Source organism: Phaethon aethereus (assembly GCF_964289735.1).
Source record: "Phaethon aethereus genome assembly, chromosome: 1".
Classification (NCBI taxonomy): domain Eukaryota; kingdom Metazoa; phylum Chordata; class Aves; order Phaethontiformes; family Phaethontidae; genus Phaethon; species Phaethon aethereus.
The window spans coordinates 47,749,310-47,821,398 of record NC_138575.1 but is presented as its reverse complement, the minus strand read 5'-3'; the positions used below and the strand labels follow the sequence as shown (position 1 = coordinate 47,821,398).

The 72,089-nt window shown below is 38.6% G+C and overlaps 1 protein-coding gene across 1 annotated transcript; it reads left to right on the top strand.

Annotated features, from left to right (window-relative positions):
- Positions 1–24,664: 24,664 nt before the first annotated feature.
- SLC6A15 (solute carrier family 6 member 15) lies at positions 24,665–51,031 on the top strand (the record flags this gene model as incomplete). The annotated part of the gene is made up of 11 exons (XM_081996310.1): positions 24,665–24,953; positions 33,594–33,751; positions 34,240–34,366; positions 36,258–36,439; positions 37,095–37,205; positions 41,063–41,304; positions 41,410–41,602; positions 42,585–42,777; positions 45,540–45,699; positions 48,489–48,651; positions 50,136–51,031. 11 exons carry the CDS (start codon positions 24,665–24,667, stop codon positions 50,505–50,507), a joined length of 2,190 nt encoding a protein of 729 aa, XP_081852436.1. The 3' UTR covers positions 50,508–51,031.
- Positions 51,032–72,089: the final 21,058 nt, after the last annotated feature.

Here is a 72,089-nt window from a genome sequence, read left to right as displayed (position 1 = left end):
ACTATTCCTGAGCCGGACATACGATGGATTTCTTTTTTTTTTACAAATAATTAATGAAGAAAAAATAGGTCATGTTATATTAACTTGTTTTGGGGAACAGTGAAGTCATAAGAGAAAAAAATCAGTTGAAGAGTTGAACAATCACTAGCTAGTTCAACTGAATACACAGAATGGTTTGGTTTCAGAGAAGCCAATAGTAAGAAGTTAGGAAACTTATTAGAGAAGTTTGCAGACTTACACAATGAGGAAGTACAGAATCTCCTTAAGTAAAATATGCAAAAAAGCATGAGAGCTTGCTTCAGTCTTCAACAGAATTGGTGGTGTAACTGTTAGTGGCAAAGGGAGCTTTGCTAATGAGGGTGATTAAAATGCAGCAAACCTCAACAATAAAACTGCAATTTCTGTGTAGTTCAATTTCTGTGAGAAAGTTGAGGGAGAAAAAAGCGACATTATTTCCATCCCAGAATACTAAAGTACTATGCATGATATATTTTAATATATGTTTTAAAGAATTTTCTTAGCGATTTTTGAAAAGTAATGAAGTCAAAGCTTATAAACATGGGAATAAATATATTTAAGGATAAACAGTGAGACTACTAATTTGACTTCAATCATATGCAGATTTTTCAATCAAATTTGAAAGAAAAGGTCGTCAAAGAAAGAAAGATCAATTAGTAAATTGCCTATGGGTTTTCTAAGGATAATTCATGCATATTAGCTTCATATTTTCTTTGATAAACTAACATTTTTTTTTAACTATAGCAAATTTTGTCTGAAATTTATTAAGCATTTGATATAAAATGGGAAATGATATCTGAACTGTTCTTAATGCTCTTCTGTAAACACCATTTACCACTGCTGAGACAGATACTCTTTAGGTAGACCTTTGGTCTGGTCCTACATATAACTGGAAACATGTGCTACATTGGCGTTGTATTGTATATGACTACTTAGTCTTTCACAGAGATGTAATAAGTCTGTCCCCATCTTTCTTATAAGCTCCCTTTAAGTACTGGAAGGCTGCAACAAGGTGTCCCCAGAGTCTCCTCTTCTCCAGGCTGAACAACCCGAACTCTCAACCTGTCTTCATAGGAGAGGTGTTCCATCCCTCTGATCATTTTCATGGCCCTCCTCTGGACTTGCTCCAACAGGTCCATGTTGATTTGGATTTTGAACTCCATTTCATGGTCACTGCAGCCAAGGCTGCCCCTGAGTTTCACATTCACCACCAGCCCCTCCTTGTTGATGAAAACAAGGTCCAGCATAGCACCTTTCCTCATTGGCTCCTCTAACACTTGGAGAAGGAAATTATCATCAACACTTCCCAGGAATCTCCTGGATTGCTTATGCCCTGCTGTGCTGTCCCTCCAACAGGTATCAGGGTGGCTGTAGTCCTCCATGAGGACCAGGGCTTGTGAATGTGAGGCGGCTCCTATCTGCCTATAGAGGGCTTCATCCACTCAGTCTTCCTGGTCAAGTGGCCTGTAGCAGACCCCCACTATAATGTCACCTGTTCCTGCTCTCCCTTTTAAACTGACGCATAAGTTCTTGGATGGCTTCTCATCCATCCCCAGGCAGAGCTCCATGCACTCCAGCTGGTCACTGACATAGAGAGCAACACCCCCTTCTCATCTCCCCTGCCCGTTCTTCCTAAAAAGCCTGAATCCTTCCATTCCAGTTATAGCAGCCATGACACCATGTCTCCATGATGCCAGTAAGATCATAGGCCTGCAGGTGTGTGCATGTCTCTAACTCCTCTTCATTATTCCCCATGCTACATGCATTTGCACAGAGGCATTTAAGTTGGGCCCCTGATGAAGATGACTTACTGTCTGGAGTGGCTGGAATTCCTTTGTGCTGCTCTTTAGGTGCTCTCCTGCTGACCTGTGATCCTTCTCCAGGCTCTGGATATCTATTGCTGGCACTAGCATCAAACTGGTAGGTATGGGATGGATTGAGGTTCCCCTCCCCCAGCAACTTTAATTTAAAGCTCTCTTCACCAGCTTGGCAAGCCTATGACTGAAGATGCTCTTCCCCTTCTCTGACAGATGGACCCCATCAGCCCCCAGCAGACCAGGATTCGCAAAGCAAGTCCCATCGTCTAAACAGCCAAACCCCTGGCTGTGACACCAGTCCTGTAACCATTTGTCGATTTGCCAGATTTGACTGGCCCTTTCAAACCCCTTCACTTTGACCAGGAGGACTGATGAAAAAACTACCTGTGCTCCAGAGTCCCTTACCACTGCTCCAGGCTTCTGTAATCCTTCTTGACACTCCTCAGACTTCTCCTGGCTGTATCACTGGTGCTCATGTGAAACAAGACCAGTGGATAATAGTCAGTGGACTGTATGAGGCTTGGTAGTCTGTCGGTGACATCCCTGATACAAGCCCCCGGTAAGCAGCACACCTCGCTAGAGAGTGTGTCAAGCTGGCAAATGGGTGCCTCTGTACCCCTCAGAAGAGAGTTGGCTACTACTGTCAGCCGTCACCCTTTCCTAGCTGCGCTGGTTGTTACACAGGGAGCAGATTGGGCTGCCTTACTCAGCTCCAGCATCTCTCCTGATGTGTTGGGTCTTTCCTCTTCAGTCTGCAGAGTGCTGAAGCAGTTCTGCAAGGGCATCTCAGGCTTTGGCAGAAGTCTCTTCCTCCTGCTGGTCCTTGCTGTTGCAACCATCCATTCTTCTGCATTATTGGCCCCTCTCCCTTCTGGGTGTGCTGGTGGTGGAGTTTGGCTGTTTGACTGTGGGCTGTGGAACCACTGCAGACTGCACTTGGAACCAGCTAACTCCTTCTCAGCCTCCTTGATGTTACTCAGTCTTCTCACCACCTTCTGCAGCTCAGCCACCTGCTGCAGGAGGTCCTCCTCCTGGGCACATCTTTTGCAGGCAGGTTTGCCACCTGTCCCTGCCCCAGGAGAAAGGTCTAGGCACTTCCTGCAGTCTGAGGCCTGCACTGCAGCCTCTCCCTTCAGAAGCTCTGTCTGGGTGGAGGCATCGGCCATTGCTGGGGTAGATGGTGCAGACCCCGCCAGCTGGAGCTGCAGCCTTTGCTCTCAGGTGAGTACCCACCATTCTGCCTTGAGGGTCAGGTAGGATGAGTGCTCTTGACGTGTGCAGATGGTCACAGAATGGTGCCCAGTTGCTGGGTTATGCGTGCATCAAGTCCCCCACTCGGCCAGTGGAATGCCGCTCCTTCGAAGAGGTGCCCTCCCTGCGTGCCCGTCAGCGCGAACTGCCACACCACGCCCTGGTGGCAGCACTCCCTAGGGCTGCCTGTGGGGGGAGTGCGGCGTGGCCGCTATTACTTCTGGCTGTCGTGAGAGCTCTCACTCCGCTGTTACAATATTGTAGCAAACTATCACATGCCTGCTCTTTTTAAGATGCAAGCTCTTAGTATCTCTTCATAATGTGCATGACTAATATGCATGAGGATATTTTTATATTTTCATTGCTCTAAAAGATCACAGTTTTATATACTCTGCCAAAACAAAGGGAGAAAGGGATAGCATCACTACATAAACACATGATGATACATAAACTACAAAGACAAAAGACAGTGTAAGAACTTTTTGGCACAGGAACAAGTTACAATCAATAGGCTGTGACTGGATGTTCGAAGAAGATCTCTAACCAGTGCAGGACAGAAGTTCTGGAGAAACTTTTCCACTAGTTGCAGTGGTGAAATCTAAGTCATTTTAAGACCAAACATGACAAATTCAGGGATGAGTTTATACAGGTAGGTTGATTAGGACATCACGGAACTGGATTTGCTAATGCAAATTTTCCCCTCCAGTCTCTTACTCCTGTGAATGAAACACACATCTTGGTTGGTCCTCACTCCCTGACCTTAACTGACCGGGCCAACAACTAAATTCTAATTCTAAGAATATTCTAAAGGATTATTTTCCTTCAGATTTGCTTTATGATCATAATGTATTAAAATGAAATTATTTCAAATGAATTGTTTGTGTCTTTTAACAGGAGGATCAAGTGGTGGTTGATTCTTAAGGCATTCAGCTTGAGGCATATGGAATACACCAGCCACTTATACCACATATTTTTAAGAAAATTCTCTGCAGGACTAAAAAAGTAATTTCCATCTTTGCCCACCAAGAACTAAGTATGAAATGGCATGTGTAAGACATGGGCAAAATCCTATTATTATGAAATAACCTGGTTATTACTCTGCAGGAAGAAAATGATAGTTTCTGGGGGCAGTGATGGCTGATAGGATTACAGACATGACTGGAGCCTTATGTTTGCCTTTGCCAGTCCTGAGATTAAGAAATGTGTTTGAATTTTCTTAGCCCAGAAGCCTGTGATCTGAGGTCATATGTTAAAATATATTGTCAAACCAGTTTGTTTTGAAATCTAACTGAAACAACCAACACACAGCCACAGACATTTTGCAACTTTTCTTTAAACCACAGTTTTCTTCATGCAATGCACAGATTAACATAGACTTAGCTCATGTTATCCTAGATCCATGAATTTTAGAACACATTTTTGTGAGGCCAGGATTTCATTCTGGCTTATCTCATTATGAGCTGATAAAAACCCACCAAAGCACAGTAAAAGTATATGTTTAAAGCAGTCTACCAAGCCCAAATGTAAGAAACAATTCGGAGTATCATGTGCTGTTTTGGGTAAGAACTAAACAAAAATACTATGCAGAACTGAGTCATCAGTATAATATCAAAAATGTGGTACGTAGCGTAGTTCTATGAGCAAAAATAATTTTATTTCGAGGGTTATTTGCAAGCTTGCAAAAAACCAACAAAGTTGCTGCCATTTGATCATTCTGTCACTTCATTCAAGACTTATAGTACATCCATGAACAGATCATTATGCTCAGCTGTATAGTGGACCATTATGTGATGCTTGTGTGTGTGGCCTAAAAGATACTGATAATGGTTTATATTAACTTCATTTTAAATGTGTTAAAGCTGAGTATATGACAGAGTGGAAGCATTAGACATTTATTTAAACACTTAATTGTGTGAATGTTGTGTTGCAACACAAATCTACACAGACTTCTGGTGCAAAGAAAACAATTCAATCAGTTTCTGGCTTCTTCATTTTCAAACTAATTTTTGTCTTAGTCCAGCCGTAGCAATTATACCTATGACTGTGACACCTTTCTTCTTCTGCTTTCTGGAGCAGAGGATTTGTTCTTTTCCCAGTGTCCTGGATGACCATGTAGAACACTCTGTACAAATGTGCATTTACTTGCCTAAATGCATTAAGAAATCTCTTGTGGATGGCTTGCAATTGAACATCCTATGCTATTTATTCCTTGCTGTCAAAAAAATTAATTTATCATTGATTCAATCTGTAAAAGAGTCTTTTGGCAATTTCTGAAGATAAACCCTCTTATTTTGTCTGAATATTACATCCAGTTACTTACACGTTATTTTGAATTGCAGTAATTGAAATAATAGTCCCTACCTTTGCATTCGATTATCAAAGTGTTAACTTATCTTAAAAATATATTCCCAACAATTTTCTGGAAAACGTGCCATCTTGGATACAACACATCATGAGAGAAAGCTATTTTTAACTCATGCACAGTTTTGAGCTGCTAAAATCTTTTTCTTCTACTCTCAGTGAATTTTGGGGATCAGAAAGTAATTCCCCTGGGTTTGATTTTATGGGTATGATTTTATGATTTTATGGTAAACATTTGTCCCCTGTATTTAAATGGAGAATATAATTTCTGAGAATCTCATAATGTCTGATATAGATGAACATAAGGCACGGAATCATTCCTTAGTAAGAAGTATGTTCTGTATTATTTTCAAAAACAAAATTCATATGTTTATGGCTACACTTAAATTTACATGATACTTTGTATCTATCTGAACAATATTTTCAATGCTATTTCTTTCTTCACTGAATAAAATATAGTACTTATTTAATTTATTCTGCTGAAGAAATGATGGTCAATGTACCATTCCATTAATTATACCTAAACATTCAATTTAGTGAAAATCAGATTTTAAATACACATTTTGAAACCTAACCAGCCAAACCCTCAACACACAGTGTTCCTGGAACTGAACATTTTAGTCTCTATTACATGCCCAAGTCTTGCAATGCACTTTGCCCCAAACTGGGGAGAATAAGGTGCCTTCCTAAATGTCTTCAGAACACAGAAACAGGTGCGCAGTAAGCAGATCCATGCTCACTATGTCCAAAGGGATAATTCATGTCCCAATGGATGAAGAAAAATCTCCTTCAGAATCCTGACCAGATGCCAACTCCTAGAAAACTAAAAGCAGCCAGCACAATTCCGCAATAAGGCATCGTGACTTGTCAGTGGTTCTGTACCAAAGTTCCACAACATGTTCGTTATCACAAAATCAGTGAAAATAGGCAACGTACCTAAAACATTTTAACCCTTTTTCTTTAATATTTCTGATATTGTTTGGAGACAAAGTGTATTTTTACTTCCATGAATAGATGTCTAAAATTGTTAACCAAACAGTCTACATTTAAAATAAAAATTTTAAGTTGAAAATGGTCATAAGTGATTTAGAATTACTGGGTCATGAAGCTTTTTGAAAAATATGGAAGAAATAGGCATCATAGAATCATAGACTCTTTGGGTTGGAAGGGACCTTTAAGGTTATCTAGTCCAACCCCCCTGCAATGAGCAGGGACATCTGCACTAGATTGGGTTGCTCAGAGCCCCGACCACCTGGCCTTGAAAGTTGCCAGGGATGGGGAATCTACCCCCTCTCTGGGCAACCTGTGCCAGTGTTTCACCCTCATTGTGAAAAATTTCTTCCTTATATCTAGTCTAAATCTACCCACTTTCAGTTTAAAACCATTACCCCTTGTCCTATAGCTACAGGTCCTGCTAAAAAGTCTGTCCCCATCTTTTTTACAAGCCCCTTTAAGAACTGGAAGGCTGCCATAAGGTCTCCCCGGAGCCTTCTCTTCTCCAGGCTGAAAAACCCCAACTCTCTCAGCCTGTCCTCATAGGAGAGGTGTTCCAGTCCTCTGATCATTTTTGTGGCCCTCCTCGGTACCTGCTCCAACAGGTCCATGTCTTTCCTGTGCTGAGGGCTCCAGGGCTGGATGCACTACTCCAAGTGAGGTCTCACCAGAGCAGAGTGGAGGGGCAGAAACACCTCCCTCGACCTGCTGACGATGTTTCTTTTGATGCAGCCCAGGATATGTTTGGATTTCTGGGCTGTGAGCACATGTTGCCAGGTCATGTCCAGCTTTTCATCCACCAGTACCCCCAAGTCCTTCTTCACAGGGCTGCTCTCAATCCTTTCATCCCCCAGCCTGTATTAATAACATGGGTTACCCCGACCCAGGTGCGGGACCCTGCAACTTGGCCTTGTTGAACCTCATGAAGTTCACATGGGGCCATTCCTTGAGATTGTCCAGGGCCCTCTGGATCGTATCCCATCCCTCAGGCATGTCAAACTCAGCTTGTCATTTGCAAACTTGCTGAAAGTGTACTCGATCCCATTGTCTATGCCACTGATGAAGATATAATGGAGTACTGGTCCCAATACAGACCCCTGAGGGACACCACTTGTCACTGATCTCCATCTGGAGATTTCACCTGACCTGTGACTTTTCAAGTATCCTGGAGAGTGCCCTGGCAACTACATCAGCCAATTCCCTCAGGACTCTGGGATGCATCTTGTCAGGGCCCATAGACTTGAGCATGTTCAGGTTCCTCAGGTGGTCTTAAACCTGATCTTCTCATACAGCAGGGTGGACTCTGCTCCTCCAGTCCCCATCTTGCAGTCCATCCACTTGAGAGGCGTGGGAAGGGAGACTGTCAGTGAAGACTGAGGCAAATAAATCATTGAGTACCTCAGCCTTCTCCTCATTTGTTATTTACAATCTGCCAGTCTTGCTCATCAAGGGGGTTGTGCTTTCTTTGACCTTCCTTTTCTGGCTGACACACCTGTAGAAGCCCTTCTTATTATTCTTTGCATCCCTTGCCAAGTTCAGCTCTAGCCGTGTCATGGCCCTCCAAACCCCATCGCTACACAACCTACACATCCCTACACAGTAACAGTTTCAAGAATGGTAGCTTGTTGAAAACTGTAGTTAAGACCCCAATGTATAATATGTTAAAGAGTTCACATTTTAGTTTTGTCCACGATCTCTTTCAGTGTTTTGTAGCTGTGGCTAATGTTTGCATAGCCTATTTTATTCTTCTAGTTGTTGTGCATTTGCTGGGGGATTTCTTAGTTCTTAGCCCCAGCCTCATTCTCAACCCACTCAACCATATTATTTTTAAAAGTTTGGTGTCTTTAAATTTGATTTGTACAGACATAAATTCTTGTATTTTTTATATCTGATGCTTTATATTGAAGAAAAGACATAGCTGGGTGGCTGCTAGCTTTCTACACTGCTGTCATCAAGCTAATTTTAGTGATTTCTAAATTGTCAAGGGTACAGAGAATGGCTCTATTGCCAGAATTACATCTTCATTTTCCACATTTTCACAAGTAGCATAATCATCTATGTCAGGTATTAACTGTTAAGATATGACTTTATATATATGAGTCTTCTGCTTGGTTTGAGTGCTAACTTAATGTATGTTTTACCTGTAATGAACCATGTGGTGCTCTGAGCATCTGTGATTTGCATACCCTACCCATCAAATTTTCTGTTTTATCATTCAATGCAATGCCATTGTTTCATGTTTGTAAGTATCTATATATTTTTTCTTCAACAGGTGACAGAATTTACCATCAAACCCAGCTGGCAGAGTTGCCTAAATATATACATTTAAGAGACAAAGCCTGCAGTCAAGACTTAACTTTTAGGACGTTCCTCTCTTAGCATGATACAGGCAGCAATGATGGTAGGAATCACATCAGCTACTGTCTTGCTCTCTTATACTCATGTGGCAAGGCCACACAAGACCGAGAGTTTATTAACATACTGTAATTCTAAGCAACAGACAACTGTTATGACCACTTCTTCCTGCAGTGCCCTTGTAGAGTTACACAAGGACTATGCACTGAAATCTTCATGACCTTCAATCCAAAACCAGTGAAAGTGAGGGTGAGAATATGAGTTTACTACCTTATCCTAGATAACCCCTTGCCCTGCCACTGGTTGTATGTGCCACTGGTATACTCAGAGGATTTTTCATCTTATGTTTCCTAGTTGTTAGTAATTTCTGGGTACAATTTTAAAAATGTTTCTGTCATCTTCTCAACAGACTTAAATTTTGCAATGAAGTTATACACAGAGTAACATACAATCCACATTTTTGACAACATAGAAACAGACTTGTCCTTTGATGAAGACAGCACAAAGCAGCAAATCTCTAATATCTGTTAATATTTTTGAAAATATTTAGAGATGAAAATATAAAAAACAGAAGAAATATAACCAGACTTTAAGGATTCCATCCTTAAAGATTGTAAGACTGTAAGATGCAGGAGCAACTACTGTGGCTTACAACTGGTCACAGTAGTTGGCAATATCTCTACAGATCACTTGCTGTTTCACAATTGCCTAGTATTTTAAAACCAGGGTGGCTTCTCACCTGATCCAAGATATGCTGACATGATGTTTATAGCTCATCATTCATGAAAGAACCACATTGAAGTCTACAATATTTTTTGTTAAAAACACTTAAGAATACTACTATTATGTTTGTTTGCTTGTCCAAGGAAGTCTGCTTGTGTCATCAGGTTGTTCTACACTGAGACATGGTCAGAATGAAAAGTCATCCTGCTTGAAATGTTCTCATTTTTGAAGGATAAGTTAACTTAGACAAAAATCCACGATTGTTCTCTCTCTTCTATGCCGCAGTTCTCATTAATGCATTCAGAAATGTGATCGCAATCATTTGGACATGTTTTAATAAGCTGAAAAGCTATTCAGTTGTCCAGAACTGGAGTTTCAAAACTAGATGAGAATTTCTGTCTGATGATAATTGCAAATCTGAAGTACACATACAGGCAGACAAAATTATGAGCAGGTTTGAAGAGTGAGTGGAAGGGTGCTAAAAATTTAGGTTGGGGGTTAATTTGCACTAAGTGGAATGCTTAACTGAAAAATATAAATGGCAACCCAAGGTGGAAAACCTAAAAATTTTCTATTTTGACAGCACACTATCAAGTGATGCTGTCTAAAACCGAGGCGGTCATTGACAAATTATATTAACAAAGTCAAGCACATTTCCTTGTTCAACTTCTAGCTGAGTTTCAAAGCAACACGGGATCGAAATTGAGGCTGAACATGATCCTTAGAACAATCAACTTGCTGTGTAAGAACAAAACTCTGGACTTGCTATTGACAACATACCTGACTTTTCAAGGTGTTTGTGTGTAGCGTCTGCATGCTTACTGTGCCTCAAATCATAGTTTAAAATCTTTAAAAATAAAGTATTGGTGTAAAGCAGTCTTCCAAAGGCTTAGGTCATCATGGTACAGCTGTAGCAGACTGGTCAAATAGCTACTATAGTTGATAACTGATGATGTAACTCAGTTTACAGTGCACAGTATTCTGAATTGCAATAGCTTAAGCTAAAATTCAGTGCTGATCTTATACTGAGACAGAGAACATTAACAATAGTGACAGATTCAAAAGGTGCAAGATGCAATATTATCTAATTTCACATTTAGCCAGCATGTGAAAAAGTGTAATTTATATGTACTGAGAATATTAATTATACTTGTATACAAAAGGGCAGATAACAAGAAACTGTCATTTTTTTTATTGATGCACTGTGCAACAGATTTTATGGAGAAGTCTGAAATACTAAACAGTTCTGCCCTGAAAGCTCCAGCACTGGCCTATGAACCTGAGGTACGATTTTTAACTAGTAATAATGACAATCACTTACCATTGTTTCCATTCAAATTTACTGGTGTATAGTAATTCATATTTATTCCTATTTTGGCATATGCTCGTCTACTTCGTTCTAGTTACAAGAAAGTTATTGCTAATTTTCACCTGTTACTGAATGGTATAACATCAATCAACAAATACAAACAGTTCAGGGCAAAAGAGATCTTTAAAGAACTCAATACATTGTTAAGATTGTAGTTATTCAATAGTTAGAAGATGCATAAAAATATTTTTGACTGGCTTATTTCATACATGCTTACTTCCAAAAAACCTGTAAAATAATGTGTTATATTTAAAACACCTGTGCAAGTGACAAGATAGTAAAACCTAGCAGAAAACCATGACATTTGCATAACTGCTACCTAAAACATTTTCTTCCACATAACATACACTCGTTTTCTCTGCTTGTGCATTTTTTACTCTAAAGGGTTGACAAGGTAGATGTTTTATACATTAGCATCTCAGCTTTGCTTGAGGGTAATGTTTTTTCCCATCCTGGCATTTCTTGATTTCCACTTTGTTTGTTTGTTTCTCTCCTCAAACCTCCCGAGTCAGAAGCACAGATACACTGAGAATCTGACATCAAATGAGGCTTTCTCTGTGTGTGTGTAGGCCCATAACTCAGCTTAGAGAATGAAAAGCTCCCCTCCAATGTAGCTGGGGCTTGTAACAGCTAATTGCAACCTCGTAACAACTAATTGCAAACCTTGTGTCCATCAGTGGTTTCTTGTGTTTAAAAAAAAAAAGGCAAAAAATTAGTAAGCTATTTTTGCATGACATTTTTGTCATTTGCACCCAGAAACAAAAGTGGAAATCCTTCTACACTGGAATTGGAATTTCTTATACAGTTTTGAGGCCATAAATATCTGCCCTCTGGATTAAACCAATGTGGAATTTAAAGACCGTTGTTTTTTTCCAATAAACATAATGAAAAAGATTACAAAGGTGATTACAAGCATTGGCATAAAAATTACTGTGTTTACAAGAGCTGCAGTAAAAATATACTAGTTCATCTACTCTGGATGTAGACTGCTAGTTTGCAGAAAGCCTGAAGAAGAGGAAAATACTGGTACTGAATGGTTGCCAATGTGGTATTTTACAGCCTCTTCTTTTATAATAATGGTATTAGAGGAATTGCAAATTCCTCAATTCCTCAAGGGATTTCAAAAAGCTGTAAATATCTGATGATATGCTTCGCTTCATGGACATTAAAAGTTGGATGATACCTTTCCCTTGGTAAAAATAATTGAGAACATGATTACAGATCTAAGCTCATCATTGACTGTACACAGAATTCAAAGGCATCCAGGAATGACCTTTTCCTGTGCCAATTAACTATGCAGTCATGTGATAACATTATCTTTAGTAGTTAATTTACTGAATAAAAGTATCACTCATGATCTGATAATAGAAAGTGTAAATTCTTCCTCTCATTAGTACTTAGTATAAATGAAGTTTAGTTCACAATTAGAAACTTACTCAAGTTAAGTTAATTTTTACTGAGTTCCAAATAATATGCAATCATTATGTGCAAAATCTGTAACTTGACTGTTTTTACAGATAACTGAAATACAGCTTGTGGAAATTATTAGTTAACAGTACTAGCAACAATAACGAGAAATACACAATAGTATGACAAATTGCTTTTGATAATGAAGTGGAAATATGAAGATAAGTTTGCATCACAGCTTTCAGTAAAATATGAAAGAAATGCAAATCAGCTAGGCAGACTAACTTCGCTACTCTTTGAAGAAAAATCACTCCTTGATTCATGCAGTGTAAGAAAGTTACATATTTTTATTTGCCATGTTAAGATTGAAGTTGTTGCAATAATTATTCACAGACTGAACACTAAAACAGTTCACCCTCCATTGCATCGTGCCTATCTTCACCAAAGTCAAAGTCAACGTGCCTTTCTTGTCTGACTGCTGCGCCTTTGAACAGCTTACTTTCTCATCTTTACTACAAGCCTTCCTTTCTAGCCTCAATCGATTTCCTTTTTTCTTAAAAAAAAAAAAAAAAGAAACTGGTAGAAGGGCAGCCGGCCAGACTTAATGACAGAAAGTTTATGGGGCGTGTTGAAGTGAAACATCATCTTCATGCGGTTGCGGCAGCTGTAAAAGTTTGGCCTACAAGACTTGTGCACCATCACCACGGGTACTGGTCGGCGCCTTCCCTGCTCCTCACGGTCTCCCTCCACCCCTTCAGTCTCCAGGCTCGCCGCTGCCAGGTCTCCATCCCTCGTCTCCCCCGCTGCCTCCCGGCCTCCAGCACGCAGGTGTGCCCGCTGCGGCCGCCCCGCCGCCACCCTGCTCCTGACCGACCCCTCTTCCTTCCTCAGGCCCACACCCCTCACTCCCACCCACCCCATCTTTTGGAAAAACTCCTTTTCTCCAAGAAAACTCACACCCCTGCGCCTGCCTCCCGCCTGCAGGCCTCCCCGCCTGTGCCCCGCTACCGCGCCAACAGGAGGCCAAGGGCGGGCCGCTCGCAGCCCGTGTGTGCGGCGCACGGGACGCGGGGACACCCGGGGGACCCGGGGACACGGTGCCCATCACGCGCCCGGACGGGCGGCGGCAGGGGACTCGCGGTGCCGGAGCGCGGCCGCAGGGCTTTTGGTGAGGCGGCGGGTCTGGTGGGCCTTTCCCTCCTCCTCCTCACCCTCCTCCTCTTCCCGCTGCCGCCTCTGCCTCCTCCCCGCCCGCCTCCGGCGAAGGCGATGCTGCTGCAGGGGGCTCCTCCCTGCGTCAGGAGGTGCGGCTCCCCGGCCCGGCGCTGCCCTCCCCCTTCCTCTCCCCCCGCCGCTTTTATGTCTGTCTTTAAACGCCGCCGCCGCAGCGAGGGCTGGGCACATGTGCCTGCCGCTGCCGCGTGCCCGCCGCTGAGACGCGCGCCCGCACGGCCCCGCTCGCCACCCCGCGCCCGCGGGGGCACCGGCCCCCCCACCCCTGGCGCCCGGCGAGCCCCGCGGGTGGAGGTAAGGCAAGGCAAGGCGCCCGCCGCGCAGAGCGGTGCGCGGGGCTGCGCGGAACGGCGGCGGAGCGCAGGGGGAGCGTGGCCTGCATCGCCGGGCGGGAAGGGGCAGGGTGCGCGAGGGGTCCCTTTCCGCCTGGGGTCCGCTTTCCTGCGGGGAGCAGGGGGGTTCCCCCCTCTCGGGGCAGGGGGTAGCCTTCGCCCCGGTGCCCGCCTGTCGCTCGCAGGGAGACCGCCGGCCCCTCGGGAGACAATAGCGAGCGCCCGCTGGAAGCCGCCCGTGTGTTTTAACTCAGCGGTAGGTTAAAAGGACGTACGGGGCTGCTGCTGTTGTTGTTATTATTATTATTCGGGGGGAGGGGGAATTTATATCTTTTTCCTACCATGGGTGATAGAAATTTCATTCAGCTCCCGCGTGTTGCGTAAAACATCCTTAAATGTATGTGTAGCGCGTGTTTCAGAGGGAGCGGGGGCGAGGGCTGTCTCCACGGGAGCACCCTGTTTCTGCGCCTCGCTGCGCGGATGGCTGCGGGCTCGCAGGGAGCGGGACGAGCCTCGCCGTTCTGGCAGACGAGGGAGCGGGAATATCGCCGGTCACGCCGCGAGCGGCCCGTGGGATCCGTCCCCGCCTTGTGCCGGCGGCAGCGTGCGAGGCAAGGAAAGAGCTGCAGCTGGGCGAGGGGCTGTAGTCGCCGTGTTCGAGGGCTGGGTGGAGGCGCAGGAGGTAGGTTCCCACCCGGGATGGCGGGGCTGCCCGTGCCCTGCATTGTTGCCGCGGAGCATGGGCGTCGCCCGGCGGGGACCGGCGCAGGTTCCTCCCACCGCCGCCACCCGCATCCCTCGCCCCGCGCGGGCTGGAGCAGCCCCGGGCGGGCTGGGGGCTGGTGCACCCTGGTGTCAGCCATGTTTGGGTGGGTATGGTAATGAGGACCATTTCTTGAGCTTTTGTGCGTCTTGGATTTGTTTACTGTTCAGGATTTTAATGGTTGCAGTCCTCTGTGTACCACGGCATATCCACAGGGTGGATTCATACCTACAGTTTTCTCCCAGTGATTTTTTTTTTCCTCCTTAATTTTCTTATGAAATCGTCTTATTTCCCATGTACATATTGGATGGACTTGTTCTGATTTTGCTAGTACTAGAGCGAGCTGGAATTTCTTTGCAAGGCTTTGCTTTTGTTATGGGAGTAAATGAGATGATTGAGATATGACTGCACAGTCACACTGACCTGCCACATGAGAGGTCGCAATGGGATTTGTTCCATTTAAGTAAATTGCACTTTGTTTTATTTGTAAAAGATGTTGTAGCTGACAACTCATCCTCATCAGCCATTTTATTTTCTGTGTGGTATTGCTACATAACAAGCTCACCACTGTAGTATTGATTTCTAAGAGAAGCCCAATTATTTTTAAATAGTATGTCACCATCAACATGTTTGACATACTGTAGGACGGGGACCAAATTGCTGTTTCCCCCTCTAAAGTATAAATGAAGTAAAGATTTTGTTATCGGATGTCACGTACATGTGCACTGGATGTATTATGCGGACAGCTTACTCCATTTGATTAAAAAATGATGACAACATACTCAGTTTCTTTTTTCTATTTAGCACTGTGTTTTCCATTATCAATATCTCATTAAAAAAATGCTTCGGAAAGATTGCTTAATTTTGTCTTGACTAATATACAAGATTTTGGTTTGCATGTAGACCATATTTAGATAGCGATAGAATTACAGCTTGCATACGGTGCATATCAAACACTCCCTTTGGGCTCAGCTCTGCATTTCAGATTCAAGAACAAAAAATCCCATTGGTTTTTATCTGTGTGTGAAAAACCAAGCCGTTTCATAGCTGTTCAGTGTGCCACCCATAGTGAAACTAAGTGAAACGGCTAGGGCATCCTGAAACTAGTTGTGCAGCATAAGCTGATTCCTGTTGACCTTTAATGTCTTGTCATTCTTACGGTTTTCTTTTTTCTTGCAGGCAAGCAAGCGAAAAGGTAGTGCAGATGAGGACCATATAGAATGAACAACTCTGCCAAGTGTCTTTCCTCTGCTGTATATTGCAAAATCCTGCATGCACAAAAGTTTTAAAATGTTGGATTTATGAGAAAAAAAATCACAGTTTATTCAGAAACACAATTTACTAATTACAGCTATTCCTTTTGGTATAAATTGCATTGTTAAGATATATTGGCGTAGTTGCTGCCCAAGTAGTGTGGAATTCTATCACTTGGGAAGTATTTGTGGTAGGAATCTTTTTGGGAAGACAGATTCTTTTCTGAGATTCTCTAGTGTACAACCAAAAGTGTCCACAACATTAAGGACACCTGTGTCCCCAGCTGCTTTCCATTGCACTGACTCACTTATGTCAAGGAATAATGTTCTTGTTCCAAAAGACAAAATACCTGTTGACTTTGGAAGAACAGCTTTGGGTCCTTTGCTCATAAAGTTCATAGATGAGCATCGCAATGGATTGTAAAAAATGATAATACCCATAGCAGCTTTACCATGTGACTTTAAAAGATCTCTGAATTCTCAGTTGGTTGCAGAGTAACTTATCAGCAGGTGGCATCTCAAAACTTAATCAACTCCATTCTTCCTTGAAATTTGATGCAAAGTACCCTTGCTATTACTCAGGAAACATTCTTGAATAATTTTGGACAAAAAGTATCATTGACAAATGGTAATGGAGCACTATTTTACTGAAGAGCTGGGTGCACAAAACCTCACAAGCCCGTACGAAGTAGTGTGAAAGAGCAGTGGTAACTGCCAGAAGAGTTGCTTTAGGCAATGGCAGTGGATGGGCTGAGCTTCCCAGAAGACTACACTGAAATAGACCTCTTCATTCTTATCCTTCACTCTCAAGACTAGGGGTTCCTTATTTTCTGTATGGGAGAGACAAAAAGTTTGTGTAATGCTGTGTACAACACCTTGAATCTAACTCGCAATTCCAGTAGTGTATTTCCCACTTTGGGAAAATAGTTTTTTGCTGTTGGAAAGTGATATTATTTTTGCATTTCAAGTGTCAGAAATGTGTACTGCAGTGCTAATGATTCAGCATGCTCTTCTTAAGCCAAAATGGAGAAGGTGTGGGAAATTGGAATAGGAAGTTTACAGTGGTGGATCTTCTATAGTGGAATTGGTATTAATCATTTTCTTTTTGAAGACATAGGGATTTGCTGTAACATAACTTGAAAGCATGATTTATATAATTAAATTAAATATTCAGATTTGAGGATAAGCAAGATTTCTGCTAACCTATCTATGAACAGTACAGGTTTTTTTGCTTATGTATAAAGAACAGACAAAAAAGTAATCACGTAAATTCTTCCAAAGGACAACTTGATCTACTTATTGATCCATCCAGAAGTGCACAGGGCAGAGAATTAAGGTCTCAGGGCAACTATATATCTGTTAACGTCTAACTTGCAGCATTTGATTTTGCAACTTAAATAACTTTAGTACTTGAGTGAAATATTTTATATCCTCTCCCATCTCAGAAGTGTGATAAAATTTTATAATAGAGTTGTGGTCCTGTTGCAGCTTATACAGTAAACTTAGAAAATGGAGAAGTTGTTTCCAGTTTCCAGCAGTTATGCCTTTTGAACTTGGCCATTCAATGGTTGAGTATTGTCAGAATTTCTGAGATTACTCTACTCAGCTTCAGCTGGAGGAGTGCTAACTACCAAATTTGGTGCTTTAATACACTACATATAGGAAAGGACTGCAGAGCAAGTGATACGTTTTCTCCATGTGAATAGGAAATTGCAGTTAGCACATCATGTAAATCTGTGAAGTATTTCAGTGAAGTTGATTTCTGAGAAAAAAATGCTGAGAAATCTGTGAAAACAGGTGAGAAACTACAGTAAGGCAAATAAAGTCTTTAGAGATTACATCCAGTGAAAATAAAAAAATTGACATTCAAGAGCTCTAGATTCTAACATTCTCTCTGAGATATTTCTGTTTGGCCAGTGATTCTGAAGAAGTCATACAAGGTGTTAAGATCAAATCTATTGACAGTGAACAATTCCGAGAAAGAAATCTTACTATTCTTGTAAAATCATTGTGTTTGTCTTATAACAGTAGAAAGTTTTCTCTGGAAACTAAAATTTAAGGAGACTAATCTGGGAGAGGAATTGTCTGCATTTGGGACTGTGCAGGTTCTTGGTGTAAGATACAGTCAGGAAGAACATTTTATAGAGGCTGAGAACAAATTTCCCAGCAATATTAAACAGATGCAGTGTCACTGAAGTCTGTATAACTACCTGTATTTGTAGCAGGTGTGAATTTAGTCTTGCATCTTTAAATAGTTTTGCTATAGCTTAAATGATTTAGTATAGAGATGCCAGAATAAAAAACATTCACACTTTCTAATGCTTTCAGGTCTCCCATAGTCCAAAGAGCTCTTGTTTTTTTTACAACGTAACGTACTATGTGTAACATGTATTAGCATGTCTTAGATAACATCACTGAAGAATGCAGAGAAGTTTCATTGCATAGAATACAATTATCTTTCATTATGATTGAGCTAAGTACCTATTGAATCTATATCTGTTACCGACAGGCTGTATTGGCAGGGCAAAATGCTAGATCATGTAGTTCACGCTGAAGAGCAGCGTAATGGCTGCTTCAGTAGGTAGGTAAAAATGGGCTTGACTAGGCAAGAAGGCTATGGTGCATATTCTTATTTCCGCCAAAGAACACAATGGTGCATTGCAGCAGTAATTCAGTCCGTGCAATGAGTACTGTAACACAGTGTAACTCGTGCTGAAATAATTATCTGTACACAGATTCCCTCAGCGATAACCATTCTTCACAATCAGAGTACTCCCATGGAACCTGGTTTGCTCCTGCAGTCCTCTTTCTCTCTTTCCGACTCAAATATGATGGTCATTAGCTATTTCCCCCATCCTGTCTGCACCAGTGGCCTGATTCCTTTCTGCAGACTCACAGCAGTCCTTCGCTCCTTTGATTTTCCTTTTTCTGTATTGGTTGTTCCCATCATGCTTTCTTCTGCCTAGCTCATAGACTCGTATTTGAGGTGCATTTTATAGATTTCCTTCAAGATGCAAAATCTTTTCTTCACTTTTGCATGTAAATCTCACCCAGTGATTTCATACAGACTGAAACCTTTGGCATGAATATCAGTCAAGATCTTTTATGAACATCTGCCGTGGTGAGAATCCTGACTTTTAGTTCTGTGTCCTCTGCTGAATCATACTGGTTTCTTCGTTGGGGGTTGAGGTGGAGACTTTGTGAACAGGAGTATAAGACATAAGCTTGTGGGACTGGACTGGTACATACTACTATCACAATCTACCTTCAAAGCAGGTAGTATGTGTTCAGTACTGTGAACTGGCTGCAGCTTTATATTCCATATTGCACAGTGGTATATTGACTGCTTCATCAGAGAAGGCAGAGCTCTGAAGAACAGAACGTTAATCTTTTTCTCCCTTTAATGACAAACACTGAACTTAAAAAGGTATCCATTCTTTCCTTTTTCTATTTTTTATGATGTTACAGTAGCCTTCTAGAAAGTTGTTTCTGTCTGGACTTTCTTGATAATCTTTTATGAAAGTATGAACACACTATTTTATTTCTCTCCCCTTCTTTCCTTTCCTTCCAACTCACATTGAAGATTGAAACAATTTTTGGTCGAAGAAGATTTGAGGATTACTTGCAGTGCATTAAAATTTGAATGTAGATAATTTTGCCAAATTGCTGTGTTTTCATCAGATGTAAAAATGACATAAAAGAAATAAAGTACACAGTGTTAGAAAAAATGGAGGGTTTATTGGGCTTTTCGGATAAGAGTGCTGGTTTTAAAAAGGAATACAGTGTAAAAATAATCATGTTTTGATTTATGTCAGAAAAGCATTGCTAAAAGTTCTTCAGTTATATATATCAGTTGTTGCAATAGTGTTGTGGGATTTTTCTTCACAAATGGCTTTTTATAGAGGCTTGTGCTGTAATTGTGAGAACATGGGGCATTTGTACTCGTTATACTTTCAAATCTGTAAGCAAGTGATTTTTTAATTTTTTTTAACCTATTTTTCTGTACATGTTGTGAAAATCTCCAGCCTCATAACTTTTAATTGTTTACTGGTACTACACAGTTTAGAAGTATGGTGTTGGTCTAGTAGCATCTGTACATTGCCATGCAGATCTGTCTAATAAAGATCCGTTGAATGGAAGCCCGACATAAGATGTGTTACCAGTGAAATGCTGAAGGGGAGCAGGCAGTGTTGGACAGAATTAGTACAACTCCCTTACTAGGCATTACATATCAGAAAGATTAGGCAAAAAGGGTATGCAGCTTAATTTTTCAGTGTGTCTTTTGGTGCTTTGACTAATGAAGTTCCTTTGAGTCTTACTGCAAACACATGCAGTTTGGTCAGTGGAGGCTTCACAGGTCTTACCTCCCTGTGCCAGCATTTCTGAATGCAGGCCTGAAGCTGAAGGAAAAGTTCTGTAGCGAGCCCAGATCTCCCAGGGAGCTGATTTGGGTCTGAATTCCCTGTCGCAAGGGATTATTATTGCTTAATCTGCTAATAATGTGGTTATTCTAATCAGGTTACTTTAATTCTGCATGCTGATGCATTAAGGCTCGATTCTTCTTTCATAGAAGAAAAGAACAAAATTCCTACTGTGTTTTGAGAAAGTAAGTTTGGGTCTGCGGTTTGCTTGATGTGTCAAAAAAGATTCACTGTTCTATCTTTCAGTGTGAGAAAGAAATGGAGTTTTTTGACATATAAAGGACAATACTTGTATGACATCATAAAAATCTAGCTGATTTGTTTGATTTTGAAAGTTGATTCCAAAAGTTTGTTTATGCTAACTCAGATCATTGATTACTGTTAATACAGTAACAGAATAATTTTCTAAATGTTCTTTTGACCGAACCATGTACTGTTCAGCGATTTCCATTCAGTTAAAGTCCCTCAAACAATACACACAATTGTCAGGTCAGTTTAATACTAATTTTAGATTTTTTTAAAAGGGGATTTCACATAAGAAAAGCGATATGATCTTTACTTGTTCATTTCAGTTGTGGAAAAGTCCAGAGAAATATTATATTCTACAGTAAATGTGATAATAAAAATTTCCTTTCAATGTTTTCACCTGACACATTACATCATTTGAGTTATGAAAAGGATGAGTGAAACTGCCCGGAAACCAGAATTAAATAAGTTGATCAAATTCCATGATCTGTATCTAAGGAGAAAAAAAAAAAAAAAAACAACACCCAAACAAACAGCTTTATTAAGGCTAAGTTGTATTTTAGACGTTTTACTTTTAATCCACTGTGCTGGTAATAGTACAGTATAGTAGTATTTTAAAATACGTGACAAGATTTAGGACTTGGAGTTTAAAATGAGCCCAGTAATGGCTGAGTCTATGATACCGAATTCTGCAGTTCTTTAGTAAATACGGTGGTTTGTTATGTAGACTTTTTAATGATATTTAGGAGAAACAGTCCTATCACATAATGCTGTATTACTGCACAAGGCTGTGTAGGAGATAGCTGGTAGAAAGAGCAGTTTAACATAATTTGGCATGATTTTTCCTAATTACTGTTTGATGCTAATGAAGAACTTCAATACTGTACTAGATCCAAATGATGTGGGAACCTAAAATACCATTTTATAGGTCGAAGTGCTAAAGTTCAATATTGTGATATAAAAGAAGAGCTTGTTCAGTGGTTCGTGTTTAGCCAAACTGTGCTGGTGAGTAACTTTACAAGGTATCTCCCTATTCAGTCTTTACTTGAGAGCGTTCATATCTAGACTTAGCTCAGCCTGAGTAGTTTGGTGCCTGACTTCTGTGGGGTTGTGATTTGAATCAAAGAGAGAGGCTTCTGTGTGTGTCTTAGTGTGTGTTCGGGGAGTGCTGAGCGCAGAATGGCAAGCTCCTTGCACAAACCAACTGGGACCACGTTCTGAACATTCGTACCTGATGGTAGTGTCTGGTGAGGTAGGACTCCTTGTTTGCTTTAGTACTGACCCCTTTAGTACTGAGAACAAGTTATTAAATCTGACAGTTGGAGACCACCTGTGGATTTGTGATGTATCTTGAAGGACTATTCTGCATCCTTGTTGCAGTCTGGCCAATGGTACATACTCGGTTAGAAAACCAGTACTGTTAGACCAAGCACTAGTCTGCTGACTGTGCCGCCCACATTTTCTCCAGCCTTGCAAGTATTGCAAGTCTATACACTGATAGCACTATTGATAACATCCTGCTTAATGGAAGGCTAATGAAAGGGAAATTAATATGAGACTGTGCTAGGAATAAAGGTACCAAGCCCAGTTTATTCTGAAGTGTAGTAATGCGATGTTTAATGCATGACAGGACAGAATGATGCAATTTCTGTTGGAATTGACTCATCTGTGAGAGCTCCAGGTAAATCATATTGCTGCACTGCAAGTTACTATATCTAAAACAATTAATATAGATATGCCCTTTTAAAGCATTTCAAGAAATACTGATAGATGGTTTGTGCCTTTTTGACTGAAAATATCTTTTGTTTATTACAGTTAGAGAAGGATTTCAGACCTACAGACAAATACTGATGTAGTTTCACTTGTGCAGCTGTTGTATTAAATACAGTGAGAAAATAGTTTCATTTTAACATATTCCCTGAACTTATTACTAATTACTGGAACTGAGAAACTGCTCTAATTTACATCAGTGGAACAAAAGGAAAAGAAAAGTTTGAAATGTGAATAAAAGTAATGGCTGAAGTATCAGATGCTGTGGCTTGTAGTCCCGAAGCTCTATTAGGACTGCTTAAATGCTTCAACTTAATGTAACTTGGTGTTTGCATTCTGGTTCTACCTAGATATCTCAGTCATAACTAAGAACTACTGAACGATACATGGAGTAGAAGAGGATGTAGTCCTTTGAAGAGTTTACAAAGGCAAAACAGATAAAAAGAGGCCTGAGCAGACATTCATTTAGCCCAGATATACAGGATACAGTATTAGGATTTCTCTGTTGTCTTAACAACTGTCCCCATTATACTTTTCTGTGTATAGCTCATGTGCTTATTTTTTTTATGTAAGAACTGATATCAGACAAAACAAAGCCTGATACTAGTTCCACCACATGCCAGAAGGAAGGTTTATGGCACCCTGAACCCTTCCAGTGTCTGTGGTGAGCACAAAGCAGATCACGGGCCAGTAGGCTCTACTGTGCTTAAAAAAATTTGGGTTGACTGCCAGAGCTGGAGTTGCTGAGAGGAGGCAGAGGAAAAGTGAGAAGGCAGTGATGGGAGTCTAGGAAATGATTGGAAAGAGGTTAGAATGGAGTTTAGTAGACAACTGGAGTGAAGTTTAACTTCCAAATCCTTGGAAACTACTGAAAAAGGTAATTGTCCTGTCAGCCACAAGGCTGGTGTTGATAGTACTTGTGGTGACAGAGGTTTGAGTTCTGCTGTTGTGAAGTCTCATCTTGATAAGCTGTGAGGTTCCAGTGGCTTAACGTCTTTCCTTCTGGTCTGTCACTGAAGCAGCTGTGAGGTCCTTGATCTCTCAATTGTTGTGCTAACAGTCCAGTAATACCTTGCAGGTATGTGTGACATTATCAGAACATGGTACAACCTTTGTCCTATGGACCAGATGTTGCAGCAAGTCTATAAGCAAAAGCTGAAAGATCTTGTATATCCCAGAGTAATTTCTGATTCTCATCAGTTAGCAGTTCTTGATTAGACTCCTTGTGTATTCCCTCCTTAGGGTTTTCATGAAGCATAACACATAATCTAAATCCCTTTTAAGACTCTTAATTGTGCAGATGGCTTTGCACATACTAGTTTTGTCCCATGCGATTAGTGAAGAATTTCTCAAAAAACATTCCTCCCCAAAACCTTATGGTTACCTTCAGTATGGCAGCTGCAAGCAAATTGATCTGTGTTTTTTAATGATTCATTGTCTTAAAAGAAAAACACATATTCAAATGGAGGCATTTTTGTGTCCGTACATACATGTTTGAAACAGCAGGCTTTTAAAATTGATTCGGTTACACCTTTTCAGATGTTTCAGGTATGTTTAATTATTTCCTGTTTCTAAGAAACTATCTAAAGCATCAAAGCTCATAAGAGATGAGCATCTCTACTTTGAAAAAAATGATTGTGATTATTTATTCCTTGATGAAGTATGCAGGAAAATAAGTCACCCTTGCTTTTGAAGCACTAGGTGCATCCTATGTATCAAAATCTTAATTGCTGCATGACTTTCAAAAATCATCTGAAAAACTTAATCTACTTTAAAATATATTGTTAATAAATTCAGGTACAGCTTTAAGTCAGGAAGTAATGGAAATTTGGCTTATAGATTTTATGTAAAGTGCAATACCCCATTATACCTGCTAAGAAGAATCTTGTTACGCTGTCAAAATATGACCAGTTAGGCTATCAGTCTTTAGGAACTAAAAAAACAAAACAAAACCCTTAGCGAGTGAAATGTATTCTACATAAACATTTAAGACCAAAAAGTGGACTTAATTCCTATAATTTGGAAGTGGTTTAACATCTGTTTCTTTTCTTCTTCTGTCAAATCACTGAGATAAGCAGAAATGGGTAAACCAAAGCATATGATTTCTGAATTACGTTTCTTCTGCATAATAGTATAATATTCCTTTTTATTTTTTTCACAGATACTTTCAGTTGAACAAACGTTCAGATACAGAAGGTCTTACTCTTGATTCCCTGGTGTTAAGGACTCATCAGGCCCCATCTTCAGTCAATTTCTTCAATATTTTTGGTCAAGCAGAGGGAGAGCTTTCTTCAGCACTTGTCCATCGGTCTCAGCTGAACTTCACTTCTTTACTGTTTTCTCATATTACAAATGCCTAAGAACAGCAAGGTAGTGAAAAGAGAACTAGATGATGAGGTCATTGAGTCAGTTAAGGACCTTCTCTCTAATGAAGACTCTTCAGATGATGCCTTTAAGAAGAGTGAACTTATGGTTGATGATCAAGAAGAAAAAGATGTAGATGTTGAAGAAGGCTCAGATGTAGAAGATGAAAGACCTGCTTGGAACAGCAAACTTCAATATATTCTGGCACAAGTTGGATTTTCTGTGGGGTTGGGGAATGTGTGGCGATTCCCATATCTGTGTCAGAAAAATGGTGGAGGTAAGTCTTGCGGTAGCTAGTTATAGCTAAATGATGAAGATAACCTTTCAGATTTCAAGGTTAGCAAAGATATCCACAGTAAAACCTGCTCCAGCATGTCAGGTTTTTCTTTTAACTTCTACCAGAGCTTATGAGGAAAAACGCATATTCTTTTTATTTAGAGAGACACATCTGCTAAAGTAGTAAATTCTTCTAAGATTTCATTTCCTTATTTTAGGGTAGAAAGTTCTTGGTGTGACCTTAACTAGTGGTCAAACTAGTGGTTAAGCAAAACACGTCTTTATGGAGAGGTTATTATTTAGGACCTGATTATTGTTGTGCTAAAATGTTCCTTATAGTACTTGGACAATAAATCACGGCATTAAATCTGCATCCACTTTAAAGACCAAAGCGGTATTTGGTCTTTAGTATTTACCGTTACTAAGCTTCACACCTTTACTTTTAATTGCCTTTAGCTCTTAAGCCATTTGATCATAAGTTACTTTCTGCAAGAACAACAAAATACTGTAGGAGTGAAAAGGATTTTTTTACTGATAATGAATAATTTAAGTAATAACATTTACATTAAGGGAATACATCTGTTTTGTGCTGTTAAATGGTTAACTATTTTCCTAAATAACAAGTTACTTTTCACTTCAATAACGTTAAGCTGTTTATCTGTTAGCTGTCCATCTATGGTCTTGAATGTAGTATGAAGTATGAGGCTGGAGACTTTCCCTTATGAAAGGAGGATTAGTGTTTTATCCTATGCTATACTGTACCCTAGTATACTACATTAATGCTCATCCTATTGTAGCTAATTACTTAGCTGAATTCAAAACAAAACTGTCACTTTTTATGATACAAACAGAAAAACTGTACTACAGAATAGAAAACAAAGAACAACATTTTATTCTGGATTTTAAAAGTTGAATGGTAAAACTGATGTAACTGAGGAGTACAGAAATGAGCCTAGGATATAATCAGAGTATAATTTTGTACTTTCGTTTGTTTTCTCTCATTCAGTTCAAGCTGTAAAAATGGAGTTCATACTGTCAAATATTCCATCTCCAGGATAAAGCCTAAATTCTTTTATATCTACTTATAAGATTATTTTTTCACTCTCATTTAGCTTCCTTTTTTTCCTCCTCTATTCTGGAGAGAAAGTCATTAAATGGTTGATTTAGTGATTTGTGTGGAATCTGAAGTGTTCTTCATCTGTAACTGTGATATTAACCGAGAAAATATGTTTAATGTAGTTTTTCAGTGGATGTTAATCTAGTCTTCTAGACACAGTATAGGCTTGATCATGTATCACTACTAGTTGGAAAAAAGAATATGTTTGTTAATGAACAATTTTTAAAACAAACTGATTTGTAGTTAAAGATGTGGCTATTAAAATGTTTATATTCTGTATCATTTCATCCTACGTATGGTGTCAAGATGTAGTCTCAAGGATAATGCATTAGAATGGTTTCTTTTGTGTAGTTGTGTCACTTTGGAAAGTCTGTGTTTAATATACTTAGTTACTAGTTTTGCAAGCCCATTGGATTCTCCTTCGAACAACAGAAAGGATCTGTTGGTATGTTCCTTAGGCTGGTGGATTCATACTGTCAGGCACTCTTCCAGTGAGTGTAAATTTAATTCAGATCAAATATAAATGTACTAAAGTATTTAATAATTTCACGTTTTAGGAAAAAAAGCCAAAACAACCTTCAGGGATTATGGCACTTCATTAATCAAACTTGAAGAAAAAAAAAAAGGAGTAACTTCAGGTTGAAGTTAAATGTTTTCCCCTGTACTGTTATTGCAGGAAATTGGATATATAACATAATCTGTGGAGACATAATGTTTTCTGCATATGACTGAGACATGGATGTATTTGGCTTTTAACAATAATTTTGCACTATTTTAGCAAATTGCAACCTTCAGCACAACAGAGAAAAAACAAGTGATCATTAGAGCTAAAGCTTTCTTGGTTTTCAAGTTAACCATAATGCAAGATAGAGAAGGTGACACAAAACATTGAAACATATGAAGGACATTGGTGCCTGCATATGTATATGCTGATGGACAGATAAATCTCACAAGTGCATAAAAGAATAGGGGAAGGGAGGGAAAAGTTCAAATGCATGGTAAAAGAAACTACACACATTTTATATGAGGTTCCAGTTTTCTACTACTATTTCATATATGTTTCATTCTAGGTAAAATTTGAGTGTTTTTATGCAACCCATTCTAACTGTCAGCATCAGAACTGTTTCTTTTGCTGAGAAAGCTGTATTATAAATTCCTGTTGAAGTCTCTGAGTATGAGGTAAACAGCCTTTCTGTGGATTTTCATTAGAACTGTTGCAGTGGAGCGTATGGCTGGGTCTCCACCTTCAGTCTTGTCCAAACGTTTTTCATTTTCTTCCCTATGTTTAAGCAACTTATACTTGGCAAACAGAGAAGGCAAATCCTAACCATGTAGTAATCAGTTTTGTCTTTTTTTTAAACTTCTGTGACATAAACAACAAAAGCAACAAAATAAACATAGAAAAGACACAGAAAAGTTAGCCCAAATAGTTATATATTATTAGAAGGTTTTGAGGAGAAAAAATTGGGTATTTACTGCTCTGTTTTCTAGAGAGATTGGGTTTGTTTATGGCTATGGCCTGTGGTATGCCAACACTTCTGACTTCAGAGCTCTGCACTGCTTCAGTGAGGTGTCTGCGGTATCATCTTCAAAGATAACTTGTATATCACTACACTGCACTGATACTTGGACATCCACAGAGATCTTTCCAATCTCTATTTCCAGGTCTGGTCTGTACTGCCAAAATAAGTGCCTTAGCTTTCTTTCTTGTGATCCTTCCAACAGTTTTTCCTGTTGCTTTAATTCATATAAACTCATAAATATTTAGGCTAATATCTTGTATTTTTCATGCTCATTTAAGTTACAGCTAGACTGGGTAGCTCTTTGCTGGCTTTCACACTTGGCTTTTTCCCACAAAAAAGTTTGTCATGAGAGGTGAAAGAAGAGGCTAGTACGCAGCTGGGATGAACTTCAATCCGCATTTGGGATGTAGCTGTAATTCAGGAAGTATCAAGAGAAAGAAAATGTCTGAGAAGAGACTGAGAGCACTCAATGGTGCTAATTTTCTTGACTTGGGATGAGAGTGAGGGCTCAAAGGAGTTTTTTAGGTTCTGCAAATGAAGGGCTGAAGGTGTTCAGTAAAGTTTTGAAGAACTGACTATAGATCTCTCTGCCGCCTTCACCTCTGTCCTCACGACAGGTTCCCCTTCTCCCAGGTAGGCAATGCCCAGTCCCCATCTGGCACTTAAGGGACCTCTTCCACTCTTTGCAGCCTAACAGATAAAAAATCTGTTTCTTTCTTGATGCCTCACAAAGTTGATTTGCATTGGAGTTGGGTATGCTCCTAACTTGGCTTTAAAGGTTTTTTACATTTATCATTTTTACACTATATAGTTTATTACTCCTTTGCTATATGAAGACATATATGTGTGTTTGTTCAGATAGGCACAGTTCCTATATAATATTTTAATAACCTATATTAACATGCAATAGTTTCAAAGCTGCATCAACTTCCTATGATTGATAGTAAGCCTTAAAAATACAATGCTCAGGTCTACCCAGTCTTGCTGTGAGGCTAATAAATAGTGACAAACTAGACCTATATTTTCCTGCTGCTCATTGCTATCATCTGGTGAATAGCTTGCACACCTTTTACTTTTTTTCAAACGCAGGAAATATTTAAAGTTCATTCTGTTTGGTTGTCATTTCCCTTAGGATTAGCAGAAGTAAAATGGTACTTTCACATATTGGAAGTAACAAAAGCAAACTAAATTAGCTGTTCTGCTAGAATGAGTGATATTTGACTCAGTTTTATTATGAAGACAAGTGAACACAGTTATGTAAAAGGTGCTTCCAGTGTTGCAGGTGTTATTGGGAGTCTACAAAGTACAGCACACCCAAAGATTTTGTATTGCATTTTTGTGAGCATTAACATAATTTTCCTGTTTTTTTTTTTTTTTATTTAAGGTCAGTCTTTTGAGTTTTTACATCACAGAGATATTAAAAAGAGCTAGTAAACAATGATAAATAGACAAAAGCTCTGAGCAGCATAGGGAAATCTATAGCAGATTATCTTGCCATTATGTTTTGAAAAGATTGACGTAGGTAGAGTCACATAATGAGTTTTTACAGTTAAGTAGTCTGGATTTTATACTGAAATACCAGCAGGTTGAACAGTTAAGTTCTGTGGTCTTATAAAAAGCAAAGCAGCTATTGCTGACAAGTGCTGAGGAAATAGGGTGTAAACTGTTAAAGACTGAGTAGTCATTAGAAACTACAATCTGGTTGTCTGATACAAGCGGAATGAAAACAAAACAAGTATTCCTTGTATTCCAAAACTGAGTATGGATTCAGTGGCTTCATTATTTAGCTTTTGATCAATAATTTATAATAAGTGCCTTGAATTCACTGATGACTTCAATATTATATTGTGAGTTCTGATTTACACTGTACTGTCAGACTCAAAATTTAGTTGTACTTCAGTGTGGTAAAAATGTCGTCTTTTTATTTTTCAGCTGTAATTCTTCATTAAAGCTTATTGGCTAAGGGGATTTGCATCCCTTAAGCACAGCTTTGTAAACAGGCACACATGAACATATTTAAACTGTGAAAGACTAGTGACAGGAAGACTGTCCAATCAGTTAGATAGACTACCAACATACAGATAAAACATAAAACCTTTTATCAGAGTTATCCTGATAAAAGCAGTTTATATTTTGTAATGGCAAATAATTTCATTCATAGGAGCTTAGTAGACTGTAAACCTATAGTGTTTTGTTGCCCACTTGTCATAACTTCGAAAATTTAAACATTTGACATTGAAAATAAGTTGATCTTCATCTGAATATCAGCTTCTTGCTAGCTTTCTATTAGTAAGTGTCCAGTAAGCTGTAAGAACTGGGATGTCTCCTTGAATAAGAGTTAAATCAGACACTAGACACTTAATTGAAAACTAGTACAGCAGCAGTTACAATGAATCTGGAAAGTTACTAAATTTTTGAGGTTACATCAAGAACGGCTAGGAGAAGAAAAGTTCTTCTGTAGTATCAAGATGGCAATAGTTATGTTGTCTTGCATTATTGCTTCTGAAATTATTTTCCAACTCTTTAGTCACTATGAATCATGTCATTTTGTTATTTTTGCCCCGTGAGCATTTATAAGAAATTAAATCAAAACCAGAGTTAATATTCTATTTCTATCAATAATGTTGCCAAATGTAGACATATTGTAATGTCAAGAGAGACAATTTACCAGTTATCCCATTACGGCACTTGGTTAAATAAAAAAATTAAGAAATCAAAGCAGTGCTGTGCACAGTATTAACATTCACCAGTTCCTGAAATCTTTTGTATCTTTGTCATTCATTCTATTGAAGAAGGATGAGGTATATTTTTTTACATTTTCTTTTTCCTTATGAAGTTGAGATTAGTTTTTTAATATGAAAGCCAGTGTTTAAGGCCAAAATATGCAAAAAAGTGACTTTACAGTAGAATACTTTTGAAGAAGGAGAAAGGAGATCTGGGGATCCTGGACCACACAGAATTGTAATGCTCAGAAGGCTGCAGATCTAGCAGCCAATATAACTAATTGTAGGATGCCATTCAAGGCCAGCATGTATAGTTTATTGTTCTAATTCAAATAAAAATGATCCTTATTCAATATTGTAACTCCAAAGACCCATGTTTTCATGCACTGGCAAATAAGAGACATGGTGAGCTGTTTCCATAGTGATTCTGTTTTATGATGAAGTGAAGATTTCTCATAGTTCTTTGAAGTATGTCTAGCTTCAAGGGAAGGCTGAAACAAAATACTTGACCAAAGATGCTGTGGTTTCATGCTGACTACAGGGCACAGACACCCTTTGCAGCTGTCATACACCGTTGCATAATCCATCCATGTCCAAACTATATTGCACTGAAACTCATGTGCACTATTTTCTATGATTTCTTTCTTTTGGGGATGGGCACAAGATCAGAAGGGAGCTCAGCAGGTTTGAATGATCAGAAGACCAGCGCTTCAGGTGCTCTACAGAAGCCCTGCAGAATAGAGGTGAACCCTGCTGGCTACCCACACTGAATTACAGGGTTGTGTCATATATAATGTAATGTGGATTTAACACCACATTTATTTAACTCATTTAGTTGAATCTAACTGATAAATCTTGCAACTTACATTGATACTGCACCATAAAACACCCACGTCAGCCCAGTCTTTAAACATGTGCTTAACTTTGCAGCCTTGTGATTAAGGTTGTGGACTGGGACACTGAAGAGCTGGGTTCAGTTCCTGCTCTAGTACAGTCATCCAGTGGGATACAGGGTAAGTCACTTAGGCCCCGATTTTTTTTTAGCTGTTTAGGCTTGACTCTGCTCAGCTATGCAACACCTGTCTAATTAAGACCTTAGGTATCATTTACAGTAGTGTTATACTATTTAAAGGACTATGTACTGTTGGCTTTCAATTAATTGTGTGACCAAATTTTTAAAGATAGTGATGCGAAAGCTTCTCATTTGCAATGCAAATTTGCAGCATACTTCTGTCTCTCAAAATTTTTGAGAGAATGGCAGTGATAAAGCAAGGGTATTTAATGGTATTATTTGTCTTCTATATTCTTAGGACAGATAGTCCCCCTCATTTTGGACTGTGGTTGTTACTCTAATCCTCAGTTTTCCTCACGTTTATTTCCTTCTGTCTCTGTTGTCTCTCTTTCCATAGTAGGAAAGTAAGTCCTTTGCATTCTTTACTGAATGGGAATGTAGCTGCTACCTCAGTAGAAATAATACTTAAATAGACAGTCTATACTGTGCCAAAATGGGTAGGCAGACCATGATGTTCGGTTCTATGCGGGAGTATTGTAACTTCAAAACCAGTACATTGTTCAGAGCCTGGCATAGATTTTGCCCAAATGCTGCTCAGGCAGTATCATTGCATATCATGTCATAAAAATAAAACACAAGGAGCTATTGCATTGCTAACAACAGCCTATAGGCTATCAAGTAAAGAAGATCAATATACTTTGTCTGGTCCACCAGTAGTTTTTCTCAGATATACTGTCCTCTGTCTTTTTTCCTACTTTTCTTAGATTCGAGACTGTAGTTAGTGCTCCATGCTTAGGATCTTTGTAAGATCTTTATAATGGAAGGTGATGTCCAATTTGTGTGTATTTCATGAAGAGCTAAATAGCAATTAGACCTATATAGAAGTGGATGGTACCAGAAAGTCTGAGGCTTCCTGCACAGCTTAGGAGAGTTTATCTTTTCTAAAATAAACCATATTCCATGAGATAAACTATCTACTAAGGATACGCAAATGACTGTGTATTTTGATAGACTCCTAAAAAAGCCCTAGAAAGTTGATGCTGAATGAAGAAACTTAAAGTAGGGCTTAGCTGGAGGTGAAGATAAATCCCAAAGTGGTTTCTGAACTTTGCTCATCTTCTCTCTCATCATGGAGATGAATAGACTGATTATACAACTTAATAGCTCTGAGTCTAAGCTTCTGAGGTCTTTAGATCTTTGCTTTGTAGTTTGCTCCAACATGCCACAGTCTGCATCTCTCAAGTGCTTTTCTTTAGCCTTATAGTGGTTGTAATCAAAAGTCCTAATCCCTTTGAGTTAGGTGGCCAGCACAGTACTCTGTATTGCAGTGTAAGAGCCACGCATTTGAGAATTAAGTGCAACACTGCTTATTGCTGATCCTTAAATGATTTGTTAGCTCTAGTCCTGAATACTCTGCAACAACAAGGAGGAAGTTCGGCTCTGGACTTGTCAGTGCACTTAGTGTATGGATGTATTTGCTTGCAATTAGTTTTACTGAAATAAATGAAGATAACATCCTGAAGTTAGAATTGTATATAACCATTTCCTGGGAATAAGAACTTGAAAAAAGGAATTGTTTTACATATACATGTCTAACAGTGAAGTAACAGTTACATTTTCAAATATGTCTTTAAGGAGATCTGGATCTACAATACTTCATTTCATTTCCACCTCATGTCTCTAGTCTCTGTCTGGAGCCTGGTAGAAATAGGATGACACAGTGTTCTTATTTAGCTGGATAGAATAATTTTTTTGAACATTGTGAAATCCCCTTTCTGACCATCTGAGATGCACATAGAGAAATCCACAGGACGGTCTTCTGAAACCACTTCAGAAAGTTGTATGCACAGTATGTTCTGTATTTCCTTTTTTATAAACTCAGTCTCGCTGCTCTGTTACAAGTCAAGGTGTAGAGTTTATTAAGAAATGTTGATTCAGCTCCTGATTGCATCACTATATCTCTAAAAAGTTTGATCAAATGCCCAAAATTTCACACAAGCAAACAAATAGATTAGATAATAACTCACTTTCAGTAAGATTTGCCTCAGAATGTTACAGTGCTTTAGAAATCCAATGTCTCTGGGCTTTTCATATCTTACAAGATGTATGGCAAAGATTCAGGTAAAATTAGCCTTTGCATGTGATCAAAAAAGCTTTGCAGTGAATGACACTAATTCAAACTCAAAGCTATTAGAAGGTTTCACATTTGTTGTGTCAAGTTCTGGCTCTTCATCTCACGCTAATTTATACTTTGTTCCTTCCATAGGTGCCTATCTTGTGCCATACTTAATCTTGCTACTGATAATAGGCATTCCACTCTTTTTCTTGGAGCTTGCTGTGGGGCAGAGGATCCGCCGAGGGAGTATTGGTGTGTGGAATTATATCAGCCCCAAACTTGGAGGAATTGGATTTGCAAGCTGTGTAGTAAGTTTTTAACATTAATCATGTGGTTTGCTTTCAGTCTGTATGATTTAGACTTACTGTTTTGCTGCAGGAAAAGGCCACTGATTTGTAGCTGGGCTTCAAGGTCAGTTGACAATGTTTTGGAAGATCTTAAAACTTAAATTAGTATATTAAAAAATATTAACACAGATGTGTCTGTAAAACCAGTCAACATGTATTTTGTTGACATGAAATTAGGAACTAGGCAACAGAGTAGTTTTCTGGAGAAAAAAGCCTGTAAAAATACAGGTGTTACATGATAAATACAGACAAAAGTGAAAATTTAGGAAGTGTCAGGTACTTTAATGGGGCAAGCCATTCAGTTCTTATTCTGACTTATTTTAGGTAAAATTAGGTTCAGTGGCTGATGTGTAGAAATATACAGAAGTTCAGTAGGGATTTTTTTTTTTTAATTAATTAACAAATGTAGTTAATAAATGTAACTTTTTGATATGTCTCTTTTTTTATAGGTATGTTTCTTTGTGGCCCTGTACTACAATGTTATTATTGGATGGAGTCTGTTTTACTTTTCCCAGTCTTTTCAGCATCCATTACCATGGGACCAATGTCCTTTAGTTAAAAATACATCTCATACTTGTAAGTCTATATTCATGTTACTAAAAATCATATAAAATATATAAAATTTTAGAGTTTCAAACAAAAAGGAGAAAAAATACAACTGAAAGAGATAAATTGTGGGGAAGAGTGTTGTATGTGGAACTGGTTTTGCATCTTAATAAAATGTCATGTTATAAAACTTGGAAAAAGTACAACAAAGAAACCTAGTCGAAGATAAATGTACTGTATTTGGAAAGCAACATCACTGTCAAATGCATTTTAAAGAGTAATGAAATTAGGAGAGTACTGCTTAGTGTGTTGCAAGGAAAAAAATGCTGATTACTTTCTTATTTTGATACTGCTTTTTATGCTTTCTTGATGAAAAACAAAGGTGGAAGAAACATATTTCTACATTTCAATTAGTAGGGTACTTTCTGGCAACAAAGCAAAAAGTGTTGCAGTACTAACAAAGCAGAAAATGGAACAATGTAAACATCAACGAAATGCATGTGATACAAGCATTGTTTCGTCTGTCAACTAATAGAAATCAGATAATTTGTTATTTGTTTGTTGCTATAATGAGATCGTCTCACACGGACATAACTACACAACAGCATTAAAAGTTCCTTATCCCTTGGTTTTGGTTATCTCATAATAGTTACACACTTCACATTATTCTTGCTCTTGAAATATGAAATCTGTCTTTTTATTTCAGATCTTAAATTTTCTCTATTTACCTTTTGTGGTTTTTCACCTCTTTAATAAAGAACATAACCAGACATATCTGAAAAGCCGTACAACATTTTTATAGTGTTTTGGCAGAGTTGCTTGCTTCATTTGTTTGAAATAACCAGTATATGTGAATGTTGGCGCACAGTCAAATTGACTGCATTTCATAAGCTATTGTCCATTAATCGAGCCACAGTGTTTGTCTGGTTATCCTGCCTAAATATTCTGCCTAAATAAGATATAGTGTGTCAGCCTACCTTAGGGAGAGGTCATCTGAACTAAGCTTAAAAACAGCAAAGTATTATATTTGATAACATCCTCTAATTTTTGGTAGTTTATTTCAGTAAAGATCTGACACCTGTGTTCTGTTTCTTAAAATTAGTGTATATTTTTTTCTTTTCAATAATTAACCTTGACTCAGGACCTAGCTTAGAGATATGATTGATTGTCAGATACAATTCTTCAATTTATGAAGAAGTTAAGTAAATATTTTCTTTGAAGAATTCTATTTATATCTGTTATATGTCTAGATACACACAATTTCTTAAAGTGTTCAGTAACATGAGTAAAGCAGAATTACGCTATAATCAAAAAGTCATTTCTGGAATACACATAGCAACCTTCATTTAACGTAGCTGTGTGGGAGCTATTTTTTCCTTTTCTCGTCACTTTGGTATCATTTTGTTGTTATGTTATCATTTATAATAGTAATTAAGTGCTTGTTGATTTGAGTGTCATATCAAAGCAGACAGAATTGAGAATTTTTTCCGTATATTTTCAAAATTAATATAATTCGGTGTTCAGTTTGAGAGAGATGCTTTTCATAGTATTATAAGTCACAGTATCATATGTAGGTAATCTAATGCTATGTGTGATAAATGGAATTTATGTCTTCACCTAGGCCTGCCTACTGTTGCGTACTTAAGTGAAAATTAAATTTTGCTTGGGACTTGGATTGACCATATGCAGAGGAATACATTATCCCAAAAGGGTGTTTCAAAAAGATATACCAGGAACCTTTCATTGCTAGCAGTCACTTTTTCTTTTAGAGAATGACTTGAGACACTTTGTGAGTTTAGTTTCTCAGTAAATGATGAGGGCACAATTGCAGATTTGGGGAATTGATAGAGTATTGTTATGAAATATGGGGAAAATACTTCTGTCCTGAACCCATTATTTACTTGCTAACATCTCTTGACAGTTGTGGAGCCGGAGTGTGAAAAAAGTTCTGCAACCACTTATTACTGGTACAGAGAAGCACTGAATATTTCCAGCTCTCTGTCAGAGAGTGGGGGTTTAAATTGGAAGATGACTATCTGCTTGCTGGCTGCCTGGGTCATGGTATGCTTAGCCATGATCAAAGGCATTCAGTCTTCAGGCAAAGTGAGTATACTGTTTACCTAAATGTCAGTGTTTTACTTTGAAACATTTCGCGACATTTTTGTTCACCACACCCTCTATTTACTTTCCCATGAAATCTGCAGGAGCAGGTTTGAAGCTGTGACTCACTCCAGTATTTGTATAATATCAAGTAGAGGAATGTTACTAGTTAAGCATTAAAATTGTGGTAATTTAGCGGGAACACAAATGTGAGGAAGAAGAATAATTTCTATTCTCATCAACGTAACTGTTTCAAGTAACTGTACCTCAGCTTCGTGGAATTGTTAATGCAACATGCATAAATCTGCATGTTTCTGAATGTCTAAGGAATTAGGTTTTCATGTATACTCACCCTATGATTGCAGTGCACTCAGGTCCTCAAAATTTCCTGGCATGTTGCTTTTTATTGTTACTGTCAATGGTATCCATGCTTCTGTCATTAACACAGCTGCTTTTCAGGATTCTGGATTGTTTCTTTTGACTAATGACTAACCATCCTTTTGCATCTGGGTCCATCTGAGACAAGGGGAATGGGAAGTGCCCTGCACATTTCTTAGAGCATATGATTATCAATTCAGTCATATATTGACTAACAAATGAAGCTATTGAAAATAAAGTCCGTGGATGTCATGTTAAATTTCTTTTTAATGTTTTTCAGATCATGTATTTTAGTTCCCTTTTTCCTTATGTGGTACTTCTATGCTTTCTGATCAGAGGACTGCTCCTTAATGGGTCAGTGGATGGAATTCGTCACATGTTCACACCTAAGGTATGTGCTTAATTTGCGGTGTATTAAAGTTTCAGTGGCAATTTGACCATTTGTGAATGCTCTCATTTAAGCTTATCATTTCCATAGAACATTTGACCATTTTCCTGTTTGGTTAAATTACAAAATTGTTGACCTCAGTGGCACAATATCAGGCCCTAAGGTCCAAAGTCCCTAAGTGTTCCAAGGGTCTGTGTAGAGTTACCTCCCTTAGGTGACAAATTCACAGAGTTAGATGCCTTTACAAAGCTAAGCAACTGAAAGTGCTATTTCCAGGGTTTAGGATGTTTAGAAACCTCCAAATACTGAAAAGAGAAATGAATCTTAAATCTTTCCATTCTCTAGCACTGAAATGCCTAGTTTGGGGTGCCACAGTGAAATGCCTTACCTTGAATGCTGTCATGAGTTTACAGAATTAACTTGTTCCTTTTGAAAGGGGACAAATTTGTCCCTTTTTAGAAATATATTAATGGTGTTTGCACAGTAACCCAAAAGTACAGGAGACCTGTCTCTAATACTCTGCTGATCTTTAAAAAGTAGTGTAAGTACTCACCGTTCAGCTTTCTTTACCATGTTCCTTATGGTTATCATGCCAAGAAAGCAGCAGGTCTAAGCATACGTTTTTTACTGTCAACATTTTTACTGGCAATGTGTGTTACAGAGCTTTAGATTTTATAACTATGGACCTGAGATGGGATGTTATGAATCATTGTTTAGCCTGAGATCTAAATTCTACCCATACCCATCTCAGATGCTTCTAACTGTATTTATACTATAGGAACAGCATGTTTGAATAGTCAGAGCCATACTGGCTCAGGAATGCATAATGCCGGGCTTCATGTTGTGTTATGAAATGGACTTCTTGGAAAGTCCATTTCATAATACAGTTGAGCAGAACAGGACTGATGTTTCAAAAATAAAAGCCAAATAATAAGATGATTAAAATCAATGCACATAGTGGCTAATGCCAGATGACAGGGTGTTGTCTGTTGTTTTGATTCAAGGTGATTTGAGTCTGTGGAGAACTGTCATTCTATAAAAATGACCTTTGCTAGCTACCACGTTATTATTTCTTGCATTGTGATATGCAGTTGTGCTCTGCTTCACTGGCTGTCACCACTTTTATAGAGTCGTTCTGCAGAAACTTGCAGGCTACTCAGGCAGATCGGGGGAAATCCGATGAACAGAGAAATGTAATGCTTAGTGGCAAAGAGGAAGTCTATAGCAGAGAGGGAATACAGACCTCTTGAAGTTACAGTTTGGTTTCTCAACCGTAGTATTAATCTTTTCTTTAACTAAAGAAGTGCCACTAAATGCTGAGGGGAAAGTAAACACTGAAAATCCCCTTGGATACCAACACCTCTTCACCCTTCACTATTTCATCTTTCATGAGTTAGACCTAAAATAAGTTGCAGCTGATGCTTACTTTATAGTTACTTTATATCTTAATCATACAATTGTTTCAAGTGTTCAGATAAGCAATCTTGAAAGAAAAATTGTTTTTAATTTCTTCTACTGGTTTCCAGTTCTGTGTCTCAAAATTTAGGTTGTGGCATATATTTGATGTTAGGAGGCCTGTACGTCACGTATAGTATATGTGAATATAAATCTTCAAAAGTATTTTCATTATAATCTCCGATTGCTTCTATACTTGAGCACTAATTTGGACTGTGGGTTCATATGAAACTGCCCGAATGAATTCAGACTCACCCACCTGTTGATGTTTCTATTCGCTCCATTGTGCTAATAGTTTATTCGGGCAGGCAGACTGTAAAAAAGATTGCTAAACTGATCTACGTTGAAAATAAAACAGAATCATAGAATTATAGAATCATTAAGGTTGGAAAAGACCTCTAAGACCATTAAATCCAACCATCAACCCAACACCACTGTGCCCAAAGTGCCACATCTACACGTCTTTTGAACACCTCCAGTGATGGTTGACTCCACCACCTCCCCGGGCAGCCTGTTCCAATGCCTGACCACCCTCTCAGTGAAGAAATTTTTCCTAATATCCAATCTAAACCTCCCCTGGTGCAACTTGAGGCCATTTCCTCTTGTCCTATCGCTAATAATCCAGGTAGATAGACACGAGAGGGGGAGACATCTTTTCAGCCTCGGTTAGTTCAGCAACGACTACTTTTTGACCACAGATGATCACAACACATTCCCACAGAACAGTTGCGTCAGCACAGCAGAGGACTGGCACACATTGGTGTAGGTGTGAAAGCACAGTGCTAATGAAGAAGGGGAGAATTTCTCTCTTAGGTGTGGTTGATGAACAAGGCAGAAATTCTAAATAATAACCTTAATGAAAAACATAAAGGTGACTGAAAAACCAGCTGAAGTGAACTACTACGATGAAACTGAAGAACCATATGAAGCTTAAATACAGAGCTCCCAAAATTTCGCAGAAAATATCTTATAATAGCAAATCAATATACAAGTTTATTTTGAAATGCTAGGGCGTGTGTATCTGTGCTACCTTTGATGATACCAAATGATACGTTGCAGAAAGCAAGAAACGTTCCGGTACTTCAAGCATTTACAGCTTTAGTAAAATTAAGACTGTTGCTCGAGCTCCCTCTAGTGGAAAAGCTCTGGCATGACTCTGTGATAGAGCCAGGTTGAACTACCTGCAATAGCTACCTGTGCATTGTAATTATAACCAAAATTTTAAATCAGAAACAAGTTTATTGTCATAAACGCTCTTTTTTACAAATATGTTGTATTTTATCTATATGTAAAAGAATAAAGAAAGTATCTGCTACCTATCTATAATAAATATTATACCTTTATGGGGAACTGGAAAATTTTTTAGAACGTTACCATAACAATAGCAGATTTTTTTTTTTTTTCCCCTCAGAGTAAGACCATCAGTCATCTGATGCTGGCATCTATGCTGATGCTTTTTAATTTTACTCTTTTTGATAAGCTTAGGATTTAAAAAAAAAACCAAACAAACCGGCAAAAAAACAAACACATTTGCAGCATTAAGGTCTTTCACTGTTAAATGAATGGAAGCCCCGAATCAACTTGAGAAAATCTAGTGTTTAAATTTCACATGTACTTCTTTTTTATGATTCAGTGTCTAGAAGGACCTGAGACAGGCAGGTGGTGACTTATAATTTTAACAAAGATATTTATTGGAAGTATGATCATCTGAAAGAGAAGGTTCATTTTTTTGATAAAAGGTTTAATGTCCCTCAAACACATCACCCATTTAACTTAGGGTAAGTTCAAGGCATCTAGCTTAGGGGACATTTGCCTTGTGGACTATACAGATTGTGGTGGCCAGTATTTATTTCATATGTTGCGTTTTGCTTTACGTATTTGCACATAATAGAATTCCATATAAGCATGTGTATCTCGTGGTCACTTTTCTTTTTCCTTTTTGAAAAGTAACAACAAAACAACTTTTAACATACTTACTGCATTTATAAGAAAGTTGATAATCCCAAAATAAATCTTAATTCTAACAACTGATGATACAGGTACTGTAAAAAGAAAAAACAGTAAATATTGTAAATGATAAAAAAAGGCAGATATTCTCTCTTATTTCACAGTATAACTATCTGCTAGTTCGGTTACCATATAGCTCCAGTCGTGTTGCATTGTTGGGAATATACGCTATTTCTCTTTAAGGATTGTATCGTACCAAATCAGTAGAAATTCTGTCCCGTAAATTCGCTCAATTTTAGATGTCACATTCAGCTTTCATTGTATCATAATGAAAATGCATTTGTAGTGGAGTATTAGCATTTTGTGATGTAGGTTGTCTTCCTGTTTTTTTCTGTTGTCTTTTCATATAATAGAAATGCATTTTATAGCTGACATATATTATATCTAATTTCAAACAGCTTGAAATAATGCTGGAGCCCAAGGTCTGGAGAGAAGCTGCTACTCAGGTGTTCTTTGCCTTAGGGCTTGGATTTGGTGGAGTCATTGCCTTTTCAAGCTACAACAAGAGAGACAACAACTGCCATTTTGATGCTGTACTGGTGTCCTTCATCAATTTTTTCACTTCTGTGCTGGCAACTTTGGTGGTGTTTGCAGTTCTGGGCTTCAAAGCCAATATCATAAATGAAAAATGTGTTATCCAGTATGAATATCAATTTCTTTTTTAAAATTATTTTTATGGTATATTTCATTTATGAATTAAAACAGATCATCAAATTTGATTTCTCTGTTTTATTGTGTTTTACAGAAATTCAGAGAAGATTTTAAAACTTTTGAAAATAGGCAATCTGAGCCAGGATATGATCCCACATCATATCAATTTCTCAAGCATTACAGCAGAGGATTACAATTTAGTTTATGACATTATTCAGAAAGTTAAAGAAGAAGAGTTTGATTCTCTCGGTCTGAAATCTTGTCAAATTGAAGATGAACTTAACAAGGTGAGAGCAATAAGTATGTCTTGAATATGGACATTGTAAATGGATGAATATACTGTGAAGTATACTTTCATGGAGTATCAGTACAGTGTACCTATGAGCAGTGCACTTAGAGATCTATGGGAAAAGAAGGTTCTGTGCAAGGTCCCATACCAGCTTACCTGAGGACATTTGAGTCTGATGTTTTAATATAGTCTTTACTGGTTTATAATATATTTTTATCATTATATCACTCTTTTCAGGAGGTGATTAAGTTTTTAAGGTTCTATTTTTTAGAAGAGTTGGGTGTAAGGATTTTTCCAACTACTAAACAGAAGTGTACCTATACGACATCTCAGACCATGATGTCTTCTAATGTTAAGATACAGTTATTAAATATAAATACTACTTCACTAAAAAGTAAAAAAGTTACTCTTTACTTATTAGATAATTGTTTAATCAATATCATCCTGTTTTGAATTCTTACAATCTTCCAATAAGCCAGATCTGTAAAAGAAAAAACATTTTTCTAGCTTTTTCAGACAGACTTCCAGTTTTAAACATTGACCTCTATGTATTTGCACCAGCATCTCAGGCTAAAATGTCAAACTGATGACTTAGACATTAAAAGTTTCTATGCTATTCCTGCCATTTAAATTTGAAACAAATACTTATAGAAATTAAGTCCTTTATATACTTATTGGAGAAAACAGTGTGTGTTTTGTAGCAGTCCTGTATAATAGCTCTCATGAAAAATTATCAGCGAAAGAGAGGAAGAAGTGTGTTGTTAATATCAACCAACTTAAAGGTTCTCAGCCAAATACTATATTTCAGTGAATAGTATTAATTAAGTTTGCAGGTTTGGAAGAACGAGATATTAGATAGCAGCTTCCCACTCTACCTTCAAGATTTAATCAATAATATTGCATGAACATGAAGTCATACTGTCACACTAGAAAAAAATACTGTCCATGACTAATAATGTGGATTTTTTTCTCACTGACAGGCGGTTCAAGGAACTGGTTTAGCTTTTATTGCCTTTACAGAAGCAATGACCCACTTCCCTGCTTCTCCCTTCTGGTCAGTCATGTTCTTCCTCATGTTGGTAAATTTGGGACTTGGAAGTATGTTTGGAACCATTGAAGGCATCATCACACCCATTGTTGATACCTTCAAAGTCAGGAAAGAAATTCTTACTGGTGAGTTGCACAAACTTTCATTTTCTCACTAGAGCATAAACTAAAAATTTTTTTGAGAGTATGAAGTCTTGTTTTTTGACATGAAAGTTTTCAGTGCTGACATTTTATGGAGCAGTAAATCACTGTATTCCAGACTGTACTTCCATGCACAGGCACATTAATATCTGTAAGTGAAACGTTTCCCTGAATGCTACAAGAGCAGGAACGTCCTAGAACTTCAATTTTAATGGAGGTTTTCTGTTACAAGTTCCTGTGTGGTCTGTCCTTCTGAGCTGTTCCAGAATACTTTCCATTCCAGCTTCTCGTAGATCAGGGAAACAAATCAAAAGGAAGGAATGAAAATACATTGCAAATTACTACAAGTTATTCCTAAGTAGGCCAATGAATTCCTATTTTATGATGAAATGTGTATTATGTTAAAAATGGGTACAGCTACTCTGTAGAGGAATGCATTTTTCCCTGTTGAATGTGGAAAGGGTCTTAAATAAGATGTCTGTTTAATTTTTTTTTTTTTAATGTCTAAAGTTATGTGAGATGTAGCTTGTTCATGTAGCTCTGATTGTTTGTAGCAACTTCTCTTTTTGAACTAGAACAACAGCATAAAATGTGAAACTTAGGTTTCTGAAAATCTTCAGGACAGCTGCAAGGACTTGATGTGTTACGCACAAATTCGGTTTTCATATCAATACCTGTGACAGGAGGGATAGAAAATAAAAAAATATAAACCTGCTTTACCATTATCTAACTCTATGAAGGAAACAATAATATATTTTCTAAGAGTCAACCCCTGATGCAGCAAAGCATGGCTCTTTCCAAACTGCTTGAGTACTTAATAAGTAATATTTAACAGAAGATTTTTTTTTTTTACTTTGTTAGATCTAAGAATAAAATTCTTCATAAAGATTAATCAACTGATTTTTCAGAAGTCCTAACCTATTGAACACTTGGGGTTGTTTTTTGTAGTTTTTTTTTTTTTAAATTAGCTCTTGAGTTTTTATTGAATGACCAGTGCAATGTTTAGAAATTAGCTGTTTTCCCTATGTATGTGTGCGAACACCGTGATACATAGTCATTACTCTGGACTAATGGAGCATTTTACAGTAATTCCTTGTTACAGCATTTGACAAAAAAACCCCTATTAAGATAAAGGAATATTCAAGAACTGCCTTTCTCTGGTAATTTTTTGAGTGTTATGCATGCATGATTTTTGCTAAACTCAGTTGTACTCAAAGGATTACAAGTTGATGTGGTGTTTTTATAATTAATTTACAAAACTGAAATGCCTGGATTATACTTCAAGCAGTATCAGTGGGATTTAACAAGGATTATGCCTGCACTAGAGTTTGTGCTTAGAAACCACAAGTCTTCAATTTTTGCAGAAGTGGGAACACATTTGCAACTTTTTGCACCATGGTTCCAGTTCAGTCCCTGTTGAGTTCAGGGAAACACTCATGTGCTTAAACTTATTTTGTGTTCAGTTATTTCCAAACTGGAATCTGCCTGTGTATGTGCTGGGTTATGGGGAGTATACCTACCAGAGCCTTAGTTCACAACTAAAGATGCATATTTTTGGGGTGTAATGATAAGACATGATGAGAGAACCTAAGAACAAGGATTTCTTAATTCACATACATGCAGTTCTGATGGTTTAATTATTTTCTTAGGGTCAGTAATAAAATTCAGTGTAATTAATGAGACTCAGGTTGAGGAGATTTTATCTGTGTTCTTCTGGTTTTGCCACCTTGTGTTAGGAGTTCACATCAATTTGTAATGATCTTTTTAATTCTACATTTCTGTTCTCTGTAAGTCATTATAACAATAGTTACTACAAGGTTAAAAGAAGAGATTGGTCTTATACCCCAGCATTTAAAAAAGTGCCGCTGTCTTCCTTTCACTACTTTAATCAATACTAATAGTTTATCTGGAATTTATAAAATGGGTATATTCTGGATATTTTACTTTGGCCCAGATTCCTCTCACCTAATTTTAGACTGCCTATGTGTGTCCTTGGCCTGAGCTCCCAGTGGGGAAGAAAAAAGGGCACTTGAAGTGGGAGAATCAGTCTTACTGGTGCTCAACCTATGGTTGATTTCACAATTCATTGAAATTTGACTTATTTTATGGCTACTTAAGCATTCAATTCCATTCTCAATGAATTTAGTAGGAAAAAATTATATTGAGATGCATTATGCAGGGTCAAGCATTCAAGAAGTATATTTCAAGTTGTCCTTAAAAAAAAGAAGAGACAGAAATGTTGTTGCTTAGAGCACAAATACGTTCAGATAGATCCTAATGGAAGTTCATGCCGTGAATGATCTAGGGGAAGCCTATTCAGTCTGTTTATTTTTTAGAATCATAGTCTGAAACTTTGTTTCTTTTCACTTCTAAATTCCCAAAAGTGATCTAGTGACCAAATAACATGATATATGATGTTTAGCTTACCAGTTCTGTTTATTTTAGCCTTGCATTCACATTAAGTTAAATGTTTACTGAGAAATAGTCACTTGATTAGTCTCTGCTGCTTAATCAGGGTAATTCCAGTAATTACTTCCGGTTTCATAACTCTTCCGCTAAGTAGGAAATGTGTAGAATTCCTAATAGTCTCAAAATTGAGACCCTAAAAAAAAAGAAAATGTTATCAATTTTGACGGTATGAAATAATGTGTTAAAGTATATCTTTGCTGTTTCAATCTCTCTTTATTTCCTCTTTGTCTGTGGAACTTTGTTATAATTACAGCTCACACTTCTGTCCTTTATTCCAGTCATCTGCTGCTTGGTAGCATTTTTTATTGGCCTGATCTTTGTGCAGCGCTCTGGAAATTATTTTGTGACCATGTTTGATGACTACTCAGCTACTCTGCCCCTGCTTATTGTGGTCATTTTGGAGAATATTGCAGTCACCCGAATCTATGGAATAGACAAGTAAGTGAAGTAAATGTATTTCCCTGTCCATAGCAACAGTATTCATAACAATAATTATTACTATTTTAATTATATAGCGCAAAGTTCTTGCTATGTACACATAAATACAAGTAACTATAAGGTGCGTCAATCTGGACGTGAATCTAGTCTGTTTTTAAGAACAGGTTTGGAGCAAGATATGCTGTATCAGGACGGTGTAGTGAAATTCAAAGCACAGATCCAAAGAGAGAAGAATGCAGTAAAAGAGGCAAAATTAGAGAGCTAGAAGGCTTTGCAAGTATGAAGAATTTGTATAGAAATAAGATAGCAAGAGAACAATTTCAAGAAGTAATAACCATGGTCTAAGCAGCAGATGAGGACGAGTACTCTGAACGGATCTGCAGTGTTTCAGGTAACCTGAGAGAGGAACAAAGCAAACTCTAATGGCAGTAATAATAAGAAAGTTCTAGTTTATGAACTAGATTTAGTTTGGGGTGCTGTAGCAGTTAATTTTTCTTTGCATTAGTTGTGAGAGAAGAGATAGAGGAAATGATAGCAAAGAATAGTGTTTGAATTTACTTGGAAGCAGCACAGTTGACAATGAAGTTAAGTGACCTTGTCTGATGGCTGAAAAGACCATCAAGTCCCTCTAAATTTTTTATGTCTTACAGAATGTATTCACTAAACGAGATTGATCTGTGCCACGTTTTTAAGGAATAGAAGAGTTTGTATCAAAAATACTCATGCCATCCACAGATAAAAGAGAGTATGCTATACTAGCATGCTGAAGTAATTTAAGCATCTGTGATTCCTTTGCATGTACGAGGGGTGACACAGAATGGGTGGTTTTTCATTTGACTTTTCACTTTCTGAGTAAGCAGCCAGTCCCTCGCCATAATGAAATAAAACTCTAATAAGAAAATTTAATTTTATGGTTTCCAGACGTTGTTTCTGGTCTACGCAAGTAGTGCCTGGTCTAGTTACTCATTAAGGAAGAATTCCCACTTGGGCCACATGTATAATCCTATAATTGATCACATAGACATGAAAACATCATGCAGATGCTTTTATACATGGAAACAAAAGATGAAACATGACCTGGATATCAGGTTGGTAATACCCAGTTAGGTGGAGTTCCACTGTGAAGGGAGGTAGACATGCCACAAGTCAGGTGACCTGTGAGGAAGTTGGTGTTTAAGAGTAGCTAAAATACGGTAATACTTTGCTTCTGAATCAGACTGCAGATGATTTGTGTTTGCAGAAGGGGTTCTGACAGGGTATAGCAAACAGTTAACAGGCAGATTTCCCATTCATAACATCCCCCTGAACCTCTCTCTGGAGTATTCCTAATATTTCTTCTGATGTGTATTTCTTCAGAATACTCTTCTTCAGGAACCTAGCATTCTTTGCAAAAACTGCCAGAATCAACCACCTCAGGTAGTCATTGGTTGTCGTAGCACCAAGGGGTCATACACATAGGTAAAGATCCAGGTATATGTCATCATAGACACATTGTCTTTGTTCAAATAGAAAAAAACCCAACATATTTCATCCAAAGGGATTACAGCCAAAGGATAGAAAAAAGAAAACATGTGGATCCCAAGCCAAGAAGGCATAAAATATTAAATATTTTTGGTTAACCTCATGACCCCTGGCCTTGCAAAGCAGCTGCTATCAAAATTTGTGTAGACCTCACAGCAAACAAAACTTACTGAAATAGAATCAGAGGTATTTATGGGATACGTCACTCATAGCTGAGGGAGAATGCTTCTGAAGATACCTGTTTGAAGATGGAAGTGGGAGATAAACACTGGAATCAGTGCTAAAGGAGCTTGGTAGCTTTTAAGAGGATAATTAGGATGGAGGTGATGAAAGACTTTAAAGTGAAGGTAACAGATTTATGTTTAATTGGCTGAAGAGATGGAGATCCCAGAAAGAAAAGGCTATCTATATAGGGCACAAACCATTTGTAAATTCAACTTCTTATTGTCGATGTGTTCCACTGCAGTGTAAACAAAGGGTAAAATACCCCAAACTATGCAGTTCAAAAATTTTTTTGAGACTTTGTATGACAGTAGCTTCACATATGTAACTGCTTTGAAAACATATTTATTGCTAGAAGAGCTTTTTTGAGACACACACTTCAAAAGGGAGTGGGACAACAAGGGAATTAAAACAGAATCAGTGCTTGTGCACACTCCAAAAGAATTAATTCTAAAAATATTATCTCTTTTTCTACTGGCTCTGGAACCATGCACTCCTCCGTCAAGAATACAAAAATAGGAGTTTTGTTCGTATCATAACTTGCAATTCTGAGGCAGAAGGAGGAAGATTTAAAACTTCACAAAGTTTTATTTCAGCAACTTACATGATGCAAAACATAGTTTATGCATAAAGTTTTTTTTTACACTGCAGCACACGTGGGTTCGAAATTAATTTTGCAAAATCTGTAAGATGTGCTGGTTTTATATGTCCTCAAAAGTAATGACACACGCTTCAGTAAACAAGCCAGCAGAGAATATAAGAAGATGTAAAAAAGATTCTTATAAAAGAAAGGTGAGTTTAAATGTCTTTACAGCATGGTCCAGCAAGCAGTTTACTAAGTCACTGCCCTGTGTAGTGAGTGATTCCTTCTGTTCATCTGTTCTGAACTAGTAATACAGGATCTATTTTTCAGCCCATCAAGTAATCAAAACTGCAGACATTTCTATACATGTATTTTTTTGAGTGTGTCTGTTCCCTCAAATTAGGTGCTATGTATCAATTATAGTACTTGAAATCTCAGTGTATGCTTTTTATTTCCTTCCCAGATTTATGGAGGATCTGAAGGATATGCTTGGGTTTTCTCCAAGCCAATACTATTACTACATGTGGAAGTATGTTTCACCTTTGGTATTGTTATGTTTGCTGGTAGCTAGTATTGTCCAAATGGGATTAAGTCCTCCTGGCTACAATGCTTGGATTGAAGATACGGTACGTATATAACAGGTGCCATCACCATCACAGTGATCGTAACTGAAGTATTTCAGAAGTACATGAAAAGACAAAAAATTTCCCATTAGAAATTAAAAATCAGTATAAATAATGACATGATTGTTTTTACCTCAAGTATCATTAATGTAAAACCAACAATTTTTTAATTTTAGAGTAGTTCTGCTTTAAAATATAACTGCTTGACATGAACCTTCATGCTTTTTGTGACTTTTAGTTTGTTGATGTGTGTTGTAGAAATTCTTAAGGGTGGCAGAGGTTGTTCACTTTCATTAAATTTTATTTTACTGCAGAAAATAGTTGGGTGATAACACTGAATAAATAATTTCAGATATCGCATAGATTTTTTTACATGGAATTAAATATTGAGATTAGCTACATCATAAATTTTCCCCTTTGGGAACACATATCACATTGTAGGTAAGAGCTGCATTAAAACTTGTCTCTGATAAGAATGTTTAATTTGTAAAAAAACTTGTCTGTGTGAACTGCAGAGTCAGTGCTGTGTGTTAGCTCCGTGAAGAGATTCAGTCAAGGGAACTCTTAAAGAGTTCTGTTAGCTTGTAGGCTCATCAGCCCTCAGCTGTGTCTACAGGCTTGTCATACAAAATACAGGGAGAATAAAATATCAGAGAGACGAATCTCTAGGACCCTTCTGAATGGACAATTGTCCAAATTAGCCAGTGGAAAAAAATTAACAGCAAAGACAGGTAAAGGGTAAATACAAGAGATTGGCTTTACTATAGGTAGACACCTGCCTCTAACCAAAGAACCACTACTACTTTCTTGGGATTCTCAGAAAAACGCTCTTGTTATGTTTGATTCTTGCCCTCAAAAATCATAAAGAGAAATACCTTAGAATACCAAACAGACTGTTCCTTTCCATGTATAAAATTAAATGTCAGTTGATTTACTACAGCAAACTGAGTCTGCTGGCCAGTGATTCATGGATACAGTAGAAGTGTGGGGTGCAGTCTCCCTGCCCCGGTAAATGTGTTATAGTTTACATGAAGTTTATACAAAGTGGAACAGATCCACAGGATGATCTGAGGACAGTCCTTCTCCAGACCAGCTATTAGCCTACAGAGCAAGGACTTATTTTGCAGGCATAGTTACAGATACCACTGCACACTTGTCTGTTCTGAACATCCCTTAAAGGATCAGGGAACAACTACAGAAAAATGTAGCAGAAGGCCTAATGTGAAAATCTTTATTTGGACTCTGCTAGAGTGCTCTGAGTGTCTCAGAAACTGTGGGACAGTGTTTTGGTTTCACTGGCAGAAAGATAGCAATCCTACATCTCCATGACTGTTCAAATTTGAGATCTGTAGTGGTGCCCACATGGTGGGTGCAAGGTTACAAAAAGATAAGAGTGTGTTTGAAAATTGCAGGTCTTGGTGAGGACTGCATGTTTGCTCTTTTTTAAGTAAGGGATGTGTTAATAGTTTTTCTCTTGGGTTGCTCAGGCTACGGAAGAGTTCCACAGCTATCCAACGTGGGGAATGATTGTCTGTATATCGCTGATGGTATTGGCCATACTGCCGGTTCCAATAGTCTTCATGGTGCGCCGTTGCAACCTTATTGATGACAGCTCTGGTAGTTTAGCATCAGTATCCTACAAAAGAGGCCGGATAATAAAGGAACCTGTTAATCTGGAGGGAGATAATACAAGTCTGATTCATGGGAAGAGTCCGAGTGAAGTGCCATCTCCAAATTTTGGCAAAAACATATACCGAAAACAGACTGGGTCACCAACTCTGGACACTGCTCCAAATGGACGTTATGGTATTGGGTACCTGATGGCAGATATGCCTGATATGCCAGAGTCTGATCTGTAATTGCATTTAAAATATGCTGTTTGTTTCTTCTCTCTCATTGATCATGGCTGTCCTACGAGAAGTGGTCAGCTTCACTTACTAGGGTGCAATCTCAGGTGCTCCATAGTGACAGTCTTTAAAATGTCGTGACTGTACATACAGGTTGAGAAAACTCCCTTTGGATTAATTCTCTGGGTTTTCATTTGCACTGAAGGGAACACATTCAAAATCAATGGAAGTCTACATCTGCCAGCATAGCCAAGAATTTGATTTTTTAATTAATTTCTAAATTTAAAGCTTTCTATCTCTGAAGCCCAGGTCTCACTCAAATACTTCTGAGGTAATAACACTGCAAATCCTTTTTTTTTTTTTTTTTTTTATTTCAGGTTAACTCCCCAGTATTGAAAGTGAGCTCAGAAGTAGTTCACCAAACCCGTGTTTGTGCAAACACTTGTATATACCTTATGTAGATACGCTGTACTTATTTTGTTAGCACTGATAATTACTTAGGCTACTAGCTGAGTAAAAAAAAAACCTGCAAACTATTTTCTTATGTAATAGCTGTATAGAGCAATAGTATTAGAAAATCAAGGAGTAGACTTACAGGAAGGTGAGGAAAGATTCCCTGTTCACTGGGGACTGCATAAACAGGCTGTATATTTTGTGTAAAATATTTGCTTTTTCAGTGTGAAAACAATGTAAGAGTGAGTCACTCCAAGAATCTTAAGGATTGTGCAGATTCTGCATTTTTTTCTATGCTGTGTGCCTAAAAAAGACCTTCTTGATATTTATTGTGGTTACAAGATTACATATATATTATATTTATATAATATACTTGTAATGTAAATATGTATATTATTCTGTATGTAATCGTTTCAAAAGTTGAAGCAAGATGGCTTTTTTAATTAGTCTCCTTCAGTTTTGCTTCTGTTTTATGCAGATAATTTTTTTCAGTCAGTAATTGTTAAGAACTGTATGGCATTACATTTTAACCTATGAATAAAGAGATTGACAAGGTTTTTCTCTGTAGTTTCTCAATACACTTACTATAAACCAGCGCACTTTTCCCTCAGTTGGACTATCTGAAAGGATAACATTTACCAGCTGAATAGAGATGCTAAAAGAACCTGAAAACAAAAAATGCTAAATCAGTCATCTTAATAAACTATTGGACAAGTACTTTTACTGTGAATACAGTAGTTGATGTAACACTGTAAACTGGCATAATACTCTGGAAGAGAGTACATGATTTATTCCTTACCTTAAAGAGCTTTAAAGTTAGGCATAAATTCTGGTTTCACTCTCTGTAATAAGCAAAGGGCAGAACCTAGTTACATTGTCCCAGGATCAGACAAAGAACCAAATTACTTCATCCAAGATAAATGCAAGAATCATAACCCTTATGTTATGGATGTCCCACTATCCTACTGTCCATCACTCTGGTTTAACCCTATTTCAGAGGGCAAAGACTGAAACAGATCTCTTACACAGCTCTGACTATTCCCTATCATTCATTGCCCTCCTGTTGCCCTCTGACATAAGAAGAAAAATTGTGAAGGCTGATTTGGGATGCTGGTGGCCCGAGGTAAATGCCTTCTGCTTGCCCACATGGGAAGCAATGGTGTACGAACACGCTGTAGCTGAGTGCTTCAAAAGTACAGCTTTGAGCACGTCAAAATGGAAAAGCAATGCCAAACAAATGAAAAGGAGCAAAATCTTAAACAAAAATATCTTAGTAACCCGATATAATTTCTTAGGGATAACTCTTTTGTTTTTGGGAGGATAATCCCAGATAATTTTTCTAACCTGGGAGCTTTTGAAGTTATTTACTATCGTCTGAAAGTTGAACTAGTAGCATTAGTTAAGAAAAAGCTATATTTAATTACCAGTTTTATCTTACATTTGTTAAAAGTTGTGCATATAAAATAAAGTAGTCATTAAAAATGCATGTATTATAACATATGGGAGAGGTCTGGTGTGATTTCATTAGGTTGTGCATTCATAGCTGGTCCACTGGCAATATTAGTATTTGTATAATAGATCAGCATTAGCGACACAGAGGAAGCACATACAAAATATTCCTTCTGTGGCAGAGCAGCAGCAGATTTCCGCCATGATATCACATCAAGCTTCTAAAGTAAGTGACTGCTCAGGGTAGTTGTCATGCATCCCCTCTGTGCCCAGACAGAGCGCAGAAGTCTTGTTACTGACTTCTTGCCTTTAGTGACGCATGCTTTTAGTTACATAGACCCTAGTTTTAAATGTGAGGTGATGGCCAAATGTCTACTGCTACGCAAGACCTGTTAAAATGTGAACAAGATCTTACATCAAAGTGCGATAGCTACTTCTGTTTAAAGCATCACAAAGGGGACTGCTTAAGCAGACTGCTGAAGATTATTCTACTGGGGAATGTATGTCTTGTTTCTGCCCTTTTGCCTGTCTCCTTGAACACTTTTAATCAGTATTTAGATTTTCCACTCATTTAAACCACTGCTGTTCAATCAGTTGCTTCCTAATAGCTGCAATTAGCACGTCTCACTTCATGAAATTTTTCAGGCTTGAGAAAGCCCAGAATATATGCCCTGTCTGCTGCTGGATTTTTGATTCATAGTTTGATCTCAACCCTGATTGAACACCCTGGAGTGCACAAATTCCTTTAACCTGGTTTATTCGGATGGGCTAAAAATGAAGGCACTGTCTGTCCTGCCTAAAGAAGCAAGGCTGGTCCAAAAAATAGCTAGAGGTGGAGGTTTAAAAACATACAAATAATTACTATAAAGTGTAACATCCAAGTCCTTGGATTTTAATGGACTTTTCTTTTTAAAGAACTGCTGAAGCAAAGTATGAAATTGTATGTACAGTTGCTGTTAAAACCAAGGGAATTCACACCGCTTTCATATTTCAACTTTGGGAGCAAGTTTCTACTTGCTGTCCTTATGGAAGTAAAAGAGGGCAGGAGAGAGAGGTTTCAGATATTTATCTACTTAAAAGCCAGAATGTCTGTGTGTCATGTCAGTCAAAACCACAATTAATTTGTCTTTTAAGGAAAAGATCATTCCAAAAGGCAGTCATGCTTACAGTTAAATAAAATCCTAATTGCATCTTACACAATCAGAAATAGCCTAAGAACAAAATCATCCATGTGGAAAGTGAAAATACATTTCCAATGTAATTTATTGCAGAAGGCCTAAGGTTTCTGAAAACAGTATGTTTTTTGAGATCTGACTTCCGAAAAAAAGATAACAATCAGTCAGCATCAGTAGGGCACAAACAAAGGCCATATCGTTACCTCCATACTCTTCAACAGAGGTTCTCAAATTCAGTGAAGTGCAGGACAGAGATTATACAGTCTTGTTGCCTGTTTTTAGTCTTTTCTGTTGTATCAAAATTTTATCAATACCCTCCTGAGTGTGATGCAGATAAGAAAAAAAGAGGAGAGAAAAAAAAAGTTAAGAATAAAAAGCAAAAAAAAAAAAAGAAAAAACAAAAAAACCTTGAACAATCATACCCCTACTCTCAGAGAGCAACAGATACATCTCAGCTGATGAATCCTCATGCTAGCATAAGGGGAACAATGATCTCATCACACTAGAGAGGAATCAGTCATGTTTGTGATAGCAGTAGCAGAGAAAAGAAGGATGTGTTTGCAAAAGGGTTGTAGAAACCCTGAAAATACTTAACTGTATTGACCTCCATGAAAGACTAACATGTACTATTCAAGCTGAGATGCAGTGTACTCAAAAGTAGCTTCCTAATCCTACAACATCTTTGAGAGATTAGCAGAAATATAGTTATGCCAGTTTTAAAAAATGCAGGAAATTTAATATAAACATTTAAATGTGGTGTTATATTCTGTAGTTTGAGGAAAAAGAGAAGGAAATTGGAAATATAAGATGTGATTTACTTCCTTTGCCACTGGATGGTGCTCCTATTTCATGTGTGTTGGTAAAATGGCATGTTCAGGAGTTTTTAAAAGGGGAGAATGCTGTATTTTTACTCTCTACCAAGACAGAGAACTCTTCAGAATGATCATGGTCTCGCTAAAACTCAGAACTTTACTAATCTTCTGTACCTTCATCTGCTTTCATAGATATTTGATTTTTTATATCCAGGATAGAAAGACGCAACAAATCTTTAACGCTAGTAAAAGCAACAACACACTGCCAGTATCCCAGTGCCAAGTGGTACACTTTTGGGTCTTGAGAGCAAGCAGCATCTGCTTGATTCAATATTTTGAAATCAGTAATTTTCAAAACGTCTTTTCAAATGTGCTATTACTTGCCATTCTTATTTCTGAAATTAGCGTATTAACTAGTTGTCAAATTAATTAGTGGAATAAGAGAATCTCAGACTATAATATTACTATGAACACTAACACTAATAATAATATTAAAGGCGTCAATGCTTCTCACTGCCATCATCATTAAATGCCGAAAGTTGCAATGAGGTAGATGAGAGCTGAGGGGGCAGCAAGGAGCATCAAGAAGGGACAGCAGCTGAAGGATTGACTCAAGCCTGTAACTTTGCTTCTCAAGAAAGCAACTACTGTGATATCTGGTAGTGTTTTAAAAGTAGCACGACTACTAAAACGTGCCTTGGGCAGCTGTTTAACCCTTTTTGTAAAGAGTGTGTAAAAAAATGCTCAATCAGTCTGACAGAACCACCATGTCTTCCATCTGTACTGAATTCATCATTACTTAGCACTAAATGAGTGAAAATATAAGCTAAGACACTCTTCTCTCAAATCAGCATCAATACATGTGTTTGTTGTTGATTTTTTCCCAACAAAGTACACAGAATGGCAATGCAAGCTCCCATGCCATAGTCTTTAGATTATGGTGTTAATAGAAATAAAATATTCAGTGAAAAACAGATCTAGACATTCTCCCTTTTTATTCAGTCCCATATCTTTTTCTGCTTTTGAGATGTCCTCTGGGTGTCTCATATTCAATCCAAACTCAACAGGTGGAAAAAGAAGAATATGTTTTCCATCACTAGAAGTTCAAGGATAAGAAATACTCTTTTAACTAAAAGAAGTAGAACTGATTAAGAAAAAGAAAAATGGTGTGGAAAGAAAAAAGAAATTTGCTTCAAAGCAAATCTAGCTTATTTTCGATTTTTGATTAAAGCAAAAAGGAAATACAGGCAAAGGAAGAGTCAGGTTTGCAATCCAAAGAATAAAGAATTAAGAAAAATATTAAAAGAGTGGTGAAAGGGGGTGGAACTGAAATGGAACTCATTAAAAGAAGGAAGGAGGAAAAAGATACCGCAGAAGTAAGACTCGCTCGATTTTTGAGAGAGTGTAAATTGAATAGGTAGTAGGTGACCAGAAAGATAAAGAGGTATGGGAAAAAAAAAAGACTTCAGAAAGACAACAGGGTTTGATGGCTATGTGAAGTAGGGTGTAATCAAGCCTTTAGAAGAAATAGTCTACAGTTAGATATAGCTGTTGAAGAGAAGTATTAATCAAGATTCATTGAAGTTTTGTTAGCATAGGAGGAGAGCGAGAGAGGACGAATAAATCAGGACAAGAGAATGCTGGTCTGTGAAGAAAGACTTGGGCTGTGTCAGAATCAATTTCCCTTTAAGTACTTACGTATCTTTACATTCTGAAAAGCTTAGTTATTTTTCATAAAGCATTTTGAGATGGTCTGGGGAAAGATGTTAAAGAAATACAGCCTTCCAAAATTATTTTATTTTAGCTGTCTGATCTGAAGACAAAAATATCAGGGTAAAGTAACAGGTAAATTGTGCCATGAATTTAAGGTTTAAGGAGAAAGATAATTACTTAAAAGCACAGAAAACTCAATATATGAGGATATGAGGTGGGGATAAAAAGAGAGTTTGTGACTAAAAGCTCTGAGTTGGAGACCACTGTGTTACTGTGATTTAACATGTAGTAAATCTCCTGAGCATTTGCCTAGTGTCAGGGATATGAATAGTCCCAGCCATTACTCACAGACTTGAAATTAGCCAAAAACTCAAAAGCACCTAAATGATGTGCATTTTACTGCCTGGTCCCTGGAATGGAAACCAGATACCCAGCCTCCCATATGCAATGCATCTGGAGAGTGAAGTGTTCCAAAATCATAGATCTATAAATGGGCAATATTTGGTGTGGCACTTAAGTGTGACAGAACCCCTTGTTCTCAAAAAAGGAGAAACTGAAGCACTCTGGAGAAACTGCCAAATCAGACAGGTGAGACATTAGTGTCTGTGGGTCTTCACAGAAATTGAGTGTTCAGATCTGTTCAAGTATAAAATATTTTGAATAAAGAAGTGTTTAATAACATGGACGTTGTATTTAACGAAGATGTCATGAATGTTATGCTGTCTCCTGGGCAGCAAAAACATAAAAGTCAAACTGCTTACCTGACATAAAAAATAGAGTGGCTTGCAAAAATGTTGTAAGCCATATATGTACACTATACCTATACCTATACCTATACATGTAGCCTCAATTAAATTTGCTTCCTGAGAGAAAAGCAAAAGAGGGATGGAACAGTTGGTGCTTTAGGATCTGTCTTTACTCCTTAAGAAGATTTGTTTTCAGGTAAGATTGAGGTTATTCCATAAAGAGTTTTACAAGTGGCAAATGGCTAAAAGTAGGGTCACTAGATAAAGAAAGAGCTTTTGAATTAGAGAAATTAGAGGATTCTTGAGACACATTTTGAAATTTCATAAGAAAGTGTAAAATCTTGTCCGGACCTCAGATCCTCTAAGGGTCAATTTAACAAGGCCTCTATAAATGTCACAGATGCCTCAGTGCAAGGTTGGTCTCTCATACACCTGAATTCACACGTTGTTATAAGGTTCATTTTGATTTTGATTCCTCTCTGCTGCCCCAGGACTTCTCAGATGGTTCCCATTTTCACCACAGGCTGCACAAACAGCCGTTCTGGCACAATGGATGTGGTGGTGTGGAGACAGGAAGGAAGGTCTGGGAGAGGAAATTGCTTAAATCTGCACTGCCACTGAAAAAAGAAACGTGTAATTTCGCTTTCAACCTTAGAAATATTCAGTTCTCTGTATGAAAACTGTGATATGAACAACTAAACAATATCCGCAGTCTCTTAAGGGTTTTATGTAATTTACTGTTGGCAGGTAGCTGAAAATTAGCCAACACATGGTGTACATACATATACATGGCCATATATCTGTACAAAAAGCACTGGTGACGCTAAATCATGAGTTCATCACAATCATTAAAAAACAACCAAATGGACTGAACTGCAATTCTTAAACTTCTTTTCACAGCCTTTTCCTTCTGTTATTTGAGATAACTTTTTTTGCCTTCCATATGTGTCTTTTTCCCATTACACAATCACCAACATTCAGGACTCACTTAACAGTTTGGTGAAGTACCTGGAATTTGCAGAAGCAGCCTGACAGCATTTATCACGCACATACAAATTACATTCTAACTATCTGCATTGGATTTCTTAATTGCCTTTGCGGTTTGAATGCAGAGAAGCTCGGTCTGCATTGCTATGCTGGCCAGAAAACACGCCAATACTGCGCGGGTCCAGATCACACTGTGTGCGCATGCTGCATCTCTCTGAAATGGCTTGTAAAAGACCTGAGGATCTACTCATTCTCTGAAACACTTTTTAGGCCAAGCACTTCTTGTGGGATGTTGTGATATCAAAGAGCAACTGAACAAATCTAGCAATTTAGTGAGGAGGAAGAGGAGGGTGTTTTTATCTTCTTAGTCTCACTCCTGCCCTCTTTGGCACTCATCAGACCTTCATAGAACAGATACAAAGCAAAATGCTTCAATTTTTATTCCAGTTTATTTTTTGTTAAGTGATGAATTAAAGTGATTTGTCAAAGGATGAAATGAGTGCAAGCACAGATGCAGGAGGGAAGAGGTGACTGTACAGTCAGGAGAGCAATAGATAGTTGGAGTGGGATGGGGGATGGACCTCTCTCTTTGGTAGTAATGAAATTATTATATTACTCAATCATTAACAGTAACATTATCCCAGGATGGAGATGCATGACTGGGTAATCTGAATTTTGGCCTAGTAGGAAGAATTCTCAGATCCACTGTATCATTAAGAAGTCTATATTATGTGTTCATGAACTTTCACAGGATGTGTTACGAATTGAATTCATAAAGCTCATTCTTATTAAAGCAGGTTAATAATCTTCTAGAACAAATTGTGAGGGAAATGTTAGTGCCTTATCATGCCTTTAATGTGAATATAATAACTTGCCACTCCTTTAGTTTTCAACTCTGCTTACTTGCTGCTGCTGAATTGCCTCAGTAGGTTTCCCGGTACTGATGTGTGCTTGGGTGTGCTGCTGAGCTCTCATCATCACAGTCATAATACTGAATGACTAACTGTATTTTACAGAGTATTATTATTTAGCTATAGGAACCCATTTCTTCAGAGACAATGAAAATGTGTCTAAGTCATATCTTAGATTTGACTCCTAGCAAATTTACAGGCATACATGAAGTTTTGAGTGCTGCGCAGGCAAAATACTTGAGAAACTCAGCATGTGGTGTAACAGATTTTAAGACTGCATCTGGAGACGAAGAAAAATGCATAATGAAAATGTAACACTTCAGTGTCCTTGCTGGCTCTATGCATAATTATTTATATGCTATTCATTGTCCTTGCTGGCTCTATGCACAATTATTTATATGCTATATAACATGTAGAAGATCTTACTTGAAGACACAACATCAGGAATAAAACTGGAAAGGTTTGCAGCTATGTCAGACAGTTGAGTTTTGTCAGAAGGAAGATTTGAAGAAAAATGTCAAAAAGTATTGCATTATTCACAGAGGCAAAAGCCTACCCTGTCTTAGCAGCTTCATAAACAGGTATTGGGCAGAAGGTTAACCGTGTTATCACCATAGAGTGAATCAGTTCCTCAGAAGCATGTTCTCTGTGGAAAGTGTGCAAATAGCCAGAAATTCACTGAGATCACAATATGGTGATTACTTTAGACAACAAGACACCCTATGCTGGTGAAGTTAAAAAGTACTTAGGTGACTGGACAATGTCAACTAATAAAAAGGGAGCTATGAAGTAATGTTGTGGAAAAAAAAATGCAGAGAAAAAAATGGTGTTCAAACGTTAATATCTCAATGATATTGTTGTGGTTTAATCCCAGCTGGCAACTATACACCATGCAACTGCTTGCACACTCCTCCAAAGTGGAATGGGGGAAAGAATCAGAAAAGTGAGAAAATTTGTGGGTTGAGACAAAGGCAGTTCAATAGGTAAAGCAAAAGCCACACAAGCAAAGTAAAATAAGCAATTCATTCACCACTTCCCAAACACAGGCATCTCCAGGAAAGCAGGGCTCGATCTCACAACCCAGAAGGCCAACTGTATCCTGGGCTTCATCCAAAGCAGCGTGGCCAGCAGGTGGAGGGAGGTGATTCTGCCCCTCTACTCCACTCTGGTGAGACCCCACCTGGAGTCCTGCATCCAGCTCTGGAGCCCTCAGCACAGGAAAGACATGGACCTGTTGGAGAGGGTCCAGAGGGCCACAAAAATTATCAGAGGGATGGAGCACCTCTCCTATGAGGACAGGCTGAGGGAGTTGAGGTTGTTCAGCCTGGAGAAGAGAAGGCTCTGGGGAGATTGTACTGCAGTATTCAGTACTTAAGGGAGGCTTATAAGAAAGATGGGAACAAACATTTTAGCAGGGCCTGTAGCAATAGGACAAGGGGTAATGGTTTTAAACTGGAAGAGGGCAGATTTAGACTAGATATAAGGATGACATTTTTCACAATGAGGGTGGTGAAACATTGGAACAGGTTTCCCAGAGAGATGGTACATGCCCTGTCTCTGGAAAAGTTCAAGGTCAGGTTGGACGGGGCTCTGAGCAACCTGATCTAGTTGAAGATGTCCCTGCTCACTGCTTGGGGGCTGGACTAGATGACTTTAAAATGTCCCTTCCAACCCAAAGATTCTATGATTCAATGATTACGTGTAAAGATTACTTGGGAAGACAAATGCTGTAACTCGAAACGTCCCCCCCTTCCTTCTTCTTCCTTCAGCTTTATATGCTGAGCATGATGTCATATGGTATGGAATATCCCTTTGGTCAGTTGGGGTCAGCTGTCCCAGCTGTGTCCCCTCCCAGCTTCTTGTGCAGCCCCAACCTACTCGCTGGTGGGGTGGTGTGAGAAGCAGAAAAGGCCTTGACTCTGTGTAAGCACGGCTGAACAATAATGAAAACACCTATATTATCAACACTGTTTTCAGCATCACTCCAAAACATAGCCCCATACCAGCTACTATGAACAAAATTAACTCTATCCCAGACAAAACCAGCACTAACTCTGTCCCAGACAAAACCATCAGATATAGACCTGAAAATTATTTGCTTCAATTTGATTAATGAGTCAAAAATTTCCAACGTTTCTAACTTTTGTCATCATCAGAAATAAAGGGCATTTTATAAGTATTTCTTGCTTGGAACAAGAAAACAGCAACAGAGAGGGCAAAAATTGGCTTTGTGCTCTGCCTTTGTATACCCTCACATACACTACATGCATGATGCACCGTGCATGCTTCCGGACCCTCCTTCATCAAAATGCAGCCTCACAGGGGACAAACACATCCAGACAGCTATTTATTCATTCTCTTGGCATGTCTCAGCAGCCTGGCTCGGGTACAAAGTGCACTGCTGAAAGCAGTATAAAGCCATAAATACCCCCCAACACACACAGGCACAAAAAGGTCGGTCCCTTGTCTTAAAGTCTACTCTGAACAAAGGGTTGTAGCCTACAGTTCACAGTCTGGCCTAGCAGACAGTGGTATAGGTAAACAGATACAGTGGGAGATACCTACTATTCTCTCATGATAGTGTTTTACCGAGCAAAGAGAAACAAGTATTCGGTTTTAGTGAGACTTGTGATTCTTTAATGTGAACAGAACAAAAGCAAAGGAAACCTCATCTAGTCTCAGAGATTTTGAACATTCTTACAATTGCCTTTTATGACAGAAGTAACTTGTGGGATAACATCACTCTGTACTCCCAGCCTGCGTTTCCCTAACCCCAGCAGATTTATGACAGTTGTTGAAAAAGGGAGGGAAATGTGACAGCAACAAAATGAGATACTAAATGGGATGCTCAGTTATATTCCTCTCCACTTTCCTTTTTTAGCAGACAAAGCACAGGATTAAACCCCCCAAAAATTGAGAAAAGGAGTCCTCTATTCAGTTTTTTATTGCTTGTGTGATGTTAAGGTGAGTCAGGTGGTGCATAATAAAACAAATGAATTAATCTCTCATTTTGTTAACTGCAGGTCTTAAGGGGAAAATGTGATATTTCATGCTCTGTATATGCTACAATGAGGAAAGTCTTGAAAGTGGGACAGAAGATTTAAGCTTTAAACTTCTGTTTACTTTAATGGGTGTCATGCAGCTTAACCCTGTGAAAACGTGTCCCTGTGCAACCATTAAGGAAGAAGATTTTAATTTTTGAATCTTTCATGTACTATGCATCCTGGCTCACATGTCACATATTTAAGCCAAACTGTGCAGTATGTGCCAGTATCTTTTTCATTTTCAGTGTTCTGGGCCCTAATTTAGGTTGACAGTCTAGCTTTGAACTAATATAGCTGCATCATCAACAGCATTAGAAAAAATTCATCAGTGCTCGCAAGTGCTTCCTTTCTGCATAGAGGAGTGAGTTCTACTTATTGGTAGGTGCTATTAAGACTAAATTATTCTATTTGTAAAAAAAACCCAAAACACTTTTGCCAAGACTATATGTTATATGGGAGGGAAGAAAAGTATGACTTGTAGATTGGCTGTATACGTGGTATTTCCCCACCTTTAACTTTTCATCTCTATCTTTTTTTTTTTTAAAGATAGGAATAAAAACAGATTTGGGAAGTGATTCCGATGAGGGCAGATTTGTTACCAAAGCTGTGAGATTGCTATCTTTGTTATGAGTCCTTCATGCCTTGTAATGCAAAAACCTCCAAACCAGCATGGATAAGGATTCTTCTGGTGCAGACAGAGCTTTCCTATTTCCATGAGGTACACATCCTTCCCAGCAAATACACTAGCCCTGGAAAGGGTCAGGTACCAGCCTCAGGGAGACAGGGCACTGCCAGCAATTGGGAATGAAGGAATGAGGGTTGTGAGAGCTGCTGAAAACAACAGTGGAGTGCAAAGGGGGTTGCACAACCTACACCAGACTTCCTTGTTTGTTGGAATTATGACAATGACTCTCCACTGGTTCAAACCTGGGAGAATGCAAGAACAGTTTATATCATTTTAGCCCCTTTCCAGAACAGTGAGGCCAGTGATGCACGTTTTGGTTGTTTTTTTTTCTTCTTCTTTTTCACTTTAAATCTGTACTTGCAAAAGCTCCCATGAAATAGAACGTGTGATCTCCATTTTGCAGGGAAGACAAAGACTAGAAAGATCACAAATGAAGTTTGTGACAGATCTAGACACAAAGATCGATCATACTCACTGGAAAGGAAAGGAAGGAGCTGATACTTTCCTTATGAAGCTAAAGAAAGAATCATAGAATTGTAAAATCATTAAGGTTGGAAATGACCTCTAAGACCATCAAGTCCAACCATCAACCCAACACCACCATGCCCACTAAACCATGGCCCAAAGTGCCACATCCACATGTGTTTTGAAGACTTCCAGAGATGGTGACTCCACCACCTCCCTGGGAAGCCTGTTCCAATGTTTGACCACTCTCTCCATAAAGAATTTTTTCCTAAAATCTAGTCTAAACCTCCCCTAGTGCAACTTGAGGCCATTTCCTCTCGTCCTATCACTAGTTAGTTGGGAGAAGAGACCAACACCCACCTCACCACAACCCCCTTTCAGGTTGTTGTAGAGAGCGATAAGGTCTCCCCTCAGCCTCCTCCAAACTAAATTACCCCAGTTCCCTCAGCCACTCCTCATAAGACTTGTTCTCCAGACCCCTCACCAGCTTCGTTGCCCTTCTCTGGACATGCTCTAGCAAGTCAATGTTCTTCTTGTAGTGAGGGGCACAAAACTGAACACAGGATTCTAGGTGCAGCTTCACCAGTGCCGACTACAGGGGCACGATCACCTCCCTACTCCTGCTGGCCACACTATTCCTGATACAGACCAGGATGTTGTTGGCCTTCTTGGCCACCTGGGCACACTGCCGGCTCATGTTCAGCCAGTTGTCAACCAGCATCCCCAGGTCCCTTTCTGCCGGGCAGCTCTCCAGCCACCCCTCCCCAAGCCTGTAGCGTTGCATGGAGTTCTTGTGGCCAAAGTGCAGGACCCAGCATTTGGCCTTATTAAACCTCATACAGTTGACCTCTGCCCATAGATCCAGCCTGTCCAGATCCCTCTGCAGAGCCCTCCTACCCTCCAGCAGATCAACACTCCCACCCAACTTGGTGTCATCTGCAAACTTACTGAGGGAGCACTCGATCCCCTCATCCAGGTCATCAATAAAGATATTTAACGAGACCAACCCCAAAACTGAGCCCTGGGGAACACCGCTTGTGACCGGTGTCCTTACTTTAAAGTGTGTTTTGCTGGGATTAGTAGATGCTGGATGCTGGTACAATTTCATGTGGCTAGGGCAGAGCTGGCTAGTGCTATAGCCCTTGGTCGATGTGTTTACCTTAGTTTTTCTTCTGTGCTTGTTTTATAGCTTTTTTGAACTAACAGCAAAAACAGGCAGTTACCTAGTTCAGTTGAGGATTTTAACTATAATTTTTCCAATTGCTTTTTCTTTTAAAGTGGAAAAAAATTAATTGGGGCTTTTTGCATTAAAAGCAGAAAATTTAAATGCATGTTGACATTTCCTGATGGTGTGTTGCTATGTATAGTACCTGTCTGTCCTTTGGGAGAATGAGATTGCGTAGCAGCAGATGCTGTACAGATGATGTACATGTGGAGAATGTCACATAAGGTGAATAAACGTCCTAATAGCTGAGCACCAAGAATACCATGACAGGCATCCAATGCAAGCTTGAAGCACATTTTGCATATGCAACAAGTATCTAAAAACAATTGCTATAAATAACTGACAGGACAGAATTTGTTAAGGTTCAAGTACAGAATTATGCATCACGGAATACCAATTCTAAACCTAACTTTGACACAGATTTCTTGTGTGACAGCATTTAATTCACCTCTCTTCATATCTGTTATTTTCTCTATAAAGTATGAATATGTTGCAACCCATATCTTAACATTCCCATAACACTAAATTTTTCATTGATATTTTGAAGGCAGTCAAAATAGGATAGTGAGTATTCTTTTTCTAGTTAACAAAAGTTTACTATTTTTAGCATTAAAAGTTTCTTCTCAAGAAGGCATAAGGGACTCCAGCTATACTCAAGTGAAGGAAAATGATATTGGATCAGCAGTGATAAAGTGCTAGGTATCTTACAGTCAGTATCAGGCTCCATAGACAGTAGGGATTCCTTTGACATTTATTCTCCACAGAAAAGATTCACCACTATCTAACTTGGCCAAAACATAGACTTTTTGTAGCCTGGTATCTCAGGTGATGCTCGTGTTGTTTATATCTTAAGCCAGATATGCTGGAGGCCTCTTGGAGAGGTGAATATATGCTCCTTCTTCCTCTGAAGGAAACTGGCTTTGTACTTTTGCAATTAGGTGTTTATTTCTTTTCACTTTTCTTTTTAATTAGGCCATGGCTGGTCAGGACAGAAACCCTCTTTGTAAGGGCAGAAGTCATTGATATATGGTTCCAATTTTCTACTAATATTACTACATTGGGAGTGGAATAGTACAACCATGAATCCAATCACTGTAATAACAATAATAATGACCTGATCTGCAGAATAATAAAATTATGCCCCTTCATAGACAGAAGGAAATTCAAGTAGATTTTAAGAGTCAAAAGCTTGCTCATAAATTCTAATCAAAATATTGAAATAACAGCTGAGATTAGCAGATTTGTTAACAGAAGTACATTTCCATTTCTTGTAGGCAAGTCCTTCATTGTACACTGTTAAAGTGCTTCTGGTCCAAAGATTTGCTGAAAAGAGCAGTGATTCCCATCTGTGCAACACATCTGGCAGAACACTGCATAGCTCTTGGGAAATAGATTAATGGAGACAGAAATATGGGTAGGTACAGAGATAGGTCAATCCTCATGAAAACCATTTATCTCAGGCCACAGAAATGCCTCAGAGTGGCCTACAACACTGATCTGTTTTTTCTATTATGGCAGTATAGACCGCTATATTCTGGGCAGTGTTTACCTATTTCTTTCTCTCAAGTGTAGTCATAAGTGTGCATCCCGCCCATTCAATACAACGTGGTGCATAATATTTCAGTTTTATGGAAACAGGCTTGAGGAAATCAAGTATAAAGTGGGTTAGAATGATGCATACTGCTGCCCATACAGGATGGGAACTTGAAAAAGTTAGAAAAAGTACATCAGGGACATTAGCTGGAGCTCTTCTCAAGCAGTTTAACACCATCATTTGGCACTCTTACTCCAGGTATGATTCAGTCAATATCACATGGAGTGAGGGGAAGGTAGGCGAGGCTGCTTTCATCGAGGACTACAGAACAAAAATAAAAGTCTATGTACAGGTTTCAAGGAGGGCTTGGATTTTTGTAATAATTTTGCGAAGATCACAAGCTGAAGTTGGTAGTTGCTTGGAAATTCTTTGTGGAAGAAAGGTGCTCATTTGGTACTGAAATTTTCTTGAAAATATCCCATTTTTCCCAGCTATTTCTGGTAAGAACCATTCAAAAAGACAGGGTGAGAACAACAGGTTTTGCAACCTTGTACTAAGGCGTGATTTTATTCATAACGGGAGATTATATTTCTCTTTTTAAAAAAAGCTCTACCAAGTGTAGACTGATGCAAGCAGTTTTGGTGGTTTTTGTATTCAGTGAAATAGTACCCCTATAGTTAATGTACATGCAGATGTTGAGACCTCGGCTGGAGTAGCTCTTAGACAACCGCAAGCCATATCAGGCCTGATTTTCTTATTAGGACTATTATATCATGGGGAACTCTGAGTACTCAGCTCCTCACAAAATCAAAGCAGTTGTTTTCTCCACAGTGGTGTGGCTAATAGTCATATTTAGACTCTGGCAGGTTATACAGTCATAAAAATGAGGCTATTTTTGGCAGCTGGGATGTTTTGATGCTTATGGGAATGAGGTGTTTTGTTGATAGTTTTCCTCAACCCACTACAGAAACTGCCGGTGATAGGTAGGTCAGCCAATTGGAGACACTTGCCAGAGCTGTGGATTTCATGAGGCTAAATTTCATTAGAAAGTAAGTTTTCCCTGTCCTCATAAAATGTGTTTGTTCTTCAGAATGATTTCATTCTAACTGATAGGCTTGGACTTCAAATAAAAGTATCAGTGTATTAGTAATATCCCTGCAGATAACTTGTCGAATGACCACCCACACAAAGTAATAGGAGTCAGAAGTCATGGCTCAAATTCATCATGAACCACAGAAGATATTGCAGGTTGCCATTTCTGCTGCCTGTGCATTTTAATAGTTTCTTTGAATCAGACTTCTGAGCTTTGGAAAGATCCAACTCATGGACACAAAAAGACACAGTGCAGCATAGTCATGCAGCTGCTGAAAATGTACAGTACTGCTAGCCAAATAAGTTAAGCAGAAAAATAATTACATGTAGTGCTGTGGTGTCTCATTCTGTCTAGTAAAAAGAGACTAGAGAAACCCATCAAAACACAGAAGAAGTCAGTTATCAGTGGATCTTCAATTTCTTTTCTCCATATTCAGAAAATTAATTTAATTGTAAGGTATGAAAGAAGACATATTTGTAAAGGTGAACAACACCCTCACCTTGAAAACTTTGCAGCTATTCATTTCAATCCACAAGCATAAAACAGAAAGAGATATCATTCTCTCTGCTGCTGCAAGGAAACACATACTTACCAGCTGGTCACATTTTGCTATGAACAAAACTCAATTATCCTAAATTGACTGTATGGTCTGTTTTGCAACTTTTCTAGGGAAATAGTTTTTTTGTTTTTGCGGAGGGAGATGAATGATTTGATATGAAAATGGTCTGTTCTGTTTTTGTACTTGGAAAGTACTTTTTATCCTCATGTACAACAAGGGACAAATAATAAATAATTTGAAGTAAACCAATTCACTGCTTTTCATAAAAGCACCCAATGAGAACCCTAGTGTATCTTTTTAAATTTCACAAGTAGTGGTATACTTTCCCCCGGTGACTCCCACATAATCAACACCCAGCAATCAGGGTAAACACATATGTAAGAGATTTCTTTCTTTTTTTTTTTTTTTTAATGGGAAAAAGATATTGGAAATCATCTGATATAGAATATGAATGCTAAAAGACTTCATGATGATGTAGGATTCTGTCTGGCGAACGTGCTTTGCAGGGTAAACATTGTGTAGAATTAGGATATAATATTGGAATATGTCAGCGGCTGCCGCTCCACCTATTGCACAAGGGAAACATCAGCTCAACTTGTTCAAAGTAATTCTTGTATTCTAAGGGATGTGGGGATGGGGATTTGGTGTCAGGTTAGTTAAGAGGCAGAACTGATAGGCCGCACAAGAAGTGGGAGAATCAGGTGATACTTACCATAAAATTACACCAGACTCTGCCTGTATTTGAGCCTACATTGCTGTGGTTTAACACAATGCCTTTTCCCTGCAGCCAAGGAGAAAATGAAAAAAGGGTTAAGGTTACGACACTCATGCATCTTAGTTTAGTAGAGCAAGACATCCTGATGAGTATCCAGCTCTGCCTATTCTTGAGACCATCCAAAATCCATTTAACAAAGGCTCTAGGAACATTTGAGCTGTCATCCTCAATTCTGAGAAACGAGAACGGTTCCAGGAAACCTCTATTCCGGCATGGAGGTGAAAAATGAGCTGCCTGTAAATGCCATCCAGTAAAGGAGAGATCACAGTTGGCTAGACCAGGTAGGCTGCTAACACCTGGGGGAAGACAGAGAGGGGAAGAATCGAACCAGAGCTGGTTGAAAATGGACTTGATACCAACTAACTTGCGATATATGTGATTCCCAAATCTGAACAGCCGTGATATAAACTGGGAAGTACTCTCATTTCTATTTGTCAGACTAGGAACTGCATAACAGGAGGTCAAAAGAGATTCAGTAAAACTTCAGACACTGCTTTTCTGCAAGACACAGTGTCTTTAAAAGAACAGGGAACTGTACTGATCATCTCGGTCAGCCCAGTGACAGCCTAGTGGCTGTCTTCTTGGCCTTCCTCCGGCATTTTTCCTTGCTATTCCTACTGTGCAAAAGCAAGATTTGACAGAACTGGAAAAAAGCTGTTGGCAATAAAGCCTGCATTTAAATTGAAGCAGAGTAAGAACAACATGGTAGCATATGGAACAATGGCTAATCAATTGTTAATTGCTCTTATTTTCTGGAGCAGAAAATTATTCTTAATATAATAACAGCATATGATTACTCTGATGGAAGATGTTGACTAGAAAGCAAGAAAACTTTTGCATTATGCCAGCCATAACAGTCTATCAGGGTTACTTGCTTAATTGTAAATTTGCTCCAGGTTTAATGGTAGACACCTTATTTTTGCTGGTTTCTGCTGCTGCTGTCAGCAACTGCATAAAAGTTAGCTTCTTGTTGTCTAAAAGATCAGGGAGAAATTCTGTGCTTGTTATTCAGAGCTGGATACATTAGTAACTACTCAAAGCATTCTGTAAACTTCTCCACAGATCAGTGAAAGTTTCAGCCTGAATGGAGGTACATGGCCATCTAGAGTCAGAATAAACAACCTGTGACTATATATGCAATACCATTGGTGATAAGCATGTGGTTTCACCCTTTTTTCAGAGCTGTTTCCCCAATGAATATCACTTAATTTAAGAAAATTGAAGATATCAGGAATCTGTACATGCTGAAATGCTAGTGATCCTACTTTAAAGCAGGTTTGTGTAAGGGTAATTATACAGAAAGAATGGGTTGATGAGTATCCTGAACCATCTCAGCTTTACTTTCCTTGCCATTTGTACCCATTTAGTAAAATGTTCCTTTACTTCATAATTACCATTCAGACATGCAATGTACATGATTAATTAAATTCAAATACCTCAATAGAAAAGAATCTCTACTCTATGGAATTGTTGATTTTCTCCAAAATCTTTCCAGTTTGTCTTACAAGATAATACCCAGAATAAGATGCATTAAAAGGAAATCAATAGTCATGCACAGAATCCACACATTTTGTTTGGATGCAAACCTCTGTGTTTGTAAAACAAATCTGTGTATGCCTTTTCACCTGTGCAAGCTCCTCACTGTAAATATGTGCCTAACTTTCCTTGGTCTTCTTGGCAATTGCTGTTCCAACCCATCGCTCACATTCACTATCCCTCTTAAGAATTAGCATAGATTTCAAGTCTATAAGGAATCATCATAACTTGACCTGCTTTGCAGAAGCTGTCGACTTTAAACTGGTAAATGATATATCCAGTCTACAACTTCTGAGCTACAGAATTTTTTAGAAAACAGTCTAGCCCTTATTTAAAGACTGCAGATTATATAGAATTCATTGCCTCACTAGGAAAACTATTTCAATGGTTAGCTATTCTGTGTTAAAAAATGTATTCCTCAATATTTGTCTGAATTTGTCTTACATTAGCCCTCAGCTATTGCATACTGTGAAGTTTCTGCCTGTTAGATTAAAGATGCTCATACTTTAAGAAATTTATTCCACACTTACCTACAGAATGTAGCAAAATCATCTTTATTTTTCTCTTGAATAAACACCAGATGTGAACATCATCGTCAAATAATGATTTCACAAATGTCATGCTGAGAAATGCAGTAGGAAATCACAGTATCTACACTTGCACCTTCCAATTCTTATGTTCTGCTTCAGAGATTCACTGTGACATTCCCAAAAATTGCATTTGCCAGAAGGCAATTTCAACCAATTATTCTTCAGCTGCTTATCTCTGTATCTTAGTCACTACTTTTTAAAAATTGCCCTCCAGATTGTGTAGCTTATTGTCTTGGTTTTTACGTGCACAGGCTTTGCATAGATGTGTTTCAACGTGGATATCAAGAAGGACTAATTTTCATTATTCAATACTGCAATAGGATGACCTTGGCTGGCTGCCAGGTGCTGACCCAGTCAACTTTCTCCCTCCTCCTCTTCAGCAGGACAAGGGGATAATACAAGATGAATAAGTTTGTGGGTTGAACGAGGGAGATCTCTCACCAATTACTCTCACAGTCAAAACAGACTCAATTTGAGGAAGATTAATTCAGTTTATTGCCAATTAAAAACAAAGTAGGATAGTGAGAAACCAAACCAAAAGTAAACACACCTTCCCACCACCCCACCTTCTTTCCCGGCTCAACTTCTCTCCTGACTCCTCTACCTCCTCCCCGCCAAGTGGTGCAGGGAGATGCAGAATGGGGTTGCACTCAGTTCGTAACGCTTCAACTCTGCTGCTCCTTCCTCCTTATGTTCTTCCCCTGCTCCATTGTGGGGTTTCTCCTAAGGGATACAGTCCTTCATGAACTTCTTCACTGTGGGTCCTTCCCACGGGGTGCACTTCTTCCAGAACCGCTCCAGCTCCTTGACAGGCTGCAGCTCCTGCCAGGAGCCTGCTCCTGCATGGGCTCTCTACATGCTGCCGCTTCCTTCAGGTCAATTCCACCTGCTGCAGTACCAGGTCCTCTGTGGGTTGCAGAGTGGATAACTGCTCCAATGTGGTCTTTTATGGGCTGCAGGTGGACAGCCTGCCCCACCATGGTCTCCTTCACATGCTGCAGGGGAATGCTCTGCTCTGGCACCTGGAGCAGCTCCTCTACCTTCTTCTTCACTGACCTTGGTGTCTGCATGGCTGTTTCTCTCACATTTTTCTCAGTTCTCTCTCCCAGCTACCACGTAGCATCTTTTACCCTCCTTTAAATCTGTTTTCCAAGAGGCACTACCACCTTGGTTGTGGGGCTCAGCTGTGCCCTGCGGTGAGTCCGTTGGAGCCATCTGGAACTGTCTGTGACCAGCACGGGGCAGCCCTGGCCTCTCCTGACAGAGGTCCCTGCAGCCCCCGCTGCCAAAACCTGGGCACCTGCACCCCGTACATCCACCCTCACCTCTGAGAAACACATATTTAAGGATAGTCATTACAATATGCATTCATCACACAGTCTGCACAAACTTCACTTTCATCAATAAAAACAGTTCCCCACACCAAAGTCAAGCTAGTATCATCACCGCACCAGCAAAGGTGGACAATGCACACACACTCCACCCCTCGTCCCTTCACCACATTACAACAACAAAAAGTCCCCCACAAATGGTCCACTTTCAGGCAATGTCCAGACTGAGTTTTGCTCATCACCTCTCCCAACAACTGTTCTTATCTGGAATTCCTCCAAAGCCCACATGTGGCACCAGAGAGGACTGTGGTGGGTTAACCTGATCTCTTCTCACAGCAGCCACCCCTGCAGCCCTCCTGCCACCAAAACCCTGCCACGTGAATCCCATACAAATAGCTTTTATCTTTTTTTTTTGTGTCATTTAAAAATTTCATAAAGAGCTATGTTATATTTTCTCTAATTTCAGTGATAAACACACTAAATATCGTTAGCCCCATACATATTAACTAGA